The 71,911-nt window shown below is 35.9% G+C and overlaps 7 protein-coding genes across 7 annotated transcripts; 1 reads left to right on the forward strand and 6 right to left on the reverse strand.

Moving 5' to 3' along the window:
• Positions 1-18,197: 18,197 nt before the first annotated feature.
• Positions 18,198-18,587, reverse strand: LOC113752490. Its single transcript, XM_027296602.1, has one exon. The coding sequence runs from the start codon at positions 18,585-18,587 to the stop codon at positions 18,198-18,200; it is 390 nt and encodes a 129-aa protein (XP_027152403.1).
• Positions 18,588-28,718: 10,131 nt separating this feature from the next.
• On the reverse strand, positions 28,719-30,157 carry LOC113752491 (probable LRR receptor-like serine/threonine-protein kinase At3g47570). The gene is made up of 2 exons (XM_027296603.1): positions 28,858-30,157; positions 28,719-28,756 (listed from the first exon to the last, which is right to left on the reverse strand). The coding sequence occupies exons 1-2, from the start codon at positions 30,155-30,157 to the stop codon at positions 28,719-28,721; spliced, it is 1,338 nt and encodes a 445-aa protein (XP_027152404.1).
• A 2,206-nt stretch (positions 30,158-32,363) lies between these two features.
• Positions 32,364-33,815, forward strand: LOC113752492. The gene has a single exon (XM_027296604.1). The coding sequence runs from the start codon at positions 32,364-32,366 to the stop codon at positions 33,813-33,815; it is 1,452 nt and encodes a 483-aa protein (XP_027152405.1).
• A 12,454-nt stretch (positions 33,816-46,269) lies between these two features.
• On the reverse strand, positions 46,270-46,950 carry LOC113752493 (LRR receptor-like serine/threonine-protein kinase GSO2). Its single transcript, XM_027296606.1, has one exon. The coding sequence runs from the start codon at positions 46,948-46,950 to the stop codon at positions 46,270-46,272; it is 681 nt and encodes a 226-aa protein (XP_027152407.1).
• A 16,815-nt stretch (positions 46,951-63,765) lies between these two features.
• On the reverse strand, positions 63,766-65,021 carry LOC113754330 (receptor kinase-like protein Xa21). The gene is made up of 2 exons (XM_027298713.1): positions 64,573-65,021; positions 63,766-64,408 (listed from the first exon to the last, which is right to left on the reverse strand). The coding sequence occupies exons 1-2, from the start codon at positions 65,009-65,011 to the stop codon at positions 64,056-64,058; spliced, it is 792 nt and encodes a 263-aa protein (XP_027154514.1). The 5' UTR covers positions 65,012-65,021; the 3' UTR covers positions 63,766-64,055.
• Positions 65,022-65,120: 99 nt separating this feature from the next.
• On the reverse strand, positions 65,121-66,652 carry LOC113752494 (probable leucine-rich repeat receptor-like protein kinase At1g35710). The gene is made up of 2 exons (XM_027296607.1): positions 65,490-66,652; positions 65,121-65,226 (listed from the first exon to the last, which is right to left on the reverse strand). The coding sequence occupies exons 1-2, from the start codon at positions 66,650-66,652 to the stop codon at positions 65,121-65,123; spliced, it is 1,269 nt and encodes a 422-aa protein (XP_027152408.1).
• A 219-nt stretch (positions 66,653-66,871) lies between these two features.
• Positions 66,872-69,818, reverse strand: LOC113752495 (MDIS1-interacting receptor like kinase 1-like). The gene is made up of 3 exons (XM_027296608.1): positions 68,900-69,818; positions 67,541-67,615; positions 66,872-66,900 (listed from the first exon to the last, which is right to left on the reverse strand). The coding sequence occupies exons 1-3, from the start codon at positions 69,816-69,818 to the stop codon at positions 66,872-66,874; spliced, it is 1,023 nt and encodes a 340-aa protein (XP_027152409.1).
• Between the last annotated feature and the right edge of the window lie 2,093 nt (positions 69,819-71,911).

Consider the following 71,911-nt stretch of genomic DNA (forward strand, 5'->3'; position numbering starts at 1 on the left):
CTGACTTTGGCGTATACTTCCTAGTCTATTGGTGATAATCACGTAACATTACAATCACTACCCTTACCAAGACCTATTCAACCTTGAGGATGCTACCTAGACAAAGAACCATGGGGTCCCAGTCTCAAATCTACTAGGTGTGCGTATTAGAAAATATACGTGCTTATGGTTTATAAATGATCCACCTTGATGGGTTTAATACAATCTCGTTGGTAGGTTCTAAGTCACTAATAACAATGAACTAGCAAAATAGAGGGATAAAAAGTTGTGTAGTGTTGGCTAAATTCACAATTACCAAACTACACAAGTATTTCAGATGGTTTACTTCTATACTCTCAAATTAAATTAATTATTGTATTTATAGTATAAGATCTTGTTAGATTTTACCATTTGATTGTAGATTATTACAGTCTCCTTCTCCCAAGTATTAAAAACACACCTAATTACTTCCCAAAAATTACAGATCCTCATTTATCATCCTGTCCTATTTTTAGTTACATTCTCAAATTTAGCCTTCTCGGTCCCTGATTGGCCGTCGAGATTTCCTCAGACTAGCTTTTTATGTATTTGCTTCAACTTTAGCTGTTGAGTGTTTTGTAGAGTAATTGACGTAACAAGCAATGTCAAGGTCATAGTTATAAAACATGGCCCGATCCAGCAGTCGAATCAGTCAATCAGGTGAGCCCGTCGTGGGATCGGATTGGATCACTAATTAGATTGTTCTAACAAAAAATACATTGACTAATTAATGACCCGGCAATTTAACAGGTGAATTGGAAAAAAATCACTGGTTGAACCGTCAGTTGAGCCACTAATTTAAATTTTTATTATTTTTATAATTTAAGATATATTATTATATTATATAATATAATTAATATGTAACTCGCAGTTAACCATCAATCCGGTGGCTCGGTCATTTCTCTGGGTCGAGTTTTGGGTTGGATTTATTAACTACGATTCAAATTTCCTTAGACTAGCTTTTTATGTATTTGGTTCAAATTTCGCTGTTGAGTGTTTTGTAGAGTAATTGATGTTGCAAGCAATTCCGCTGCTTTAGCATTCTATGTGGCAAAATTGAATTTTGAGTATAACAATGTTCCAAGAATGATGAAAAGGATACTACTCCAAGCCAAGCTAAAATTATTAAGTGTCTGAAAATTTGAAGGATAAAAGAAGAGAAGATGTAGAGAAGTGTCCGGACCACGGGAGCGGTTTTGTAATTTTGCACACCGCGTAACTTTGTTTGCACACGGCGTAATTTTGTTTGCACAACGTGTAACTTTAGAACAAGTTTTTGTGGGCTCCATACGCGTTATTAAAAACGAGGTACAAGAATAATCTAAATCGTACAATTTTTTTGGACCAAATCTTAGCCATAAATAGCTCAGGAGCAGTCCATCTGATGACCGCTCCTGCCCCTCATCCAGAAGTGTCCTAATCCTCTATGGGCCTGCACGAGTCTAAGGCATTCATTGTCTCGCTAAGACGCACCACAATTTTGTCCGACCTTTAAGGCATTCAGTGTGTCGAAATACAAGTTTCGGTCAAGAACTACTCCGGTCTAAGTCCTTGGGCTCCAGAGTCAAGAATTGGATCTATTCACTCATTTCCGTGTGTTTGCTTCCAACCAAGATGGATGCCAGCCCAACGAAAGAAGATATTAGTGCAGTCTTTCTATATGAAAGGAAGGCAGTTGACTGGAAATTCTTGTGTGAATCTAGTCTGTGGTATAAATGGGTTAATTATGTTTATCTTCTGGTTAAATAACAAAAAATGAACCTGTCGGTTGACCAACCTGCATTTACCCCTCTAAGTACTGATGGTGTTCAAACCAAACTCATGAAATGAAATAAACGAAAGAATACAGTGTTAATCCTCAATATTTGGCTAGTGTGCCAAACTGTCCCTAATGTTTCAATTAAAACAAATTTGGCCCCCAAATATGTCATTAACAAACTTTTCTCAGTTTTAAAATTTTCCTTATACCCTGACTGCTAAGGTGAAGTGTCCTCGATATATTTTTTTGGGGGGGGGGGGGGGGGGGGGGGGAGGGGGGAGGTAGGGGAACCAAGCTCAATTAGGTGTGGCTAATTATGCTACAATTGGAAGTAAACATATATATCTCCAACATTTATATCTCCATGTTTAATAACTTTATCCGAAACATTCAACAACTTACCATCCTCATCTAAAACATTTAAAAATAAATAAATATATAAGGAAGAGCCGATGCTATGAGATTATCAGGATGGAAAGTTTTAATGATTATGTTCTTAAATATTGAATTACTGGCATTACTCGAGTAAATTTTACTTTATCAAGAGAAAGATCCTGATAGTGAGACAATTATGCATTTTATTTGATGGTAATTGCTCCTAATTTTGGCCACTTATTATGCAAAGTAATGGATTTATACTCATAATTGGTATTTGTGTCATTTGCAGGCAATTGGTGTCAAAAGTGGCAAAAAGGAGCAAATTTCCAAAAGATTATTCATTCCAAAACATGCCCACGCCAGAGACCGCAGAGTGAAGTCCGAAAAGACGGATCGCAATACGTATCCCTGGAAGCTTGCCACTATTTTTGGGGAGATGTGTTTGACGTTGTGTGGGATTAGGAGACATTTTCTAAGAATATTTTGGCAACAAATCAAGGAGAAAAATAAGGAAAGATATTCCATATAAATACAAACACGTATTTGGCTAAAGGGGGCGGCGGGGGAGAAACTTTAAAAGGAGAGCAACAAATTAGTAGTTTTTGATCTTTTATCTTTTTTCTCTTCTTCTTAACGTGAGTTAGAGATTAGCGGCTGTACTTTTTCATCAACTAAATTACATTGAAGCCTTGGATTGCATCATCATCACGAGGCAATGCTAGATTCCTTTATCTAGTTAAGAGATAATCATGGCCCGGTTGCACGAACAATTGTGAGATCTTTTCAATCTTTCTGCGCTATTTTAAATTCTGTGTTCGTGGGTATTTAATTATTCCTTACTTTAATAGGTTATTATTGTTTGGATCTATTGGATTAATGTGGCCAATTATTCAATTGTCTGAATAGTACACTGCCAATTAAGATGGTGGTGCGTATCATTTGATCGTCTTAAAATTAGTGGCAAACGGCACAATTTCATTGCCTCGCATGTAGTTTAATCTATGTTGTAGGAATAGTTAATCTAGTTCAAATAAACCCACATGTGTTTTGTTAACTTGAATTGGGTCTCTCTAATTCTTAATGTTGAGAATAGATTAAACCCTACAAGCGTCTCTAGGGTTATCTATTTTACAAGGGAGTAGTTTAAGAGCGTTTCTGGACTACCATATAATTAAGGAGAGATTGGTAGTTTGGCGGTTATTGAATTGCTTGAACAAATTTACTTACGAACATGTGAATCAATTCAGGTATCTATGATCAATTACGTGAGCCGGTGCTGACATTATTTCCTTAACTAGGTTGTGTCAATTAATTGTTAATTATATTCTTTAGCTACTGCACTTCTTGCGATTGAAAATTCAGTAACCTTACATCTTTAATTTGTCCTTGTATCTCACTTCCTAAACCCCCTAAATTATCTGTGTGTAATAAATCTGTCAATTCTCTGAGGAGACGACCCTACTCACCACTATACTCATTTAGTTTAGAGAGTAGGCATTGATATTAATTTTATTGTTGGTAGTTTGACAGCCACCAAATTATGGCGCCGTTGTCGAGGACCTGGTTTTTGAAGTGATTTATTGTACAGGCTTTGTTTAGCCAATGTTTTATGCATTGATCTTCCCCTACAAGAAGACTCGAATTTGACCCAGAAATCGAGAAAACAGCAAGGAGGTTGACGAAGGAGACTAAGTTGCAAAAGCAACAAGCTTCAACAACACTACCCTCCGAATTTGAACAAAATTTTGACTTTAGTGATTCATCAGTTGAAGTGGAAACAGATTTGACTGGATCTAACGAAACAATGGCAGCTCAAAGGATTTTAAGGGAACTTGCAACCCCGAATGTTAACCAACAGCCTTTGTGTATTACGTATCTTGACATTGAGGAGGCTTTTGAATTAAAATCTGAGTTGATTCATTTATTGCCTACTTTTTGTGATGTTGCAGGCGAGGACCCGCACAAGCATTTGAAGGAATTTCATGTAGTATGTTCAACCATGAAACCTCAGGATGTTACAGAAGAACGAATCAAGCTGCATGCGTTTCCTTTTTCCTTAGCAAACAAGGCTAAGGACTGGTTGTTCTATTGCCATCGAACTCCATAATTACTTAGGAAGGACTGAAACAGCAGTTCCTTAAGAAGTTCTTCCTAGCCTCTAGGGCCGCCAACATCAGAAAATAAATATGTGGAGTTAGGCAGGCCAATGGAGAAATTCTCTACGAATATTGGGAACGATTCAAACAACTGTGTGCTAGCTGCCCGCACCATCAGATCCCTGACCAATTGTTGATCCAATATTTTTATTAGGGACTGCTACCCATGAATAGAAGCATGGTCGATGCAGCTAGTGGCGGTGCGTTGGTAAATAAAACAACAGATGAAACCAAACGATTGATCTCGAACATGGCAGAGAACTCTCAACAGTTTGAAGTCAGATCTAAGGAAGTGACTAGAAGGGTCAATGAGGTAAATCATTTTGACCTTGCAAATAGATTAACAGAGCTTACTATCTTGGTTCGTCAAATGGCTATAGGGCAAGTACAGGCAGCTAAAGCATGTGGGATACATGCTGCTCCTGAACACATGACCGATATGTGTCCAACTCTTTAAGAAGACCCCCACGAGCAAGTCAGCGCCATGGGAGGTCTGCCTAGACCACCCCAAAGGAGAAATGACCCGTATGCATCCACATACAATCTAGGGTGGCAGAACCACCCTAACTTTAGCTATGCTCCAAAACTCTCGGGTTTTCAATAACCATTCCAGCAGAGACCTCCAGTATAGCCACCATCCACGTCTAATTCAGGTATGCCCCTTGAACATATGGTTAAATCACTAGCTAATAACACTTGTCAAATGCAGCAGGATTCGCAGAGATTCCAACAAGAGACTCGCGCCAGCATTCCTAATTTGGAAGCGCAAGTGTCACAGCTAGCGTCTTCAGTGAGCAACCTTGAGAATAGTAATAAAGGAAGCTACCAGCTCAAGTGATTCTCAATCCCAAGCAAAATATGAGTGCAATTACTTTGAGAAGTGGCAAAGAATTGCAAGAGTATTAAAAAGCAGTATCTAAGCATGATCTTGAAAAGCAAGTTGAGGAAGAAACAATGAAATCTCTAACTCAATCCCTTCCAAGGAAAGAGCCCAGAGATGAACCCCCAATAGTAGTAACACCTCCTCCATTTTTCAGTCAATATGCAAAATCCAGGAAAGAGGAGCAAGAGCAAGAAGTTTTGACATTTTTCGCAAAGTTGAGGTAAATATTCTCCTTGTTGATGCCATTAAACAAATTCCTTGATATGCAAAATTTCTTAAAGAATTGTGCACCACTAAGAAAAAGTTGAAGGGTTTTGAAAAGATTTATATGGAAGAAAATGTTTCAATGGTCCTACAACAGAAATTGCCTCCTAAACATAAGGATCCAGGTACGTTTACTATTCCTTGCAAAATAAGGAATGTTAAGGTCGAAAAAGCATTGATAGATTTAGGAGCTGCAATAAATATTATTCCTCGTTCCATTTATAATTCTCTGAATCTTGGACCATTAAAAGAAACGAGTATCATTATACAACTTGTTGATATGTCTAATGCATATCCTGATGGGATATTGGAGGATATTCCAGTTCAACTTGATAAATTGGTTTTTCCTGCAGATTTCTATGTGTTAGATATAGATGATGATTTTTTTGTTTCACCCCCAATTTTGTTAGGCAGGCCATTTTTAATGACATCTAAAATAAAAATTGATGTTTATTCAGGAACCTTGATAATGGAATTTGATGGTGAAATAATAAAATTCAATATTTGTGATGCCATTAAATGTTTTAGTGAGGCACATTCTGTTTTTGTTATAGATATAATTGACCATTTCATGCAGCAAAAGTTTGAATTAAATGATAGAAATGCGTTGAAGGTTGTAATCAATTGGAATTTTGATTCGCACAAGATGTCAAAAGTTATAAAGAAATTCGAGTTACATCCAGATTGAGCGCGTAGTATTGTCTAGCCAAAAACTTTAAAGAAAGGTGCTACTTGGGAGGCAACCCAAGAATTTTAATTTTTAGATATTTTGTGTTTTTATTTCATATTTTTGTGTTCAAGATCAGATTGTTTTGGATTCCTATTGACAGAAAATCTTTATTGTAGGTATTTGGTGTGTTCTGTGACATTTTACTGGGATTAGATGTCAAAATTTTTAGGCAGAAGACTTTCTGTTATAAAACGTGCCCATGCCTTATGATTAAATGCAATTGGTGCTTTTAAAATTTGATGAACAAAATACTATAGGTTCCAAGGGGTGCCCACGCCTCACAGAAAATCTCATAGGTACCGTTACAAAGAACGTGCAGACGACTTACGCTTCTTAAGCGTGCCCACGCCTTCCAACCATTACGAGAAAGAAAAAAAGAGAGGGAGAAAAAAATAAATAAGAATAAATAATGAATAGAAAAATTCACTCCAAAACCCTACTTTTCTCTTCTTTTCTTTTTCTTTTCTTTTCATTTTCTCCTTCTTTCTTCCCCGATCATCCTCCTCCCACTGCCGCCGCTGCTCGCTTCCTCCTCGCGCACATCGATTGCCGCGGCTGCCGCCTCAACCCCGAATTCCTCCCATTGCTCCCACTACAGTGGCTGGTCAGGCAGGTCCGTCCTCCTCCAATGCTCCATTCTCTTGGGACGTCCAATTTCATGCCCTGCAGGACTCTATTCATGAGTTGGGCAACCGGGTTGAGCGTCTGGATGACCGTATCACAGTCTTGCAAGTCCATTCTTCCATTCTGACATAAAATCTGGCAGACTTCTTGGCCCATGTTGACTTTCAGCCGCCTTATCCTCCTCCCCCATAGTGTTTTCGTTGCATTCTTTCGACGTTCAAGGAAGTTCTAGCTCCTTTTTATTTGATTTCTATTTTTTTTCTTTGCTACATTGAGAACAATGTAGGTTTCTGGTATGGAGGAGTAGTTCTAGCTCTTTACATTGAAAAAAATAAATAAATATATATATGATGAATTCGTTTGGTTACAGTTGAAAATTGATAAAACTTCATGCTATGATAATGCGTTCAATTACTCTACAAGCATGAGTAGTGATATTATGTGGGTTAAATATCTTGTCTTCTTAATAATGGAATTGAATAATAAATTTTGCAAGACTTGACAATTAGTAACCATTTTGTGAGCTATCGAGCTAATGAGCATTGCATTAATAACTGCTATATTTTCTTTCATTGAGTGATACCACACATAATTTGATTGTTCTAGAACTTGTTTTGTTCTGCATATCAAGATCACATTCTTGAATTTGATGCATTAGAATGATAAGGGCACTTAGGTTAATCATTTTTGTGCTTTTCTAAAAACCGACCCTAATCAGATCTCCCCTAATTGACCATGGTTGAATTTAGACCTTTTCTTTGTTTAATAGTTCATTTTGTTACCCCTAAATTCATTGTGTTCAAACCTTCTTTGTTTTTATCCCGTGTCAAATGAATGTCTTGATTCTAGTGCGTGATGATTTCGAATTGTAATAAAAGGGGGTGATTGAAGCTTAGCAAGTGTGTCTATATTTTCATGTAGTTGTGCGTATTTGAAAAATAAAACAAAGGAAAGAAGAAGGAGAAAGAAAAGAAAAGAAGCACACCCAGAATGGAAAAAAAAAGTGAAGAGAAAAAAAAAAATAAAAGAGAGAAAACAAAGAAAAAAGGAAAAAAAAAAAGAGTTACGAAGTGCTATTGTCAATATGTGTCATGTTGAGACAGTTGGATGAAACCCTTGGTTGTGCTTGCACTTGCTAATTTTTGGAAAAATTTATAGGTATGCTTTGGAAAGATTGTTGGAATGAAGAAGGAAATTCAAAGTCATGCAACGGGTCAATGGTATTTCCTTTGACATAACGAGCTTAAATTACTTATTTGATCCAACCCATGCTTGAGCCCCGTTACAACCTGCATCAAGACCCTTTGATTTTTGCATTAAATTTGGTTTTAGTGGTGGCGATGTGATATATTAACAAGCATATGGTAACGTCATTTTATCGTGTGGTAAGAGTGATCCTTTGTGTCTCATGTCGGAGTGATGAGTAGTCATATACCATTCTATAAGAGAGCATTAAATCTTGAAATGAATTTGATGACATTGTTAGAAGGATGGGACACTTGTGCTCGCATGTTGGACTGTCACGTGTGTGTAGCTGTAATTGTATAGTTGAGTTTTGAGATGCTTGAGGACAAGCATTGTCTTGGTGTAGGGGGATTTGATAGTGAAACAATTGTGCATTTTATTTGATGATATTTGCTCTTAATTTTGGCCACTTATTATGCAAAGTAATGGGTTTCTACTCATTATTGATATTTGTGTCATTTGCAGGCAATTGGTGTCAAAAGTGACAAAAAGGAGCAAATTTTCAGAAGATTATTCATTCCAAAACGTACCCACGCCAGAGATCGTAGAGTGAAGTCCGAAAAGACGGACAGCGGTACTTACACTTGGAAGCTTGCCACTATTTTTGGGGAGATGTGTTTGACGTTGCGTGGGATTAAGAGACATCTTCAGAGAATATTTTGACAACAAATCAAGGAGAAAAATAAGGGAAGATATCTCATATAAATACAAACACGTATTTGGTTAAAAGGGGCAGCGGCGGAGAAACTTTAAAAATGAGAGCAACAGACTAGTAGGTTTTGATCTTTTTTCTTTTTTCTCTTCTTCTTAACATGAGTTAGAGATTAGCGGCTGTACTTTTTTATCAACTAAATTACAATGAAGCCTCGGATTGCATTATCGTCATGAGACAAGGCTAGAATCCTTTGTCTAGCTAAGGGATAATCAAGGCCCGGTTGCACGGACAATTGTGAGATCTTTTCAATCTTTCTGCGCTATTTTAAATTCTGCGTTCGTGGGTATTTGATTATTCCTTGTTTTAATAGGTTATTATTATTTGGATCTATTGAATTAATGTGGCCAGTTATTCAATTGTCTGAATAGTACACTGCCAATTAAGACGGTGGTGCGTATCACTTGATCGTCTTAACATTAGTGGCAAACGGCACAATTTCATTGTCTCACAAGTAGTTTAATCTGTGTCGTAGGAATAATCAATCTAGTTTAAATGAACCCATATATGTATTTGTTAACTAGAATTGGGTCTCTCTAATTTCTAAAGTTTATAATAGATTAAACCCTACGAACGTCTCTGGATTTATCTATTTTACAAGGGAGTAGTTTAAGAGCGTCTCTAGAATACCATATAATTAAGGAGAGATTGGTAGTTTAACGGTTGTTGAATTACTTGAACCAATTTACTTACGAATGTGTGAATCAATTCAGGTATTTATGATCAATTGCGTGAGCCGGTGATGACATTATTTCTTTAACTAGGCTGTATCAATTAATTGTTAATTATATTCTTTAGTTACTGCACTTCTTGTGATTGAAAATTCAGTAACCTTACAACTTTAATTTGTCCTTGTATCTCACTTCCTAAAACCTCAAATTATCTGTGTGTAATAAATCTGTCAGTTTCCTGAGAAGACGACCCTGCTCACTACTATACTCATTTAGTTTAGAGAGTATGCATTGATATTAATTTTATTTTTGATAGTTTGATAGTCACCAAATTCTTATATTCTTTTGACTTGTAGTACCTTGATTAGATAGGAGAGAGCTCCACTTAAAGCCAAATATGCACCTAGTGCTAAACCTAGATGGCTACTATTGTCTAGTTTGTACGTTACCCGAGTAAGCATCCTCTACGCAAAATAGGAGAGAATTATTGACTTCGAAGTCTGAAGCGTTATTCCTACGGCGGTGCCCCATGGCCGTATCTTTTTCCCCATGGTCTGGAGCCCAAATTGGACAGCACCTTCTCCTCAGTTAGTCTTAAAAGGAAGGGTAAATTACATTTTACCCCCCTGTGGTTTACCCTTTTTTTACATAACCCCCTATGGTTTCAAAAGCTAAACATAACCCCCCCATGGTTTGGATTAAGTGTCAAAGTAACGGAAATAGTCACTCGTAATGGAATTTCTAAAAATGTCAAAATTACCCTTATAAATGCATGACACATTAACCCCGTATGATTTTTATATTTTACCATATAACCCCCTTATGGTTTATTATTTTACCATATAACCCCCTTATGATTTTCAAAATATACACATAACCCACCTTGGTTAATACATAAATTTCAACTTTACATAAGGGTAATTTTGACATTTTAGGTGACGCCGTTATGAATGATCATTCCCATCACTTTGACACTTTAATCCAAGCCATAAGGGGGTTATGTATAGCTTTTGAAATTATAGGGGGGTTATGTAAAAAAATACTAAACCACAGGGGGTAAAGTGAAATTTGCCCTAAAAGGAATTCAACCTATGCAACCAACTTGGTTTAATTCGTACAGGGTATTCATCAGCTTAGATCACAATTAATTGATATGCAATAATCCTTGGATTAAATAATTAATCATAGGCGATTCAAGATATTTCGCTATGATGGTGCCAAAGTCTTTTATTTTCGACAAAAGACTTCAACAGTAATCCTAAGGACTTAAAAACGCGGAACATGTAGGCCATAACAGGACCTGAGCTAAGTTTATGATAAATGCATTCAGGTTAATTAGACTACACCAGAGCCATTTTCATTATGTTTATTTCTATTTTAGATTTAGAAGATGAGTGAAGGATGAAGCAATGAAATGAAGGTGGATAAAGAGAATCAAATTCTACCTAAGACTGGAATGTACTGTCAAAGAATTAATAAGTGGATAATGAACCAATTGTTAAATTCAAAGCTAGGGATTGACATTATTAGAATAATTGTTATGACACCTTTTATAATTTGATGTATGTGAAATAAAATGGTGGTTAGAATGATAGAAAGATAATTAAAAAATGTATTTGTGATCCACATAAAATTTTTTTTCCAAATAATAAAGCAACCGCCATATTAATTTGCGCAAATACGATCTAACATGCATGATAGTAATATGTAGGGCTTGTTTGGCAAATGAGTTTTTGGCTAAATTTGTCTCTTATCAGTTTTTTAACAACTTTAACTAGAATAACCTAAAAAAAGTTCTCAAAATTTTTAAGCTATACACTTTATAATACCAAAACACACCAAAAAATTTTCCTTTCTCCTTTTTTCTTCTTCCTCCCCCACCTCAACCCACACCACCTTCGCCGCCGGCCTGCAACTTTTCCGGTGTCGACGGAAATTTTTTTTCCTTTCTCTTCTCTCTGTCCCTTTCCCTCTCCTCCTCCCCTTACCACTCCCCTCCCCCACCTTCCCTTCTCCCTCCTCCTCCCCTTTCCCGGTCGCGCGACCAGATGCTATGCCTATACGTAGTCCACTTATCTTTTGCATTGATGGATTGGGGCATAACCAATTTAGTTGCAGCAAAGTGGCCTAAAATTGTAGTAATGTGATTAATATTATAAAAGAATTTGTTATATAATTTTTTTATTAGATACTCAATCAACACTCATTAATATGTCTAAATTCTTTAATAGGTTAGAGAGACTGCTAAAAAAGAAAAAAATTCAGTAAATTCTTCAAAATGCAAAACAGGTGATCATGGTTTGCGTTTAGAGAGAATTGTAATTTTAGTCCCCAATCTATAGTACGTGCATATAATCAGTCCCCAATCTATTTTGTAGATCAATTTTGGTCTCCAATCTATTCAATTTTGCGTGAAAGTGGATAATTGATGGAATTTCTTCAATTTCAGCCGGAACCAAGTCACGTGAGGACTCTTAAAACCCCTTTTTTCAATTTTTTTAATCTTTGAAATGCGGTTTTTAATATTTTCAGCTTTATCTTGCCTTTTGTTTTTATTAAACAAAGACATAAAAGGTTAAAGTTCAAATAAGAGGACATCCTTAAGATTCCCAAGTTACAGGTTCACCTAGCACAGTAACTGGTGCATGTACAAAATGGCTCTCTACTTTATAATAGTCCTCTTTAGCAGCTGAAAGATAAGACCTGACACGCAATCACTTTTAGGAAGTTTTTGTACATTGATGCATTATCAAAAGTTCGTAATTTTAACTGTAAAGCAATTAATCCGTGTAATTATCCAGGAATTGTATGTCAAATGTTCATGCCAAGTTTAATTTGGTTCACTTTTTGGTGATGGATCACATTCGCTTCTATATTCTGCTTCAGCTAAAGAGGCATCTTCTGCTTCACCACATTGCTTAGTGGCTCATGGCCTATGGTTATGCTTTTCTTTTTCGTTTCTTTTTCTAATATTAGTTAAAAATAATGAATTAATTATTCTAAGTAGTATTTTTGTTGTTGCCTCTTTGGGGGATTGGTAGCTTGGCAAATAAGTAAATGCAATCTTGTAGTATTTACAAGCTGATCTGATTGAATCGACGAAGCAATCTACTTAAAGATTAAGTCGAAAAAAATGAAAGGTTGATTGAGAATATTTATCCGTTTGACAATTTAGAAACCGCGCATATTAATATACAGTCACATAAAAGTGTGGGTTGAGCTTAACACATTCGTCACTAATGGCCACATAAATATAAAGAAGGCACTAACTTGAGCTAACTCTTTCTTTGGGAATTAAACCATCTAATACCTCTTAGCATGAGTGACATTCGGTTCTATATTCTGCTTCAGCTAAAGAGGCATCAACTTATAGCTAGTTTTCTGGCAATCCAATAAATTTACTCTTTATTTCAGCTAAAGAGGCATCAACAAAATGGCTCTCTACTTTATAATAGCTCTCTTTATCAGCTGAAAGATAAGACCTGACATGCAGCCACTTTTAGGGAGTTTTTGTACATTGATGCATTATCAAAAGTTCATAATTTTAACTGTAAAGCAATTAATCCGTGTAATTATCCAAGAATTGTATGTCAAATGTTCATGCCAGGTTTAATTTGGTTCACTTTTTGGTGCTGGATCACATTCGGTTCTATATTCTGCTTCAGCTAAAGAAGCATCAACTTATAGCTAGTTTTCTGGGAATCCAAATTCATTAACCTTGGTGAATAACTGGTTGTTGCCTTCTACTCTTCATTTTTTGTTAGAGATTTCTTGTAAGTTAGAAGCATTGGATGCATTATTAGAAGTTTAGCCAATTTGTAGTCATGGCCTTCCCCTTGGGATTGCCCCAACTTAGTACCTTAAGGTTCATATTTGGCACATGTTTGACAGGGCGTCAAACCTGTGCAATAATAATAATAATATAGAACCTAGCTACCACTAAAAGCAGTCAATAATTAATCCTAGGTACTGGAGCAGGGCCTCTAGGTGTGCAATGGGTTACTTGATTCACCCTGTTCCCGAAGAGTTTGCTTAACCCGATATACCAGAATTAATTAGTTGACAAAAATTACTAAATAGTAGACAGTGGCAAGTAGGGTCGTCTCCTCAGGGACTGGAGATATCTGTCTCTTTTAAAGTCCAATTGATAAGGGGGGATTTCACCGGAATGAAACTAAAAACAATTAAACAATTTAACTAAAAATGAATGAATAACTAGCACAAATATAGCAGGAATTTAATCAGGAATAAATAAATTCTAGCCAAGGATGCAACTACTCAGGCACAGTCCATTTATCCGATCATTGATGCAGGAGAGGTTCACTTAATTTATTAATAGGCTAGTTATAGCCATCGATGAACTCTAATGACCAATTTTTCCTTAATTTATAGATGACCAAGGTACGACCATTAATCACCCTAACCAGAAAAGTACTCCTAGGTACGACCGTTGGAATTAATTTTCCAATTGCATTAATAACCAGAAAAACCTAGCCCTAATCAATAAAACGCTACGAGGGTTATTTAAATTAGATTGCACGTTCCCCTAATGTGTAAACACACCAGTTGCCACTAATATTAATCAATCAAACAATTACGGATTTAATTGACTAAATTGGCACGAGATTAATAAATCACATTGACCATCGGGCCCTTGACATCCAATTAATAAAATAATCCCATGAAAATTCAAGCAGACAACGTGTAAATATTAATAAATAACGGAACACGTGAAAACTAATTAGATCTCACAGATTTTCGGGACTGCGCCGTCGAGTTGACCCTTGACTAGATGGAAGACTTAGCCACGCCGCATAATTAAATCACCACACGAATTAATAAGTTGCAAAGGCATTGCGTTTTCTATTAGGAAGTAAGGAATAAAAGGTGTTTTTCCCGTTGGGGAATATTATCGAACACCTGGCGTGTGTCAGAGGCCAGTCAGGAGAAAGAAAGAAAAACTAAAGACTAGGCTAAAAACTAAACTAAAAGGTGGTCTACGAGCTCCTGTACGTCTCTTTTCTTTTTAAAGCCAAAAGAAAGATGCCTAGTCTTCTCTCCAGTGGTCCCCACCCAATTGGTAGTCAAAGCTACCCAAAAGAAAGCCTGCCGATTTTACTTCCATGTTTTTCATCTCTGTACGTTCCTTTCTCCTTAAGAGCCAAATGACCAATGATATTCCGTGGGCCTCCACCGAATTGAGAAGATGAATTACCAAAGATAGGCTCTGCGGAATTGACTCTTGTCTCCTATTGCTAGTAGGACCATTTGGTAATTTTCTGCTTCACTCCTGAAATTGATTCCAAATACCAAATATAAGTAAATATCTGCAATTAACACAATATTTGTCAGGGATAAAAGGGGAAATAAATAATAAAATTACTAACAAATTATACTCTATCAATTCCCCCCACACCTGAATCATGCTTGCCCTCAAGCATAATTATCCCAGAAGTACAATCAAGATACGAAGTAATTTACAGCAGTTCATACCAGAAACGGCACTCCAAATTCCCCAATAACTTCATCGAAATCAAAATATACCAAATCAACAATGCTCACAGTTCAAAGTGCACTCATTCACTCCGAAGTGTATAGGATATATATATATATAAGATGGCTCTCAAATCAACACAATAGAATGACACTACCATAAGCTTGCTCATATATCATATCTCCACCACTTACTTATGAATTTAAATGCAGCAATCAAGGGACTTTGCAAGGTTGTAATGGGGATAGGGTGAGAAGGTAGGATAAAAAGGAATCAAAAGGGTGTAAAGGTATAAAGAAAGTGCTCAGAAACTCACTACTCAGATTCTTGCACATTGGGAACTTCAAGGCAGCTCAACCATCACACGAGTAGAGTAAATTGGCACTTGCCACGACCTTCGACTTTTCCTTTCTCCTCTTTTTTTCTATATTTTTTTTTCTTTTCTTTTTTTTTTTCTTTTTTTTTTCAACAACTCCCAACCAGCACCATAAGAATCAACTTTACTCGTTGCTTTCTTGCATTTTGCCTTCTTTCCACCTCTTTTTTTTTCTTTCTCTTTTGTGGTTTTTTTTTTTTTAGATTGCAATGCCTCTCCGATACTATTCCACAATTCTGTATAATGAAATCAAAGCACTTCTTCACACGAGGTTCAGAAAGAAAGTCTAAAAAGAGGTTTCACGGCTAAAAGCTGGGGTCTCAAGCAAAGAATAGGGGTTAAGGCTCAACTTGGCTCCCTAATGGTAGTAAACAATCCAAGGGTCGGTTTTAAGAAAGTCCAAAAATGGCTCATTCCTAGGTGCCCTATCATTTCAACGCATTAAACTCATATAAATGCAGCCTTGACATGCATAACCGAGCAAGTTCTAGAATGACAAACCATATGCAATAACCACTCAAACAAACAAAAAATTAGGCCCAAAAATCGCACAAGTGATCAAATTTATGTCAAGTTCAACATATTAATCAATCAATTCAGTATCAAGGAAAGTAGAACACCCCATGGCATGAACTTACTATGTACGCTCATATCTCAATTTGCATTCATCATCGTTTAAAGAAAGGAACTACTAAGGCAAGGAAAAACTTAATCAGACAACTAAAAACACAACCAAAGCATAGTCAACCCTCCCCCACACCTAAACCTTACATTGCCCTCAATGTAAGCAAAGGAAGATCACAACAGAGGTACTGGGGCAACGACACTTCCCTTAAACGGAGGAGGGCAGAAATGAATCACGGTTGTGGAGGGAAAGGCGGGCGGAAGCCCACGTGATGGAGATACCGCGCTAAATTGTGGGCCATCCCGCCCATTTGACGCTCCATCCGATCCATACGAGTGTCCATGTGCTACATCTGGAACCGAAGAGCTGCAAGCTGGCTATCGACGGAGGAAAATGGTGGAGGTGCCGAAGAGGATGGTCCGGGGGCATCCGTAGAAGGACCACCAGCCTCCGGGTCAGTGGTTTTGGAAGCTCTGTGCTTTGGAGGAACGGAGATTGGCCCCGGGGGAGCAAACTGAAAAACGCCGGCCACCTGTCTCACAAGACCCATTTTTTCCAAACAAACCAAATCGAGGGGTTCCATAGTACAAGCACGATGCAAGTTATGATTATTTAAGTCCAAAACTCCAAGATTTACAGCCAACTGAGTGATAAATGAGCCTAAGATTAATGGCTTATTTTTCTTACTTAGCACAGTTCGGAGGTGCAGGGCAAACCAGCTACCCAAATTGAGGGGGCAATCGAGGGGGCAGGTCCCCCTAAGGGAACCGTAGGCTGAGGGGTGGAGGTGGATGGCTTGTTCTTGCCTTTAGTTTTTGGTTTGGTCATTTGGTCTAATGGATAGGACAGAGGCAAGGCAAATGTGCACAAAAGAGGTCAACAGGCAGCTGATTCAGTAAAGGGTCCCAATCACAGCTTCCAATCACAGACAAGTGCACACCAAACAATAAAATTACCCCAAAAGCTAATTAGCACTGTGAGCAGCAAAATTTTCCCAGAATACTACCAAATTGACCCAAAAAGTAATTAATCAAATAAACAGAGCAAAACCCCCCCCCCCAAAAACTAAATAAACAGGCAACTAGAGCAAAATTTTTCTCCCAATATCACTGGTTGAGCACAAAATTTACCAAACAATTAACAATCCACCACAGATATATCACAGCACCCAAACAAGCACAAAATATCTGTCCTCAGCTAGCAAATCAAAAATCTGGCCTCAGCTACGAAACATCAACTAATAAAGAAGTAATAATCTGGCCTCAGCTAATTAGTGACATAAAAATAAAGAAAGAAATCACCGGAGTGTTTGACTGGCCGTGGGTGAAATGGAGAGCAGGGTAGGACCTAGTACGCGCGTGTGTCGCACGCACTCTGGCAAGCACGCGGAGGCTGAGTTGCTGCTCTGCCAGTCTTGTTGCGCGAGGAGGCTCGGCTGAGGCTGGGCGCGGCAGGCGCAGCAGGTCGTGGCTGCGGATCGTGCGGCGCGCGGCATGCTGTGCGCCTGGCTGCTGGGCGCGCAGGAGGCGAGCTGCTGGCGCGGGGATTGCGAGCTGCGCTCGCGCGAGGCTGGGCGCTGGGGTGTAGGCTCACGGCAGCCTGCGGATGGCTGTTGCGGCTGGTGCGAGTGCTGCCTGCGAGGGGGGTCGCGCGAGGAGGGGCGCGCGGATGGTGGAGATCGAGCAGCGGGCGGCGATCAGCGAGGAATGGCGGCGTGCGGCGCGGTGTGGAACAGCGGCGGACCAAGCAAAAGAAGGGAAAGAAGAAAAGGAAGAAAATAAGGAAGAAGAAAGAAGAAAGAAAGAAAAAGAAAAGAAAGAAGAAGAAGAAAAGAGTAGGGTTCCGTGTCTTTTTTTTCATTTTTTTTTATACATTTTTGTATATATATATATATATTTTCTTTTTCTTTTTTTTTAATACAAAGAAACCCAGTCTTAGGCGCGGGCATGCCTAACCGCTCCCTCATCTTTTGACCATCCGGCGCAAATTCTCGATTCGTTAGCGTGACCACCTAGCGTGGGCACGTCTAACTGATATGGAGTCCGCAGATCCTGAACGAAAATTTCTTTCCCTCAGGCGTGACCACCTGGCGTGGGCACGTCTAACTACTAATTTCCTGCCACCAAACATCAAACTATTAATTGACACTAACACTTAACTAAAACTTAAAAAATGCATGAAAACTGAAACAAATAGTCTTGGGTTGCCTCCCAAAAGCGCCTTTCTTTAACGTCTTTGGCTAGACGTTGTCCAAAACTTTGCTTAAACTAAGCTAATCGAGTCCTCCAAGTGCATCATCTCCACCCGTTCAGTTAGAACCCCTTCATAATACGGCTTGAGACGATGACCATTCACTACAAATTTCTTCTCAGTCTTCAAACTTCGGATCTCTACTGCACCATAATGAAAGACATTAGTCACCACAAAAGGACCAATCCAACGAGAACGTAATTTATCTGGAAATAACTTCAATTTCGAGTGGTACAGTAGAACTTTTTGCCCACACTCGAATGTCTTCCTTGAGATCTGTTGGTCATGAAAAATCTTATTCCTCTCCTTATAAATTTCCGCATTCTCATAGGTTTCATTGCGAATCTCCTCCAACTCCTGTAACTGTAACTTCCTTTGAATTCCGCTCTCCTCAATATTCATATTGCATTGTTTTACCGCTCAAAATGCTCTATGCTCGAACTCCACTGGAAGATGGCAAGGCTTACCAAATACCAACCTATAGGGAGACATCCCTATAGGCGTCTTGTAAGCGGTCCTGTATGCCCACAAAGCATCTTCCACCCACAAAGCATCTTCCAACCTTGAACTCCAGTCCTTCCTATCAGGGCGGACCATTTTTTCCAAAATAGACTTTATTTCCCTATTCGAGACTTCAGCCTGGCCATTGGTCTGTGGATGGTAGGAAGTGGAAACCTTATGAAGTACACCATATCTCCTGAACAAAGCAGCAATTGTCTTGTTGCAAAAATGCGTCCCTCTATCACTCACAACTGCCCGTGGCATTCCAAATCACACAAAAATGTTAGACTTTATGAAATCTGCAACCACCTTAGAATCATTAGTGCGGGTGGCTTTTGCTTCCATCCACTTCGAGACATAATCCACTGCTAGTAAAATGTATAAAAATTCACAAGAATTTGGAAAGGGACCCATGAAATCTATACCCCAAGTATCAAAAATTTCAATGAAAAGCATTGGCACCTGTGGCAGTTGATCCCTTCGGGATAAATTGCCTAGCCTCTGACATTTATCACATGCCTTACAAAACAAGTAAGCATCCTTAAATAAGGTAGGCCAATAAAATCCACTTTCCAACGCTTTTCTAGCAGTCCGTTTAGGTCCAAAATGACCCCCACATGCAAAAGAGTGACAGAAAGTCAATATAGATTGGAATTCACCTTCACTTACACATCGCCTCATTATTTGGTCAGCACCTTGTTTCCACAGATTGGGATCATCCCAGACATAGTACTTTGCATCGCTTTTTAGTTTGTCCCTTTTTGCCTTGGGCCAACCTGCGGGCAATTTGTCAGTAACCAAATAATTCACAATATCTGCAAACCAAGGAGGGGATGAATTAATAGAAAGTAAATGCTCTTCAGGAAAAGACTCCCTTAATGGTAATTCTTCCTCCGTTACCAGTATTCGACTTAGGTGGTCAGCTACTAGATTCTCCGCTCCTTTTTTGTCTCTGATTTCCAAGTCAAATTCCTGCAGGAGCAATATCCATCTTATCAAGCGGGGTTTAGCGTCCTTCTTGGTCAGTAGGTACCTCAAAGCTGCATGGTCAGAATACACAATTACTTTAACACCTAACAAATAAGGTCTAAACTTTTCTAAAGCAAAAATAACAGCTAAGAGTTCTTTCTCCGTAGTAGAGTAATTGAGTTGGGCGCCATTTAAAGCTCTAGAGGCATAATATATTGCGTGCGCCGCTTTCTCCACCCTTTGTCCCAAAACTGCTCCCACGGAGTAGTCGCTGGCATCACACATAATTTCGAATGGGCGATTCCAATCAGGAGGTTGGATGATAGGTGGAAAAGTGAGTAATTTCTTCAACTTCTCGAACGCTTCTTTGCACTCCTCGTTGAATTCAAAACTGACATCCTTTTGCAAAAGCCTAAAAAGTGGTGCCCCGACCTTTGAGAAATCCTTGATAAATCTGCGATAGAAACCTGCATGTCCTAGAAAAGAACGAACTTCCCGTACAGTTACGGGGTAAGGTAAAGCAGATATCACATCTATTTTAGCTTTATCAACTTCAATTCCTCTAGATGACACTACATGTCCTAGAACTATCCCGTGCTCAACCATGAAGTGATATTTTTCCCAATTGAGCACTAGGTTAGTCTCGATGCATCTCTTTAAAATTAATGTCAGGTTATCTAAGCAATCATCAAAACTATCACCATAGACACTGAAGTCATCCATGAATACCTCAATTATTCTCTCTACATACTCAGAAAAAATGCTAATCATGCACCTCTGGAATGTTGCAGGGGCATTGCACAATCCAAAGGGCATCCTTCGATAGGCAAAAGTGCCAAAGGGGCAAGTGAAAGTTGTTTTCTCTTGATCCTCTGGCGCAATTGCTATCTGAAAATAACCAGAGAAACCATCTAAAAAATAATAATATGCACGACAAGCTAACCTTTCAACCATTTGATCGATGAATGGAAGGGGAAAATGATCCTTCTTGGTCACTGCGTTCAATTTACGGTAATCGATGCACTGGCGCCAACCCGTAGGCTTTCGAATTGGAACAAGGTCCCCTTCATGATTTTCTTCCGCAGTTACCCCTGCTTTCTTTGGCACCACTTGGACCGAACTCACCCATGGACTATCTGAGATAGAGAAAATAATTCCTACGTCCAGAAGCTTGATTACCTCTTTCTTGACCACTTCCATCATGATGGGGTTCAATCTCCTTTGTGGTTGTCTTATCCGCCTAGCATCCTCTTCCAGGCGAATTCGATGCATGCACACGGACGGGCTTATACCCTTGATGTCCGCAATTGTCCAATCTATAGCTTCCTTATGCTCCCTTAAAACCCGTAGCAGCTTATCCTCCTCCGTGGGTGATAATTTGGATGAGATTATCACTGGTAACGTCTCTTTTTCACCTAGAAAGGCATACTTTAAATGCTCGGGCAGGGGTTTCAACTCCACTTCAGGTGCCTGCACGATAGAAGGTAATAGCTTTAGGTGTGGTTCAGGCACAAATATAGGAGCAACATCATACTTTAGAGGACTTTGGCCTAGTGAACGCAAGGCTCCAACCATTCTTTGCAAACTGATGCCTAACTCCATTTCACAGGTTGCTTCCAGATCCAAATGTTTGGTGATTGCTACCTCCAATTCATCCCTGCCATTAATCTCAAATACTTCTTGCACCAAAGGGTCAATTATACTCACAGCAAAAACAGCATTAGAATGACACGGATATTTCATGGCCTCAAATATACTGAAATGAACTATTTCTCCATCAAATTCCATCGTTAGGGTGCCCTCACTAACATCAATTTTTGTACGAGCCGTGCTCAAGAAGGGTCTCCCCAACAAAATTGGTGATAGATTTGGAGAACGTTCATCACCCATATCAAGAATATAAAAATCAGCAGGGAACACTAAGTTGTTCACTTGTACTAACACATCTTTTATCACCCCATCAGGATAAGTATTAGTCCTATCAGCCAATTGAATTATAATGCCAGTTTCCTTTAAGGGACCCAAATTTAGAGAAGCATAAATAGCCTTGGGCATCACATTTATAGAGGCTCCTAAATCTAACATGGCATTCCTAATGCTAGTGTTCCCTATCTTACAAGGAATAGTGAAAATACCTGGGTCTCCGCACTTGGGTGGAAGTTTTCTTTGAAACACTGCGGATACGTTCTCTCCCACAATTATCCTTTCATCTCCCCACAATTTCTTCCTATTGATGCATAGGTCCTTCAAAAATTTGGCATACCGGGGTACTTGCTTAATTGCGTCAAGTAAGGGGATATTTATCTCCACCTTTCTAAACATCTCCAGAATTTCCTTTTCCTTGTCTTGCTTTTTAGGTCTTTCCAACCTGCTAGGAAAAGGTGGTGGGTTGGGCTTAACTGGAACCACTGGGTTACGTATTACCTCTTTATTTGTGCCGGGAGTTCCTTCTTCCTCAAGCTCCTTCTCAATGCGGTCCTCATTCTTGTCCTTCGGAGCCACTGGTGCTGGTCCTTCAACCTCTTTCCCACTTCTGAGGGTCATTGCACTTACATTCTTGGGATTCACCTCAGGTTGGGATGAAAGTTTTCCCTTCCCCTGGGAGTCTAGTCGGTTGACAATTGAGGCTAATTGACTCATCTGATTTTCCAAGTTTTGCATACGTGCTTTCATCTCTTGATTGCTGGCCTCAGTGTCCTGTTGAAATTTCATAGTATTAGAGGCTATGGTTTTAACCATGTCTTCTAGGGACATACCTGAGGCGGAGGAGGGTTAATTCCTTGTTTGATATTGTTGCTGGAAGCCCTGCTGTCTATTGGGGATGAAATTTTGTTGCTTATTTCCCCCATAGCTCAGATTTGGATGATCCCTCCAACCCGGATTGTATGAGTTGGAATAGGGGTCATACTGTCTACGTGGCATGGGCATGTTACCAGCCATGTGTGCTTGTTCAGTTCCCTCCTCTTGCAACTGTGGGCATGAGTCAGCGGTATGACCAATATTCGTATAAATCCCACACACTTTGGCCTGCTGTGCATTTCCTACAGCTATCTGTCGAACAAATGAGGTTAATTCAGATAACTGCTGTTGAATGGAAGATGAACTTACCTCGTTGACCTTTCTCGTAGGAACATCTGCTCTCGTACCAAACTGCTGGCAATTCTCTGCCATTCGCTCGATTAAGTCTCATGCCTCCTGGGTAGTCTTATTCACCAGTGCACCACCACTTACTGCATCAATGATATTTCTATCGTTCATCAGTAGTCCCTCGTAGAAATACTGAATGAGCAGTTGATCACTTATTTGGTGATGTGGGCATCGGGTACGCAGCCTGGTGAACCTCTCCCAATATTCATACAAGGATTCCCCGTGAAATTGCTTGATGCCACATATTTCCTTTCGCAAACTAGCAGCTCTGAATGCAGGGAAATATTTTTCAAAAAATTTTTTCTGCATCTCTGGCCACGTGGTGATAATGACTGCAGGTAGACAGTATAACCAGTCCTTTGCCGAATCCTTTAGAGAGAAAGGGAAGGCCCTTAATTTAATTTGTTCATCAGTTACTCCCGAAGGCTTCATACTCGAACACACCACATCAAATTCCTGCATGTGTTTGTGGGGTTCCTCTCCTAGCAGACCATGAAAACAGGCAACAAATGTATTAAACCAGGTTTTAATTCAAAAGCTGCATTCTCACTAAAGCGAGGAAAAGTTATGCAAAGAGGTTGTTGGGTCAAGTTTGGAGCAGCGAACTCCCTTAATGTTTGTGTGTTTGCCATGGCGACGTTGTCTTGGTACGAATCACTTGAAGTGTCACCAAACGAATCTGATGGTTCAACTTCGGGCTCAGATCTCTGAGATGCAGCACTGGAGTGCTCCTCTCTGAGCTGTCTGGTTTCCTTTCTCGTTCTACGCGCGATCTTCTCTACTTCATGGTCAAAAATCAATTCACCTGTACGAGAAGACCTAGGCAAACACTAGAAAAATACCAGAAAATTAGAGCAAAAATGAACTTAATAAAGAAACAAATAATAACGCCAGTCCCCGGCAACGGCGCCAAAAATTGACAGGGCGTCAAACCTGTGCAGTAATAATAATAATATAGAACCTAGCTACCACTAAAAGCAGTCAATAATTAATCCTAGGTACTGAAGCAGGGACTCTAGGTGTGCAATGGGTTACTTGATTCACCCTGTTCCCGAAGAGTTTGCTTAACCCGATATACCAGAATTAATTAGTTGACAAAAATTACTAAATAGTAGACAGTGGCAAGTAGGTTCGTCTCCTCAGGGACTGGAGATATCTGTCTCTTTTAAAGTCCAATTGATAAGGGGGGATTTCACCGGAATGAAACTAAAAACAATTAAACAATTTAACTAAAAATGAATGAATAACTAGCACAAATATAGCAGGAATTTAATCAGGAATAAATAAATTCTAGCCAAGGATGCAACTACTCAGGCACAGTCCATTTATCCGATCATTGATGCAGGAGAGGTTCACTTAATTTATTAATAGGCTAGTTATAGCCATCGATGAACTCTAATGACCAATTTTTCCGTAATTTATAGATGACCAAGGTACGACCATTAATCACCCCTAACCAGAAAAGTACTCCTAGGTACGACCGTAGGAATTAATTTTCCAATTGCATTAATAACCAGAAAAATCTAGCCCTAATCAATAACACGCTACGAGGGTTATTTAAATTAGATTGCACGTTCCCCTAATGTGTAAACACACCAGTTGCCACTAATATTAATCAATCAAACAATTACGGATTTAATTGACTAAATTGGCACGAGATTAATAAATCACATTGAACATCGGGCCCTTGACATCCAATTAATAAAATAATCCCATGAAAATTCAAGCAGACAACGTGCAAATATTAATAAATAACGGAACACGTGAAAACTAATTAGATCTCACAGATTTTCGGGACTGCGCCGTCGAGTTGACCCTTGACTAGATGGAAGACTTAGCCACGTCGCATAATTAAATCACCACACGAATTAATAAGTTGCAAAGGCATTGCGTTTTCTATTAGGAAGTAAGGAATAAAAGGTGTTTTTCCCGTTGGGGAATATTATCGAACATCTGGCGTGTGTCAGAGGCCAGTCAGGAGAAAGAAAGAAAAACTAAAGACTAAGCTAAAAACTAAACTAAAAGGTGGTCTACGAGCTCCTGTACGTCTCTTTTCTTTTTAAAGCCAAAAGAAAGATGCCTAGTCTTCTCTCCAGTGGTCCCCACCCAATTGGTAGTCAAAGCTACCCAAAAGAAAGCCTGCCGATTTTACTTCCATGTTTTTCATCTCTATACGTTCCTTTCTCCTTAAGAGCCAAATGACCAATGCTATTCCGTGGGCCTCCACCGAATTGAGAAGATGAATTACCAAAGATAGGCTCTGCGGAATTGACTCTTGTCTCCTATTGCTAGTAGGACCATTTGGTAATTTTCTGCTTCACTCCTGAAATTGATTCCAAATACCAAATATAAGTAAATATCTGCAATTAACACAATATTTGTCAGGGATAAAAGGGGAAATAAATAATAAAATTACTAACAAATTATACTCTATCAATGTTGCCTCTCAAGGTTATTTTTATGAGTATAGAACCACATTGACGAGTTTTAACTGATACTTGTGGTTGGAATTTGGAATCAAATATGTCCTCAGTTGTTAAAATCCATATTTTCTCTACTATATTATTTGTATTTCAATGTGCAAGTTATCTATCAGATGTGCGCCTGTCAAGAATAAATTAATTGATTCTCAGTTTACAGTTCAAAAAGTTGAGTGGACTAGAACAATTTAGGCAAGGCCCAATTATTGGGGCAAGAACACAACTAATTTCTTGAATATGTGAAGTCAAAAAAAAAAAGTGGGTATTCAAGTCATCAAATCCTGAACAGATTTGAGGTTGAATTTCTTGTTTATTAATTTTTGTGTTGCCGAATCAATACTCTTGTCCTTAACCAACTCAAAAGTTTGACCCAATTAAGAAATCAGGCAATATTCCCACATTCCCTCTACTTTTAGCTACAATTGGTTACAATAATCAGAAAAAAAAAAGACAATCTCAAAATGGATGCAGCGGGTATGAAAATGAAGTGTGCTGAATGTTCTCTTTTCTCACATATCCACTATACTTTCTTTATGTGGATTATTCTTCCAGCGTTCATACAAATCTAGGACAAATCATATTAAGGTTAAAAGCATGTATATTCCTTAACAAATCTAAGTAGTAAGTATCATGTGTATTATGATCTCCAAAGTGGGGGACATGGATCAATCAGTTTAAAATGGTGATCCAAACATGACAATTGACAAATTAGGCTCAAAAAAGGAAATAAAATAAAATAAAAGAGATTTTTTTTTTCATTTGCAGGGTACATTTGGTTCCAAGTGGAGCTTAAACTTGGTACCTCATTGTCTAGGAGACGACTTCACCCTATTGAGCTAAAGCTAAGTGAAAACTCATATATCACTTTTGATGTTATTAGTGGTCATTTTTACCTAAAGGTGACGAGTTCAATCAACTTCTTCCTTTACATGAAGGGAAAACTAATACTTGATTCTCTAAATAATAAGGTTAGGGTGGAGAGACTTCAAGAATTAAATTTAGGATGCATTTGATAAAATTAAAATCTAAAATCTAAAATCTGAAACATGAATAAGTTAAGTGACTGAATTGTTAATTATTTAAATCTTAACATTTGAGCATATTCCGCATCAAATGATAATTGAACAGTCTATTACTTATTTTTTGGAGTAAGTTTTGCTTAAACAATTAAGAGCCACTTAATTAATTAGAACGTTCTGTTTTTTTTTATCAAGCACTTTTGAACATTCTAAGGTCTTGATCCATTAAATTTAAGTGTTAAATTGGATTATCAAATAAGAACTTAATTTGACATGCGATTTTATTCAACTTAAAACGAATTCACATTCATTTAGCAAAAACGAAGTCAAGATTGCTCCAAAATCCTGACTTAATTGTGCGAAGGAAAGTCACCATCTTTGCCCATCATCGAGTTCGTAAGACAAGGACAAATCTAAATTGTAATCTAAATTGGATCTTAAGTTTAGCCCAGCAATTGGCAGTGGAATTGTGCAAGGTTAGGTCAAGCCTTTACGAATGCAAGAAATGAACCGTCTTCACAGATGCGAGAAATGGATCGTTAATGGAGATAGAGAGGGATGATCTCAATTTCCAGAATTTCAGAAAAGGACACAATCAAACCAATTTGACACCAGAAACACAAATAGGGACAAAATACTCTTCCATCTTTTCTTTTGTGGTGAGGGAGGAGAGGTTTGGGATGAGGGTTTAAACGGGTCAAATTGAACTTGATTAGGGCAGAATAATAAAAAACAAACCATGAAAAACACCCAAACACATCCAATGATTCCGTTTCCAAAATCAAGAAGGTGGAGCATGCTGATTTTATTTTATTTTTTTTATCTCCAATGTTAAAGGAACGTATGGAATGAGTTTTTCCCCAAATCACCAACAATCCAGTGCAGAGCTCCATTGGAGTAGTTTCTCAAAATTGAGCTATTTAACAAATGTTCACACCATTTTCTAGCTTGAAGAAATGGTGCATCATTAATTTTAACAGTCTCCAACTATCCTCAACAATAATTACAAATATAAGCTCCAATTTTACCCTGAAAAAGTGCTACTAATTTCTATTAAGTAGTAATTGTTGCATATAAAACTACTTTACCATCTCTATTTTTTGCACCTTTAAAATGTGTAATTTGTAATAAAATAAAAGCATAAATCTACATGCCAAATGCAAGTTCTATATGTACAAATACATATGCTTATGTCTACCTCTACATTGTGATATATACTGATGATCAATTTGTTTCTCATTTATTTACAAAAATTGAAAAGAGAAAAGATGTATCAATAATTACGTGTAAATTACCAACTTAATTGCCATATATATATATGTCAAACATAAACACCAAGTAAAATGCTTGGCGTTTCATAACATATAAACTGGGATCATGAACTTGAGGTTATTATATCTGTAAACCATTTATTGGTAATACATTAACATATCTCATTCGTGCCTTGAACTTTAAGCATTTTGGTGGTGGACCAAGTCAGGACAAAGAATTCCCCAAATACATTTGCACCTCAGGGCTCTGCCATGTATTGAGTGGAAAAACATAAGTACTACTTGAATGAATAATAATCCTTGGAATAAGCTTTTGATATACCATATGATTGAAGAAAAAAATTGCTATTGGATTATTGGTTTTATACCTGCTTCAAGGTGTGATGTCTTTGATAAACTGGAGTTTGATCTTCTGTAGCGCTCTTAGAACTTCTTTCACGTTTATTCTCTCCTCAGGGGTATCTGTTGTACAACTTAAACCAAGTTGCAAGACAGATGATATGCAGTTAATCTTCTTTTGTACCAGTTCATTTTCAGGACGAAGTAAGTCTCTGTCTATAACTTGAATCATAGAATCTGGTAAGCAATCTTGTACCCAACGCTTGAGGCTTAACTCTTCTGTGAACATCTCATCCTTAGGCTTTCTTTTTGTAAATGTCTCCATCAATGTAATTCCAAAGCTGTAGACATCACAACTTGTTGAAACCAATCCTTCCAGTCCATACTCTAGCATCAAAATTTGAAACTCATTGTTAAAGTCAAGCATTGTTATCGGTTCAACAAATTTATGTTTTTTCTTAAAGGTTTTATATTTGACATACTGTACTAGTTGTTGAAAGTTGAAACACTAATTTGAATGATATAAAAATTTCAAAATTTGAGTCACCTGGGGCAATATATCCAAATGTAGCAAGAGTCTTTGTTTGTACCACAGATTCTCCATCTTCTAACAACTTTGCAATTCCAAAATCGCAAACATGCCCAACCATGTCTTGATCTGGGAGAATATTGCTAGGTTTCAAATCACAATGAACTATAGGAGTTGAATAACCATAATGGAGATATTCCAAACCACAAGCCACATCTATCATAACATCCAATCGTTGCTTGATGTTTAAGAAATGAGGGTTTGAATGAAGCCATTTCTCAAGGCTTCCATTGGGCATGTAATCGAGCACCAAAGCCTTAAAGTCAAGGCTAGAGCAAGCAGTAATTACTCTAGTTAAATTTCGATGATGAAGGCAGCTTAAGACTTCACATTCTCGATCAAAGCTTTTAAATGCACCTTCTAGCTGCAAATCGAATACCTTGATGGCCCAAACCATCCCATTTTCGCGATTTCCCTTGTAAACTGAACCAAAGCTCCCCGAGCCAAGTAAGTTACTCTCGCTGAATCCATTTGTTATTTGTCTAAGTTCATAGAAGGATGCCCTTTCAAATGTCGCCATGGGAAGCAAGTTCTGAGTCGGAGCTAGAGTTTTCTTTCTCAACTTTAACCGCACCAAAAAAATTGAAATCACCAAGGCTAATATGACTGAACCTGATGCCAACAGAACAATCATGACTATCCTTTTTGTCTTTGATTCATGCTCAAATGTACTTGTGCAAGGTTGGAGCCAAGGAGCGCCGCACAATGCTTCATTTGAGAGAAAAGATAGGTTCGTGAAATTTGCGAATGGTCCTCCATGAGGAATCGGTCCTTTCAATCTGTTGTAAGACACATTAAAGTATCGGAGATTTGATAGTACTTGTAATGAGTTGGGAATTTCACCTTCCAGATTGTTAAAAGATAGATCCAAATGCCGTAACTGCAACATATTCTTCATGGAATCTGGTATCAATCCTTGTAGTTTGTTATGTTCCAAGCAGAGTTCTTGCAAATCCTGTAGTGCTCCAATAGTGCTGGGTATCCCACCCAAGTATTGATTATTTGAAAGGTTCAAATAGACTAATACCTTGAAGTTTTCAATTTCAGCAGGCAAAGAACCTGTCAAATAATTTCCTGACATGTCCAGCGCCAAAATATCTCTAAGGCTCCAAAAGCTTGTTGGCATGATAGATCTTAAATTGTTGGAATTGAGATAAACATATCTGAGTGTTGTAACGTTTCCTAAACAAGAAGGCACCATACCAGAGAGCATATTTTGTCCAAGTCTTAATCCTCCTAAGTTCAACAAATAACAAAGCTCACTTGGAATAGTACCTTGTATCTGATTGTCGCTTAGATCTATCATCTGAAGCTTTAACAACCATTTGATCGTAGTCGGAATTACTCCCGTCAAACTATTGGTTGCAAAGCTCAGCCGTACCCAGTTGCTCAAATTACCAATCGAACTTGGAATTTCACTTATGATTCCACAATTTCTGGCAGAAATGGATTCGAGTGAGCTAGAAAGATTTCCAATAGACTTTGGGAGGAAGCCATTCAGAGGATTCTCATCTATCCACAACCTTGTTAAATGTTTGCAGTTTGACAGGGATATGATGAAGCTCAACTCTTTGGATAGCGAGTCCTCAGAAAAATCATTTTTCCATATAGCACTACAACAGAATTGGCCATTTGCGGCACTTTCAATGCGGCACATAGCTAATTTGCTGCAATAAAGTGGTATTATTTTGATTATGCTGAAATATTGACCCCGTATTTGGCTTTTCGTGGCAAATTAACGGCACAATTAAATTCCACCACTAGCGCAACTAAACGATGTCGTTGTTGTGAGCTGTCCAAGCATTAAACGAATAATTGCTGAATCATATTCATGGTAAGTAATCTTTCCATTTTCTCAGTCCTCCCACTTCTTCTCCCCTCTCAATTTTTCTAAATTTCTTCTATAGTCCGAGAACCCTATGCCTCAAATTTCTCTTCCAAAACTTTCGATTTTGCCTCTGCTCATCCCTAATTTCTCATTCTATCTCTCTATTTTTCATGAAACAGGTAATTACTTAATCCTTTAGCAGATTGACACAGGATGCTTTTACAATTAATAGCGATGACGAGAAGTAGCAATAGCACCTGAAGTATTGTTTTATCAAAGACGATGCCGTGTTCTATTAAAATCGGTGCACTTTTTTCTCTTCTTCTGTTCTTATCCAAGTCTCCATTGATGAAACCAATCTAATTTGAGCGAAACTTTTGAAGCTGTACTAGCGAGGTAATTAAGCTCAATTTCTTTGTGATATTTTCACTTTACTCATTTCAACTTGTGGTATTTGCTACCAAATTGCTGATTAATTGCTCTTTGACATTCCTTTGTTTGTCTCCTCCTAAATTTCTGGGGCTATCTGGTCTCATACTTAATTTGCTTGCTTTTTTTATCCTCTTCTCTTACCTGAGTTGGATATGCCACATCGTATGCATATGCCGTTTCGTTTCAGTGACTACTTTTTGCTTTTTGTTACAAGCTAAGATGTTGTTCTCATAATATCACATCTTCATTGTCCTTCGTTATGCGTCATTCTGGTTATGATTTGATCTTTAGTGGCTGTTTGACCAATATGTTGCTTGTGAATTATAGTACTGCACATGCTAGTGCTTGATTATCGTTTGGAAACTTTGAAAGCTTTCTTATCTTGATTCTATGTGGAGTGTTCCTAATATTAAATAAGAACTATCAGTTCTCCCAAAAAATGAAGAGGAATTTAGTGATTAGTAATGGTCAACTTGAGTTATTTATGCTTTTTTTTTGGGTTAAGATGGAGAACGACTATATGATTTTTGAATGTGGATTTTAATGGTTTTTTTCAATTATTTGAGACTTAATGTGATTTAAGGTGGAATTCTAGAGTTTCAGTTTGAAAATTTGGACTTCTGTGTAGATTGTTATGTTGTTATGCATTTGTTACTTCTCCTTTTTTTTGCCACTTTTATCCGGATTATGTCTTTTTCAATACAGTATACAAGTTCTTGTACATAGTTGAACAACAATCTAACTATCTGAATTGCCCATAACCATCATATTTATCTGCCTAGCAATTGTAGCTTGCTAGCAATTAAATGTTCTACCAAGTTGCAATTAGGAATTTGTAAGACAATCTAGCTCCCCTGATTTATCTATGTTTCTTTTTCTTGCAAACAGAACACTGGTTTGCATATTGACATAAATTCACCACATTCTTTTGGCATTGAGAAGTTGGGTTAACTGTTAACATCGCATTCCACTATGAGCATAGCAAACTGGGATGCACATGCTGCACTTTATTTTTTATTTTTTTGCATGTTAATAAATTTGCTATTTTTCAATTCTGTTTATAAGGTCTCTTTTCTTGCCTTCTCAATCTTGTTTCTTGTAGAATGGATGATAGGTCTTGGATCTTTATTGAAGACCGAGTCAGTAATCCATACTTTGAAAAGTGTCTGAGTGACTTCCTTAAATTTGCCTACAAAAAGAAGGAGGTTGGGAGTAGAATATATTGCCCATGTAGGCGATGTAAAAACTCAGAACGAAGAAAGGAAGAAACTATGCGTGCACATGTAACAATAAAAGGGTTTTTGACCACTTATACAAATTAGATTTATCATGGTGAAGATCCATGGGACTTCAATCAAGAAAATATGAACAATGGAGTGTTTAGGCACACTGAAAATGATGACATGAATGAACACTTGAAGAGAATTCTAACATAAATTTAGAAGAACTTAGAGGAGCCTGTGATGAAGAGACTAATAAGTTTTTTAAGTTGCTGAAGCATGCCGAAACAGAGTTATACCCTGGATGTAAAAATTTTACTCTTCTATCATTTGTCATCAAGTTGTTGCATGTCAAGTCTCTTTGTCGATGGAGCAACAACTCAATGACAATATTACTGGAGCTTCTCAAGGAAGTTTTTCCTGAGAATGAATTATTTCCAAGCTCTTATCATGATGCTTGGAAGATTGTTAAACACTTGGGTCTTAGCTACCATAAAATTCATGCATGCCCCAACGATTGGTTGATTAATTGGAAGGAGACAGAACATGAAACCTTTTACAGAAAGTGTGGAACTCCTAGGTATAAGCAAATTATAAAACAATCTGATGATTCAAGTGAACAAGTTAACAAAGTTCCAGCAAAGCTTGTTCGCTATTTTCCTTTGAAACCACGTCTCCAAAGGCTGTTCATGTCCTCAAAGACTGCTTCATTAATGAGATGGCATGAAGAGGAGCGCATCAAGGATGGAAAATTGAGGCATCCGGCAGACTCTTTAGCTTGGAAGCATTTTAATGACCGGCACCCAAGCTTTGCTAGTGATCCTCACAATGTTCGTGTTGGACTTGCAGCAGATGGATTTAACCCATTCAAAGCGATGAACAATAAATACAACACCTGGCTAGTGATTTTAGTGCCATATAATTTACCCTCATGGATGTGCATGAAGCAAACATCATTTATGTTGTGTTTGCTAATTGATGGGCCTAAAGCTCCAGGTAATGATATTCACATATATCTTCAATCAGTAATTGATGAATTGAATGAGTTTTGGGATCCAGGGGTGCTTACTTATGATGCAGCTAGTAAGCAAATGTTTTACTTACGTACTGCACTACTTTGGACTATCAATGATTTTTCAGCTTATGGAAATCTATCTGGTTGGAGTACCAAAGGGAAGTATGCATGCCCTTGTTGTAATAAAGATGTTCGAAGTCAATGGTTGATGCATAGCAAAAAACATTGCTATTTGGGTCATCATCGATTTCTAGCTATTGATCATCCTTATCGTTTAAATCGAGCACAGTTTGATGGGACAATTGAGAAACATTCTAGACCTGTTCGATTATATGGGTTTGAGATTTTAGAACAACTAAGAGATTTTAGAAATGAATTTGGAAAGGATCAACCAGTTTTCTCAGCTAAGAAAAGAAAAAGGAGGAATAAAGATAATAATGACTCTAAAGAAAGTCCCATATGTAGGTATAATTGGAAAAGATTGAATATATTCTTTCGTTTATCGTATTGGGTGGATAATTTGCTTTCACATAATCTGGATATAATGCATATTGAGAAGAATTTCTTGGAGAATCTCTTGTGGATATTGTTGGGGATGGGCAAGACAAATGATGACATTAATGCTCGATATGATCAAAAAGAAATAGGGATAAGAAAGGCACTTCACCCACAATCTAAGTGTGACAAAGTGTTTCTTCCACCTGCATGCTTCACAATGAGCAAAGATGAAAAAGAAATTTTTTGTAATGTACTAAAAACTGTCAAGGTCCCTAATGGTTATGCATCAAACATTTCGAGGTGTGTGAATATTAAAGAATGACAAATCTCTGGGTTAAAGAGTCATGATTGTCACATATTAATGCAATAATTGTTGTCCATTGCTGTGAGAAGAATATTGCCTAAACATGTTTGCAGAATTATCATTGAGTTATGAGATATCTTTAGGCAATTATACTCAAAAGTGCTTACTGTAGTAGATTGTGAAACTTTGGAGGACCGTACTCCACTGGCCCTTTGTGAACTTGAGAAGGTGTTTCCACCTCCATTTTTCAATATCATAGAGCATTTGCTTGTTCACTTGCCTGAAGAGGCGAAACTTGGTGGACCATTTCAATTTCGGTCTATGTATCCTATTGAGAGGTAAAAGATTATCAACTTAATCTATGTACATTGAAAAATCACCACCGATATTAATATAAATTCTATGCATAGGTATCTGTGTACTTTGAAAAATTATGTACGGAGTCGAAGTTACCCTGAAGGTTCAATAGCAGAAGGCTACTTGGCGGAAGAATGTATGACATTCTGTTCCATGTACTTGGACAATATTGAATCAAAGTTGAATCGCCCACCTAGGAACTATGAAGGTGAATATTTAAATAGACAGATTGGCTGTCCCTTAGGAAGAGAAGAGGTTGTCTATTTAGATGATGTCTCTTGGGTTCAAGCTCATCGTTATGTTCTTGGAAATCTTGAAACTGTTGATCCTTTTCGCAGGTAAGTTCATAGTTTATCAAACTTAATCAAAAACTCATGAATTATTGCTTTCATTAAAGTATTTAATGACTAATGTAGGGAGCATAAGCATTTGCTAAAATTGGAAAAACCACGCATGTCAAACTATGAAAGGGAGAAAATTCATAGTGAACCATTTTACAAGTACATGTAAGTTTTAAATTCAGTAATGAATTTAATTGAGCTTCATTTTCATATATTTAATATTCTCTAGAGTTAACATACAATAACAATTTTTGTTCAAAACTTGTAGGTTGAAGATTTGGAAAAATCTAATAGTTGCCATGATTATTATAAAGAAATTGCTTATTTAGCTGCTGGTCCTAATAAATGGGCAAAAAGCTATTCTGGTTACATTGTTAATGGTTTTCGTTTCCATACTAAGAAGCGTGAGATGAGAAGGCAAACTCAAAATAGTGGTATATTTGTGAATGCTAGTGCCAATAGTTTCGCTAGTACAAAGGACAAGAACCCTATATCTAGAATTTTAGAATATTATGGGGTCTTAGTGGATATTGTTGAGTTGAGATACTCAAATGACATTAAATTTGTGATGTTCAAGTGCGATTGAGTTGATAATGTCACTGGAATGAAACAAGATGAACACAACTTCACACTTGTTAACTTTGATCATATATTGTACAAGCAAAACACGAAGAATGATAAGCCTTTCATCCTTGCCTCTCAAGCACAGCAAGCTTGGTATGTTCGGGATGCATTGGAACCTTAATGGAATATAGTTGTCAAGATGACCCCTCGAGATCTTTTCATTATTGATCCAGAAATTAACATATGTGAAGCTATCCAGGATGAGCATTCTGCTTGGCAACACGTTAATAACAATAATTCTGAGGATAGTAAGGTTTCATGGGTTAGGGAGGTGTTGATGGAGTTATACTTGATGCACAAACTACAAAATCCAAGGCACACGTTGCTGAAGTTGATGATGGATTCTTTTCTGATAAGGATAATCTTGGGATTGGCAATACGATTGATGATACAAGTGATGATGATGATTTTTTTGATAAAGCCCAACAAGGAGACAAGGCTGATGATTGACTCTAATTTTGGAATATAATGCTAACATTTTGTTATATGAAGTTTAGAATGCCAATATTAGATGAAGTTACTGATTAGTATGAAAAATATTAATTGTGGGATCATTTTCACTGCCTTGGATGTCAATTTATAATTCCTTATGTTCATATTAGTCTACTTGATAACCTGCATTCTACTTCTTGTTTTAGCAGGTTGGTAATGCTGGATTTACCTTATGTTCAATTTATGATTCCTTATGTTCATATTAGCAAGTTGGTAATGCTGGTTTCATTGGGTTATAGTTCCTTAATATGTATATATTCTTTGTGTTTGCAGATTTTTAGAAATTTAAACTTCAAAAGTAAGATGATACAACACTCTCTTGCTGAATTATGTGATTAGTTTCTAAAAAAAGCCAGTAAAATTAATCATCTTACTTAACTTTGCCTTAAAAAATCAGAAGCTGCTTTTATAGGTTTTCCATGGCACCAAGTATGAAGGGGCCCCGCAAAGTTGTTGGGCCAATGTTCGGAGCGCATATTGAGTCCACCAATAGTTTGAACCCTGTTTTACGGTCAAGCTCTCAATCTTATTAGACTCACCCCAATCATTATTCAAAGCCTCTAGCACATAAATTCATTGGGGCAATGCCTGGAATACGCATAGACCCTACATCTAGCTCAAACTCTGTTTCTTGACCTAATTGTCAAGCGAAATCACATGACTCCAATTCAAATTCAAACTCAGATTCTAGCTTAATTTCTACTTCTCAGTTCAACTCTAAAGTCAATTCAGATCAGTTGAACTCCAAGGCTGATTCTCAACTAAATTCCCATCCTAATTCACATATCGATCAAGGCTTTCATTCTCAACCACTAGTAGACCATCGTGGGCAACCAGATTCCTTTGATAACAATGATTCTGAAGCTGGATCAGGTTCTTCATATGATTCAGAAGACATAGAGGATGTCTTTGATGGTACTTTTGATGATGATGATTCTAGTGAAGAAGGTCGGTTGGAAAAGAAAAGATTATCACAAACAGTTTTGAGTCTAGCATTCCTTATTATAAGTTTTGTATAATATTCATAAAAAAAAATTATATGAATCACAATTTCTTCTTTTGTATGTGTGTGTATTTTTTGTACACAGGAGACAATAGTGGTAGAGGACTAGCCAGACGAAGTGCTGGTTGGAGTGGTAGAAAGAAATTGGAGTTAGTTTGGAATGCACGAGGCCAAGTAATTGGTCCTAATGCTACACAGTATATAAGTCAAGTAGGAATCTTAGTAAAGGATGGTAATAAATTACCACTCACGTACACAGATTGGAGGGCCATGCCTGAAGGATCTAAGGAGAGATTTTGGGAAGATATTAAGGTATTTTGATTCACTATCAAAGTTAGCAACATTTTTTTCTTTTTATTTCATACAATCTTGTGGCTTGTGAATGTTTAAACTTTTGTTTTGTAATTTTTTATAGAGAAATACAAATATTGATAATACATGCAAGAAAGTACAAATGATGAGGGTCAGCAAATTGTGGAGAAATTGGAAATCAAAAGTCAAGAGCATGTATTTCACTCCTTATAGGAGGCACAGGTCATGGCTATTAGCACACTGTCCTGCAAGAGTTGAGGAGGATCAATGGCCTATTTTGGTTGATTATTGGAGCTCAGAAGATGTCAAGACATGTATTTATTGTCACATCTCTTTTGCTTTTGAATTAAATTCTAGTGCTATTATGATTTTGATGTGTTGTTAACTACCTTTTTTGGTTTTGTACATAATTAAAAGCAAAGCAAGATTAATAGCAAGAATCGAAAAAAACAAAAGATGCCACATCGAACAGGGCGAAAAGATCATGTGAACCTCAAGGAAGAGGTATATTAAATTCTAGTGCTTATGTTTCTAGCAATTTTTTCTGGAAAATAGTCTTATTTAGAAATATTAACACTTCAGTTTGTACATTGAATATGTGGCAGCTTCGGATTAAAATAGGAAAAGAGCCTTCGAAACTAGACGTTTTTATTCATTCAAGACAGGGAAAACAAATGAATGAGTTGACTTCACAAACAATTGTAAGAATAGCTTTTAGTCACTTTTTATTGGTTTTACTTCATAAATAATTCTTTCTTCTGTCTGTTTTTCAATTTAGGCAACTATGAATGAGGAAATACAAAAACTGCCAGAGACATCCAAGGATGATAATTTTGTGAAAGATATACTCTATGAAAATATTCTTCGACCTAAAAAACCAGGTCGTCTTCGAACTTATGGGGTAGTTGCGAATCCAAAAGACGTGTATAGGATATCGGATAACATGAATGCTGGACAAAAGAAAGTATTTGAGGATGCAGTGAATGAGAAAGTGGAAATCATATGTGGTGAACTACGAGAAGAAATGAATTCGAAATTGGCAGATTTTAAGAAGGAGTTGATTGCTCAATTTGAAGCAAGAATGGTTTGGGATAACTATTTGGTTAAATATTATAGTTTTTCTAATTTTTTTATTGCTTTAGTTACTGTTTATCTTTGTTCTTCCAGGGGGCATCAACATGTGACTTGGCATCACTCCAAAGAAGAGAAATGAATGCAGCAAAGCAATCTCAAATTTCGGACTCATTAGAGGTTGTATATTAATTCATACAATTCGATTTTGTGTTCAAACTCTCTGAAATATCAGCAGCTATGGCCTGATTTTCTTCTTCACACTTTGTTGATAACGTAACAGATTGGTGATAGAATGAACAGGGAAGTTGGAACAAATGATGCTGAAATGTACAAGGAAGTTGGAACAAATGATGTTGAAATAAACAAGTGTGAAATGAATAAAAAAGTTTCTTCAATTGCTGATATTCTTGAGGTATAATATGCGTACTTTGAGTTGGTCCTTCTATAGAAGACCAATTTTGCTGAGTTCCTTGTTGATATTGAATTGTGCATGAGTTCCTTGTTGATGACTATTTGTGCATGAGCTCCTTGTTGATATTTAATTGACTAGTGTTTTGTTATACCAGAACCACCATACAAAGAAGAAAAGGAGCAGGACTACTTGCAAACGGCTTGCTTGAGGTACTGGAAATAACTCTATTCTGTCAAGCTATTTATGGGACATAATGTAGTAGAAGTGGTCTTAATTTTCAATGTCTGTGAAAAGGTTGAAATAGGGTTTTTTCCCCTTTTTTCCTTTTTTTTTGTGGTTTTCTTAATGTTAGAATTGAATTACAAATTCCGTTTCAGTATCTATTGTTATATTAACGTTTTCTTCATGCTTAATGGGCTGGGGTTATATGAGCAGGGGACTAATAGAATACACTTTGTAGCCTTGGACTTGATGTTAAATGTGGAGTTGGTTTCATGGTTTGGTTCAAATGGGGATGGATGGTACGTTGGAAGCACGCGGATTGGGAGATATGAAGATGATTTTGAGAGATGTATGATGAAGTGTTGTACTTTTGAAGACAAGCACATTTTGGAATATATGAAACATCTTGTAATTGGAGCGAATAATATTAAATGATAAAGTTTGTAGAATTTGACTAAAACAATGTATGATACTTTATTCTAGTGTATTATGGAACTATATTTTGTAATAATATTCGATTTTAGGATATTTGAGCATGATAACTATTGTACCATGAAAAAATTGATTTCTAGCCTTTATATTGGTGACTTTTTTGCGACACAAGTTTTTGTCGCATGACATTGTGGACATTTTGTAGCGCATTTTTTGTGCCACAAGTAGAGTGGTGACACTCAAATTGGCGTCGCAAAGAGCAATGCAAATGCATGCGACATATTGAAAAATTGTGTCGTTTTCTTTTGTAACGCCTACTTTTGTGGCACAATTGAATTCCGTCGCATTTGTGCCGCAAAAAGGTTTTCGCAGTAGTTTTTTGACTTTTTGCAGCACAATTTTGGCATCGCGAAAAGTAAGTTTTCTTGTAGTGTAGAAAACTGTTCCAGTAATCCGTGTTTCCAAGAGAATGAGGAATTGCACCCGTAAAATGGTTCACACCAAGACCTAGCATTCTGAGGCTAGAGGCATTTGAGATAGATGTTAGTATAGTTCCACTGAATTCATTTCCCCCAAGGTAGAGTTCCTCAAGATTGGGTAAGAAAGCACCTATAGTTGATGGAAGCTCGCCTGATAAATCATTCTGCGCGAGAGAAATAAGTCGTACATTTGAACTATTGAAAAGCTTCAGCGGGATAGGACCTCTCAACCTATTCGACTCCAACATAAGTACTTCCAACTTGCTAAGATTACCAACCTCTTGAGGTATTATGCCTGACAAATCAAATTGGTAAGAAAGTCAAATGAGTCATTTGACTTGAAACAATTTGGTGAGAGAGGGAAGTAATGAGAAGATAGACACATAGTGGATGCAAGTATTGAGCATTATGATTTACAAGCCAGCAAGTTTTTGATACATAATGATAAAGACGAGCTCAAGTAAATCCATGTTTTTTTTTTTTGGTAAAGTAAATTCATGTTACTAGTATTGATGAACTTAGCATAAAGCCATAAAATAGAGTAGCTAAAAGCATCTGTTCTCTTTTCATTTGAGTGCATGGATCACTGGTCATGTGAAAACCGACTGAATGTATCTAGCTATAGTAAGATTTGACAGTGATCATGCAATTGATGTTACGTTGGGTCTTGTAAATGGAAGTTTATCATACTAGGTGAGTAGTAACCAATGCATGACAACTTGGCAAAACTTTTGTATCTCACATATCTAAAGTCAAGTAACTAAATTTAACGAAAAAGGAAGCATCTCAACCAATTCAGGAGTAAAGATACGAAAGGAAGTGGTATAATTCATTGACAATTTTGGAAATGACAAAACATTTTCAGACAATGTTTGAAACAAAATAACATGACATTGTCAAAAGGGGCATAGAATTGTACACTTTCCTCTCTTCAAGCATTCACTCTTTTTTATCTCTTTGTACCCTCTCTCTAAGTGCTTCCTTATCTTCCTATTTCCCATTGTATCATCTGTTAACCCCTTATCAGTATCTCTATTTTTGAAGTGATCAATTGGAATTTGAAGTTGAGTTAGAGATGTAGGCTGTAGCATATTGAGATCAAGCTGATCGAAATCCTTTTAGTTTATGCAGTGCACTAGTATGACTGACCAATTGACGTATGAGAAAGAGCCATATTTGATTTGTATTTGAAGTCGCTCGACTTAAAGCTCAAATTCAAGTTTGAGAAAAGTATTCTAATGATGGAATAATGAAATGGGTTAAAAGCAAAAAAGCCTCATGTAGTATACCTAATATACAGAAAAGCTTCGCGTGGTTTCAAAACATACAAAACGACACCTCATATTTTGAACTAAATTGTAAACTAACAAAATTTGTTAAACTTAATGAAAAATTTAACGGAATCCGGTAAACTTAATGGAATCCGGTAAGTTTAACAGCCGAGACCATTATTTTCATTAAGTTTAACGAATTCTGTTAGTTTACAATTTAGTTCAAAAGACAAATTCCACTTTACCCCCCTGTGGTTTAACCTTTTTTTATATAACCCTCATATGGTTTCAAAAGTTATACATAACCCTTTTATGGTTTGGATTAAAGTGTCAAAGTGACGGGGATGACCATTCGTAACGGAGTCACCTAAAATCTCAAAAATACCCTTATGTAAAATTGAAAATTATTTATTAACCAAGGGGGATTATGTGTATATTTTGAAAATCATAAGGGGGTTATATGGTATAGTATTAAATCATAAGGGGGTTATATAGTAAAATATAAAAATCATACGGGGTTAATGTGTCATGTATTTATAAGGGTAATTTCGACATTTTTAGAAGTTCCGTTACGAGTGACTATTTCCGTCACTTTGACACTTTAATCCAAACAATGAGAGGTTTATGTATAGCTTTTGAAACCATATGGAGGTTATGTAAAAAAACGTTAAACCACAGGGGGGTAAAATGTAATTTGCCCTAGTTCAAAACATGAGATGTCGTTTTGTATGTTTTGAAACTATAGGGGACTTTTCTGTATATTAGGTATATCACAGAGGATTTTTTTTGTTTTTAACCCTAATGAAATAGATCTCATGCCAAAATGTATCAAGATTTTTACCTGTCACATTAGCATTCTCCATGCCTAATATCTCCAAATTATAGAGATTGTCAATGGCTTTTGGAATTTCACCTGCCTAGAAATCACGGCATGATGATAAATATAATTAACGGCATGGCATAATTATATGTATATAATATATATGCATTTAGGAATTCTAAGGATCTTTAGTTAAGTTTCAAACAGTATCATGTAAATCTCTCATAAATATTGGCAAAATGACGATTACATACACTCCTAAAAATTGGAGGTTATTTTGGTGGCAATCTCTATGCGTATATCAATGGATTTTTAAATGTATGCACAAATTAGAAATAAAATTGATATAAAATCTAAATATGCATATCGAAATTAATGTTTTTTACATTTTCTTTCATAGAAGGTAAAGCCATGAAGTTTCAAATGTCCAAAAATTCTAAGGGGAAATTACTCAAAGGCAAGAGAAATTTTAACGTGGCTTGAAAATATACTTTTAGCATCCTTATGCTTCGGATTCAAAGGCAAGAGAGATGTAATCCATCAAAACCAATGGTTTTGTACAAAAAGACCACTCTACCCCATTAGTATACATATTGTTAATTCATCCTTCTTTCACAATTTTATTTCTTACATCAAACAAAATTGTGTGTTTGGCATAGTCATCAATCCCGACCTAGACATCAACCTGGCAAAGCCATTGGTGTAACAAGTTAGCGGCTTAACCATAGATTTACTGATCCAAGATCACTCTGTGTTCGCCATGCTTTGAGTTTTTTATTTCCTAACTTTTATCTTTATTTTGTTGAAAACAAAAACTTCTTTATTCACACAATGTTTGCACCAATACTTAAGCAGTTAGCAATCATCAGAAATAGTGTATGTGATATAAATTTTTCATGCAATTATGATTCTAGTCTCAAAATCCTTTAAACCCAATGAAAATTTCTCAATGGGTTAAAAAGGATTTTGAACAATTTTCATTGGGTAATGATGGATTTTCAGTCTTAATTTGTACTCTACACAATAAACTTACATAAATTAGTCTTGGATGACAATTGCCGGCTATAACTAATAATTACTTTATAATGTTGTTGCAAATTTTGATTGATTAAGGAAGAATATTTTAAAATTTTTTTGACAAAATAAAGATGAAAAAATTGGCAAATAAAAACACCAAAACATTGCAAACTAACAATTCAGTTTGAAATAAATAAAGATAAGGGCAAATTACATTTTACCCCCTGTGATTTAGCATTTTTTTACATAACCTCCCTATGGTTTCAAAAGTTATACATAACCCCCTCATGGTTTGGATTAAAGTGTCAAAGCGACGGAAATAGTCATTTATAACGGAATTTTTAAAAATATCGAAATTACCCTTATAAATACATAACACACTAATCTCGTATGATTTTTATATTTTACCATATATATAATTCCCTTATGGTTTAATACTTTATCATATAACCCCCTTATAGTTTTTAAAATATACACATTACCCCCTTGGTTAATAAAAAATTTTCAACTTTATATAAGGGTGTTTTTGATATTTTAGGTGACTCTGTTACGAATGATCATTCCTGTCACTTTGACACTTTAATCCAAACCATGAGGGGGTTATATATAGCTTTTGAAATCATGGAGAAATTATGTAAAAAAATGCTAAACCACAGGGGGGTAAAGTGAAATTTGCCCTAAAGATAACGTACAGAATGGGGCCGAAAAGAAGGAATCATTGTTTATAGGGTGATAGGGTGCATTTTAGTGGGGTATTTTGGGCATTATTGCACAATTATTTGACTAAATATTTTCGTTAATTGGGTGGATTCTACTGATATTTTGTTTTGGTGCTAACTGCAGGAATTAGTACTAAAAAGTGCTTGAAATCGAAATTTAGAAGATTCGTCGCACAGGAGCCACTTTAAGTACTGGGGTCCGCTCGAGAAGCTGAAGAAACTTAATTGTAATAGATATTATTTTATTCTATTTTGAGGGAGTCTGGTTTTAATTTTGGAAAAATAACAATTTTCCAGAGGGAAAAATCCCTTCCTGGAGCTTCGGTCGACAACAGAGGCAAGAGTTAGTTTTCTCGCCTGGCTTAGGTTTTCTCCGGAGCTATGCTTTTTAGGAGGAGGCCGCAACTTTAAAAAGAGAACAATCAGAGAAGAAAAGGCAATCGTTGTTGACTTTGTGATTCTTGTGAGCTTTTCATTAGCCTTGACCGAATTGAGGAATGAAAAAATTGAGAAATCTTTTCTCTCATATGTCTTTTACTTAGCAATCAGAGGAGACAAGAGCCTCCATTATTGACTGTATATTGTTCTTCCATTTTTGGTTGACTTCGGCAATTCCAATTCTAAGTTTGGTTGACCGCAATTGATAGAACAAAAGAAGCAAAAGCTGTTCTCGTATCATTGTGGGCAATTAGGAGGCAGCTACCATTGTGGACTTTGTGGATTTGTTTCTTTACTCAATTTTGACCGGAATTGGAAGGCAACATCAGACCATCGTATCTGTACGCTTTGGAGGAAAATTGGAAGCAATAAAGCTTCCTTGCGCTTTCTCCTGGTGTTGACCGAAGCAAAGAAAAATTGATCTGCAAACCTTCCCAAACTCCACATGCGCAGCTCGTCCTCCATTAATGGAGAGCTAAATCCCCAAATCTAGTCAAGGGGACAATCCACGATTTGGTTCGGCAATTGCTGTGAGATCGAATTTATTTTAACTATTTCCTCCATTTATTAATATTTATATGTTTCCCGTTTTTAATTGTTATAGCTCTTGTGGATGATTGATTAGTGCGCAATAATTAATTGTTCATATAGGGATAATTGAATCCGTAATTGTTCGTTATCTCTATCTCAGTAGCAACTGGCGTAATTGGATTTGTGTCAGGGGAACATACAATCTAACTTAAACAAACCCTCGTAGCGTGTTTGTTAGTTAGGATTGGCCCTTTCTAATTATTAATGCAATTTAGAAATTGAATCCTACGGTCGTACCTAGGGTTGTTTTTGGGTTAGAGAAATAGCTAACGGTCGTACCTTAACTATCGATAAATTAAGGAAAGATTGGTTGTTTATCGCGTGCTTAACAACTATAACCAATCTATTAATAAATGTTGGAATTACCTTTGAATCAATGATCAGTTGCATGAACCATCTCTGAAATATACCCTTGACTAGAGTTTCTCTTAGTTATTTCTTCTAATTAATTATTTTCTGCATTTAATTTGTTTAGTTGGCATTTAATCCCAAAACCCCCCATTAATCTTGATTTGAAAAGAAACAAAATATGTTGCTAATCCCTGAGGAGACGACCCTGCTTGCCACTGTCTACTAGTTAATGAATTCAGTTAAATAATTAATTTAGATATATCGGATTAAGCAAACTCTTCGGGAACAGGGTGAATCAAGTAACCCATTACATACCTAGAGTCCCTGCTCCAGTACTCGAATTGATTATTGACTGCTTTAAGTGATAGTTAGGTTTTATTTATTATTATTGCACAGGTTCGGCACCTGTCATAGGGTTAATCACATTTTATCTCCTTAAAAAATATCCCATTTCTCAGTTTACCCTCTAACCTTTAATTTTCCTCACTTAACCCCCTTTAGGACAAAATTGTTCTTGCATTATTTTGATTTTTTATTTACCTTGTCTTCCTTTCTTTTATTTCTTTTCCTCTTTCTTCTTTATTTAATTTTTTCTCTTTCCCACAAAAATCTTTACCTTAATGATTGAAATTTAAAAAAAGGAATTGCAGAGATCTATTTTCTCCTTAAATGATTAAAAAAAATATTACCACTTTTCTAAAATACAATTTTTGTAGCCTTTCAATTCTTTTAATTTTAGGTTTTCCTCTTTCCTTTCTAGTTTCTCATTTTATTCCCAAGAAAATATCTTAAAATGAAATTGTGACCTGATTAATAGTCATCAATTGAAATTTGTGACACGTGGCATCATACAAAAAATCAACATTAGTTTTTGATGCCTTTTAAACCTTTACCCAGAAATATACAATTACAAACTCAAAACAAAAATTTTAGTTGAAATGAAATTTCTATTGAGAATAATGAAAGAGAGAAGAAAGAGAAAAAAAATAAAAGAAAGGAAAATAATTTCATCTTATAATATTTTCTTGAGAATAAAATGAGAAACTAGAAAAGAAAGAGGAAAACCCAAAATTGAAAGAATTGAAAGGCTAAAAAAATTGTATTTTAGGAAAGTGATTTGAATATTTTTTTTAATCATTTAAGGAAAAGATAGATCTCTGCAATTCATCTTTTTTAATTTCAATCATTAAGGTAAAGATTTTTGTGAGAAAGAGGAAGAATTAAATAAAAAAGAAAAAGAAAAATAAATAAAAGAAAGGAAAACAAGGTGACTGAAAAGTCAAAATAATTCAAGGGCAATTTTGTCCTAAAGAGGGTTAAGTGAGCAAAATTAAAGGTTATGGGGTAAATTGAGAAATGCGGTATCCTTTAAGGGGATAAAATGTGATTAACCCTTGCTTATATCCAGTCTACATAAACATTAAGTTTAAGTGTTTCTCCACAAATAAGCATCTAAACTCAACCCTACAAGCATATAAATCTGTGATCTATTGGTGCTCGAATTTTTCAAAACAAAGTCAAGTTGGCAGCTTACCTGTCAGGTCGTTGCCTCCCAAATATAAACCTATAAGCGTGGTTAGATTCCAAATTTCTCTTGGTATATATCCTCCAAATTTGTTGTAAGACAAGGATAAAACTTGGAGTCTTGAGCATTCTCCGATGCCTGATGGAATTTCACCCTCAATGTTATTAAGTGATAAGTAAAGCCCTTGAAGTTGTGGGAGATAATCGCAAATACGTGCTGGAAGGTAACCCGATAAGCTATTATTCGTAAAAGCAATTCTTTGCAATGAAGAGAGGTTAAACAGAGCTTGTGGCAGAGGGCCTACAAGTTGGTTATGTTGAATATCCAAAACTCTCAATTTTGGTAGAGCTCTAAATTCTTCTGAAAGGCTTCCCGTAAAGAAGTTACCATCCAACCCAATGACCTCTAGCTTTGTCAAATTAGAGAGCCTGCCTGACAATGAACCCGAAAATCTGTTGTATTCGAAGTTGATGTACCAGAGTGCACTCAAACATCCCAACCATGATGGAAATTTCCCTTCAAAGTCATTGCTTGCAAGGTTGATGTACTTCAATCGATGGAGACGAGATAGCTCGGTTGGAAGATGTCCATGGAAGCTGTTATTTCTAACATTTAGCCAGACTAGGAAAGAAAGATTTCCCAGTTCTGGAGGTATAGTTCCTGCAATTCCCATGTAAGAAAGGTTGATGGCTGCGACTCTTTGATGGCGAGTGTTACAAGTGATTCCAATCCAGTTGCAAAAAGAGGTAGAATTGGACCAGTTGGTTGGGATGATCCTTTGAGGGTCGAAAATGGTGGTTTTGAGGGCTAGAAGTGCATTCAGATCAACAGTGTTTTTATGGTTGCCGGTAGCAATTATGCTAGCTGATAGGTTGCAATTTTATCATTTATTTTATTATTAATTTCCCCTATTACCTGACTTGATGTGGATTAATTGTTGGATTCTAGTCATTTTTCGTAATTTGCATTTATTTCAGGGAGTAAAAAAAAAATACCACAATCAACGCCACTTTAACAATCATCGGGAAAGACATTGAATAGAAGGCTTGAAAGGGCATTTTTGGAAAAAAGGGACACAAGCCCTTTCCGGTCATTTTGGGCCGAAATGTTATTTCCCCTGGAGGCCGCTGCACAGGAAGGAATTAGAGTAGGTTTTTAGATAGGAAATAAAGTAGAAAACGGAGAGAACTACTTAGCTTAGTTTTCTTTGACTTTTTCTTTTTCGTCATCTAATGGGGACTTGTCCCTTTTTAGCTTTGAGTAGTAGTTTTCTTTTCGGCCGTACGTAGGAGAAGCAAACAAACAATAAAGTACCTCCTGTAGCTTATTTTCTCTATTAAAGATAACGAAGTGAATTCGCTCATTTGGGAACTGATGGCCGCAACTCTTGCTTTCATTTCTCGTGGGTTTTGTTCATCAATTATGAACTAAATTTCCTCACTCTAGTCAAGAGACAACGGATGCTTTGGGTCATCTAAAATTGTGAGATCGATTTAATTTTATCTTTTTCTTTTATTTATTGGTATTCGCATATTCTTGATTTCAGTACTTATGGTTATTTAATTAATTGATTGTCTTGAATCCAAATAATTAGTTAATTTAGTAATCTATTGTCAATTAGGGCATTAAATCCGTAATTGTTTAATTGTCTTGATATAGTGACAACTGGCATGATTGGATTTGTGCCAGAAAAATACGCGGGCTAATTTGAAATAACCCTGGTAGTGCGTTATTTGGTTAGAATAGGGCTCCTCTAATACGTAAGGCAATTGGGGAATTAATCTTATGAACGTACCTAGGATTATTTCTCAATTAGAACAGTGATTAACGGGTGTACCTTAATCACCGACACAGTAAGGAGGGTTGACTGTCATCGCTTGTTTGGTAGTTATAACCTATTTATTTATAAATAATTAGAATTGCCTTTGTTTCGATGATCAATTAGGTGCACCATTACTGAAGTTATTTCTTGGCTAGATCCTTAATTATCACCATTTGATTTTAGTAAATTGTTATTTAATTTCTAGTTAGCTATTTTATTTTTATTATTTTACTTTTAGTTGAATTGCTTAAATTGTCACCTCTGATATAAAAACACCCCTCCTTGTCACTGTGAATTTGAAAAGAAACAATTACTCCCAATCCCTGTGGATTTGACCCTGTTCACCGCTATCTACAGAAATTATTTTTAGTTTGAGCAGGTTTTTATTATTGCACAAGCTGACAACCTGTCAATTTTTGGCGCCGTTGCCATTGACAACCTGTCAACCAGTCCCTGCCAATTGTTTCTGCTAGTCGCTGTAATTGTTAGAGCTTCTTTCTCTAGTTACTTGAGTTGACAGTTTGAGGCCATGGTTAGATCGAAATCGTCTTCAAGGTCCAGAACCTCTCGCTCTCAGCCTCCACCTCAACCCTCCGTTTCGGTCAATATCCCCATCAACCAACCTATCGCCGTTGGTTTCCGAACCCGGTTAGGCAGGGGTAGGGGTGCCCATGTGGCCTCCGCCACTCATCTTGGAGCGCATTTGGAGTTCACTAGGCCCGCCGATCAGCGGCGCTATGTTCAAGCCTGTGAGCGGCGTATCATTCGTCCAAGTGCGCGGACAACAGGACTATGGCTTTTATGGGCATCCAAGAGGAGGTCGAGCGCATGTACACCACCATTGGATGGCGCTCCTATCTCGCTATCTTCCAGCCCGCCTTTGTCGAGTTGACTAGGGAGTTTTACTCCACTTTTGAGTTCGATTTACCTGCTAGGTATACGGTTGAGACTCCCAACGTCATCCATTTCCGTCTCATGGGTCAAGAATTCGATATTTCTATTACCCAGTTTAATCTGGCTTTTGGTTTCATCACTCGGGAGTACTCTGAAACTAGGGAATACGCCGAGAGTGCCTGCGATTATGTGGAGCCTTTTCTTTCCGCCTACCGTGAGGTGTGGGAGGACATGTCTGTCGACAGACAGCGTTATGACCCCTCTCAGTCGCGGAGCTCCTTTCTTGAGGATCCGAGCGCTCGATATATTCAGCGGCTCTTAGCATACAGCTACTCAGGCAGAAAAGACAGCTCCGGTATTGTCTCTCGGCCGGAGCTCTTCTTCCTTTGGTGCATGAAGAATGATTACAAGGTCAATTTGGAGTGTTGGTTGGCGGCACAGTTCAAGTCCGTTATGGCAAAGAAGAACAAACCCTTGATCCTTGGGTCGTATATCACGCACTTGGCGGTCCAGCTAGGCGTTCTGAATCTACAGGATCATAACCTCCACTTGACCTGCGACATGGAATCTCTAAACGCCGAACGCTTGGAGAGGATGGGAATTCTGGAGCTCGTCGATGGCCGCTACCGTTTGGTTCCCCCGGGACCACCCCGCACCCCACCTCGCCCCTCTTCTGCCCAGTCAGCCCCAGTTGGTAGCGATCCCGGCCCATCGACATCCGCTCACCCCCTTCCGCCGCCAGAGGCTGAGGACTGGCGCCAGCTACGGACGCAGGTTGCGAACTTGGAGGCCTGGATGATTAACATCGACAACAATGTGGCTGCTTTGGCACAGAATTTGACAGCATTCATGCAGCACTCGGATTTTCCACCCACAGCACTACCTCACCCTCCACTTTGACCCGATTCCAGGGGAGTGTCGTTGCCCTCTCTTCTACTTTTTGATGTTACCTTGCTACATTGAGGGCAATGTATCGTTTAGGTGTGGGGGGGATTGGATATTGTGATTCTCATTTTTAGTAATTTTTAGTTTTTAGGAGTTTCCTTTATTTTTAGTTTGTTTTTTGTTTATTTACATTCAGTCATTTTCTTGCTTTCTAGTGATGAGCTGTCATGTGAATGCCAAATTTGCTGATTATTGCCTCTAATGCTACTTTTGCCAAGTTTTTTTTAAAATAGAAGTGTATCGAGTTAATGTGGTTGAGTCTAAGGCATCTCCTTGGTGAATATCGGACTGCTTGACTTTTTTTTATTTCTTTGTTAACTTTTCTAGGCATAGGGAATCACTGTTGGCGTTTTAATGTGAATTGGTCCAATATTGACTCTAACTCTCCATGTTTGGCAATAATGAGGCGAGCTGCTCCTATTGTTGGTTTTTAGTATTGTTTTGCGTTTTTGCATTGTTTGGCTGTGAATAAGCTTGACTGTACACCACTATTAGTTACTACTGAGTAACCGGGCTCCTTCATTTAAAAATGTTGGAGTTCGCGTCAAAAGGCTCTAATGGCTAGAGACTAAGTCTTTTTGTGTTATTAAAAAAAGGGGAGGGTAATGAAAAAACGGAAAAAGGAAAACAAAAAAAGTGCTGGTTGTGTTAGTATGTTAGAGGTCAGCTTGCCGATTTATGGACCGAATATGGAGATTTTGGTTAGTATTTGGATTGTTTGTTGATAAATGTTATGCGCCATTCCTTTTTCTTAGATTAGCTAATTTGGAAATTGGAGGAGTTTGTAATTTAGAGGCTAACTGGGGGGATACTTCTCGGATTTTAATCACTAGTGCTCGATATATGTTTTTTTTCTTGATATCTTGGCAATTCGGTAGATAGGGCAATGACCATTGTCAAATTTTGGTGTTTGTGTAATTTTCTTATGCTTAAGGGCAAGCATGGTTTAGGTGTGGGGGGAATTGATAGGTTGCAATTTTATCATTTATTTTATTATTAATTTCCCCTATTACCTGACTTGATGTGGATTAATTGCTGGATTCTACTCATTTTTCGTAATTTACATTTATTTCAGGGAGTAGATAAAAAATACCACAATCAACGCCACTTTGACCGTCATCGGGAAAGAAATTGAATAGAAGGCTTGAAAGGGCATTTTTGAAAAAAAGGGACACAAGCCCTTTCCGGTCATTTTGGGCCGAAATGTTATTTTCCCTGGAGGCCGCCGCACAGAAAGGAATTAGAGTAGGTTTTTAGATAGGAAATAAAGTAGAAAACGGGGAGAACTACTTAGCTTAGTTTTCTTTGACTTTTTCTTTTTCGTCATCTAGTGGGGACTTGTCCCTTTTTAGCTTTGAGTAGTAGTTTTCTTTTCGGCCGTACGTAGGAGAAGCAAACAAACAATAAAGTACCTCCTGTAGCTTACTTTCTCTATTAAAGATAACGAAGTGAATTCGTTCATTTGGGAACTGATGGCCGCAACTCTTGCTTTCATTTCTCGTGGGTTTTGTTCATCAATTATGAACTAAATTTCCTCACTCTAGTCAAGAGACAACGGATGCTTTGGGTCACCTAAAATTGTGAGATCGATTTAATTTTATCTTTTTCTTTTATTTATTGGTATTCGCATATTCTTGATTTCAGTACTTATGGTTATTTAATTAATTGATTGTCTTGGATCCGGATAATTAGTTAATTTGGTAATCTATTGTCAATTAGGGCATTAAATCCGTAATTGTTTAATTGCCTTGATATAGTGACAACTGGCATGATTGGATTTGTGTCAGGAGAATATGCGGGCTAATCTGAAATAACCCTGGTAGTGCGTTATTTGATTAGAATAGGGCTCCTCTAATACGTAAGGCAATTGGGGAATTAAATCTTATGGGCGTACCTAAGATTATTTCTCAATTAGAGCAGTGATTAACGGGCGTATCTTAATCACCGACACAGTAAGGAGGGTTGACTGACATCGCTTGTTTGGTAATTATAACCTATTTATTGATAAATAATTGGATTGCCTTTGTTTCGATGATCAATTAGGTGCACCATTGCTGAAGTTATTTCTTGGCTAGATCCTTAATTATCACCATTTGATTTTAGTAAATTGTTATTTAATTACTAATTGGCTATTTTATTTTTATTATTTTACTTTTAGTTGAATTGCTTAAATTGTCACCCCTGATATAAAAACACCCCTCCTTGTCACTGTGAATTTGAAAAGAAACAATTACTCCCAACCCCTGTGGATTCGATCCTGTTCACCGCTATCTACAGAAATTATTTTAGTTTAAGCAAGTTTTATTATTGCACAGGCTGACAACCTGTCACTAGCTGAGCTAGTTGTGACAAAATGCAACACGACCAAGGCTCCAGCGAAAAGAAAATAAGTTCTCTGCATTGCTTATAGAGGTAAATAAAAGTTGAGGAATGGCAAACAAATATAGAACATAGGCGTACGTAGTGACTTTGGGCAGGACCTATATAGACATATGCTTGGGGTTGATTTAATATAAGACTGACTCTATCTTTGAGACATAGGTTTTTAAATTGTCACAATTTGAAACTAAGCAAAAATATCAGCTATTAACTCATAAGTCTGGAAGTGTCATTTGTACCCTGCGGCCGACAAGTGTCATAAAAGCTTTTCCTGAGTCAATAGTTTCCCTTAAACAACAGTTTTTTTTTTTGTTCGTTTTCTTTAATTTCATTTTATAAAAGGTGTCCTATAAATGCTAACAATTAGTTTCCTTATAAAAGTATACCATTAATATATAATTTAGTATACAATCTATATTACTTTTAGATAACAATTAAGGAAACATTGCTTTTTCTTCTTAAGTATCCTATAACAAACTAATACTTAGTTTCCTAGATTACTATATTACTGCAACTTCCAAGTAGCAACTAAGGTAATACCAATGTTTTAAAAACCGGACCGTTAATTGAACCGGTGAAGTGAAAGGGTCGAGGTTCAACCGGTCGGACCGGTTCAACCCCGGTTCAATGAATTTTTTAAAAAATAATTTATATAAATATATATATGCACAAAATAAGACATGTAATGGATAATTTAATACTTTATATGATGAAAAGTTTACTATTTTTGAATAACCTGGATTTTTAAAAATAAATTTTTTAAATTATAAGTTAAAACAAATAAATTTCATCTCAATTTCAATTATATCTATCAAAAAAATCTTAAATCCAATCCAAAAATATCACAATATTTGAAATTATACAAAATTCACGTCTATAAGAATTTAGACAATGTGAACTTAAATTTTAATTTACATTTTGGAATTTAAATTTACAATTTAAAAAAGGAAGTTTGGAGTTCGAAGAAAATCAAGAGAATTGAAAATAGAAATGCAAATTTGATAAGAAACAAAAAATGAGATAAAAGTGAGTGGTTGTGGTATTAAATAAATTGGGTTAAAGAAAAATAATTCTTTTTTAACTTTTTTAAATTTAATGGACAAAAACAAAATTAAAATATGGAAGAAAACATCAATAAATTAAAAATAAAGAGGTTTGATTAAAAAATGAGTGGCAAAAGAAAAGATGATAGAGAGAGAGAGAGAAAGAGTTGAAGATTAAAAAGAAAGAGCCATGAAAGGATGATATTTTGTAAGAAAAATGGAACAAAAGAAATATGAGTATTTGTTTTATATAAATAAGTTATCAAAAAAAACTAATAAGATGTGATGGTGCAATGGTTACTACATTGGTCTTCTATTACAAAGGTCTTGAGTTCGAATCTTAATAACTACATTTTGCAAAACAAAAAAAAAAAAGTGGAAAACTCAAAAACCGGAAATAACCGGTTCAAATCCGGTTCGGCGGTTTTCGCGGTCCGACCGGTTTTTGACCGGTTTCTTGACAAAGTCAAACCTAGCATTGAACCGGACCGGAGCCATGGCCGGTTCGCGGTTCAACCGGTCGAACCGGCCGGTCCGCGGTTCAACCGGTCGAACCGGCCGGTCCGGTCCGGTTTTCAAAACACTGGGTAATACTATACTAAATGCATAGGAAATCAAAGACAAACGAAAGATAATTCAACTATCAAACAATTTGAAAAAGTTTCGAACACAGTTTTGAATGCCTCGGATTGTTAGTAAATACAGTGGCATAGAATATAATTTTCATATTTTATTTTATACTTTGTCTTTATTATTAAAAACATCTTATTTCTAGTGATCGTCGGTTGTAATGTCATTTTACATTTTTATTCAATATAATATTTTTTTGCTATTATACCTTCAAGGGTTTGCCTTCCAAATTAAAAACCTAGGTCCATCACTGGTAATAATTATGAAGAATACTAAATCTTTTGTCTTGTCATTTTAGTGTATTTTCTCCTAGTCTATTGGTGGTAATCCTCATTTATCATCCGATCCTAATTTTAGTAACATTCTCAGTTTTAACCTTACTTTCTTTAAAAAAAAAAATTGATTCTAGGGGTCCTCGACTAGCTTTTTTTTTTTTTTATGTATTCTTCAACTTTTGAGCAATTGATATGACAAGCAATTCCGGTGCTTTAGCATTCTATGTGGCAAAATTGAATTTTGAGTATAACAATTTTCCAGGAATGATGAAAGGGATACTGCTCCAAGTCAAGCTAAAATTAGTGTGTTTGGATTGAGATGATTTAAGATAAAATAATTTGCTTCACAAATTCCAATTACCTTTTTATCTTCTCAATTACCTTTTTATTTCATATACATCACATCACAAAAAGTGCTACAGTAATTATCTCAAATAAATCATCCAAATAAACTCCTATCCAAACAAATCATTTAATATTGAAAATCTCTATACAAAAATATATTGAAGGATAAAAAAAGATAAGATGCAGAAAAGTGTTCTAGTCCTCCATGGGCCTGCACCAGTCTAAGGCATCCATTCTCACACAAAGACACACCACTATTTTGTCTGAGGCATTCATTGTGTCGAAATACAAGCCATAGTCAAGAATTGGAGCTATTCACTCATTTGTGCTTGTTTCCGCCGAAGAGGGATGGCAACCTAACAAGAGAAGCTATTAATGCAGTCTTTTTACACGAAAGGAAGGCAGTTGACTGGAAACTCTTGTATGAATCTAGTCTACGGTATAAGTGGGTTAATCACGTTTGTACACGGATATATCAAATTCCCTCTATTAAAAAATCCTTTAAAGAAACCATCATTTTCACTTAATATATGAGGAAATTCTTTAAACAAATTCTGCTGGAATTGTTTTATATCTTTTGTAGTCAATGTGAGACAGAGTATCTTTTTTTTTTTCCACAAATATGATAGGCTTTTGAAAAAAAAAAATTTTTGCTGGCTATCAATCGGTAACTTATCTCTAATATAAGGGTAGCTAGCAAAGTTTTTTTTTTAACTAACCAATAATTTAGGTTAAAAAATTATAGTCCAGATACTAAAATGGAATAAAAATATGTGCGAGCCTATGCAACAAAAAAAAAAGAAAAATCAAGAGTATTATTGTTATTTGACTAAAAAATACTTCACTTCATTAGGGACGATTAGCATTCATTGTAGGTTTCGAAAGTGGCGCCAAAATAAATTAGGATCTATACCACAATACACACTGAACTTCAAAAGGACATACGGCATTTAACCTTAAGAATTTACTGGACAAGAACAGAAATTTTCCAAAAAAAAACTTTTGCATTGCTCCTAGAGGGTTGAATTTGGAATGAAAACTTAAATTCAAAGAGTGTCAAGACCGTCGTCTACATGAGGTGCAAAAAGTTGAAACAAAATCAAAGTTTTTTATACAGCAATCAACATTTAAAATTTATTTAGATGATCTTTCCTAGATTATGTAAAGTTTTATATTTTTTTCCATTGAAAATTATATTATTTGATTAGTTTACACTTAAGAAAAAATGATGCTCTGAAAAATTTATGATTGCATTTCAAGGCTTAAATGGAGAATAAGAGTAGATATTGGAGATAAGGTCCAATTCATATGACATCAAATTGACGATTTTGTAATGAGTCTTCACTTCAGAGCTCAAAATGAATAACTAGATAAATAGATAGACTGTCTATAATAATACTTGATTAAGATAAGATCGTTAATCAAATAATTGCAGCATCTCTGGTAATTCACTCACCATTGGAAGTTATGAAGTCTCTTTTAAACTGGAGAAAGAATGATTAAATAAATCCAATAAGCAGATAGGACGTCTAGCAGCTTAACATCTTCTCTTTTACTTTTCTTCCATTGTTTGGAAGGGAAACAAAGAAAGAGAAATGGATTTAACGCTTGAACCCTAAAGAATGGTGTATACCCATTCACTGTTCAAAGAATTTACAATTGGTCTTCTTCACGATATCATCCTTCAGTGCAGAACCAGTAGTCTTGCTTAAGACTCAAGATGGTTATTGTAATGTCAAATGACTTTCACTCAAATGGCTTGGGACAAATTGCTGTTTAGAATACTGCATAACTTTATTGTTACTTGGAAAAAGACCCCGTTGGTGACCAAGTCCAAATGCAAGGCATAAATTTTCCCCTGCAAGTAGGAAAGGACCGAAATACAAGTAATTCAAGACCAGCTATTAATTATCATATACGAAGACTCTTTTCTAATTTACTTTTTTTTGTGTTAAATTAACTCTTCTATACCTTTTTTTTAATCTTTTGCAGCTGATTGTTTTGTAAGGTAATCGGTATCACAAGCAAACCTATATTTGGCCATAATCGATGTTTGAACATCTGAATCTTCCACCAATGATAGAATGGAATATGGACGTTACTCCATGCGAAGATAAATATCTTTATAATTTGGGCAACTTCCATATGAAAATAAAGCAGGTGTTTGGTAAATGGGTATGAGAGTGTGTATGAGGCTATACATATATATATATATATTGTTTGGTAGACCACTATGGAAATGAAAGTGTTAGATTTTCTTCTTCATCATTTCTTACTTGTAGCTTGAATTTCAAATAAATTAGCTCTTAAATATAATGAATTTCATTCCACTCCTTAACAAGACGAGTAAGGGAAAATAGCCAAGATGTATATTCATAATGAGCTCTGCAATTCCAATCTCAATTTTGATTCCAGAATTTGAATCAAACACTTCCTAAATGGTAAAAGAAGAGAAGACTAAGGACTTGTTCAAGTGTTTTAATTATCCTCTTAACTGTCTCACCTCGTGAGGGGCCTTTATTCGTGTAAGCGTCTATTATGTGGAAAGAAAAAAGTTGCACAAAAAAACTTCTCACCCGGTCCCAAGTCAAGAATTGACGCGTTATTCATTTATTTCTGCTATTTCCTTTCAACAAAGACCACAAACTGAGAAGGGAAGCTATTAAAGTTTGCGTTTTCCAATTGACTAAAAGGCATTGGACCATAACACTCTTGAATGAATCCAGTCCGTGCTTAACCTATTAATGTGGTGGAGCATAGAATGATAGAAGATGATAGATTCGTCGTGGATGGCCTGCTTCCGTTCATTGGTTAATGGTCGGAATCGTAAATGGCTCCACGTTACTAGAATTTCCCCAACTGGACTTTAATTATCTTCTACCCCACAAATGCATGGAAAATCTAACATTCACTTTTGTGGATTCATCTAAAACAAAATTTGTGAGAACGTCTTCTTAGAAGTGAGTAGTCCTACAGCATTGGTGTAACGGTAGATTCAAGACTTCAAATTGTACCCAATTAAGTATTGTACGTAAACATGTTTAAACAAAAATCCAGGGATCGTTTGCAATTTATACTGTTACGTGTAATGTCTCCAAAAACTTTAAGAACTCATAAATTTTGCTTTTTTCACTATGTATAATTTTACGTCAATATTGAATTTTGTTTTTGTTAAAAACTAACCTGAAGTTTTGGATTTTATTTTGCGGGGTGAACCACTTAGGGAGCTGCTAAACTATTCCAATGACCAACTATTGGTCCTTTATCTATTTCAAATATTAAATTAGCTCTCAACAATAAAAAGTGTCAAATTGATCTCTTTTAATTCATTTCTACCGTTATATCCATCGTATTTCCATCAGGATGATGCCAAAGTCTTTATTTGCGACAAAAAAGACTTCAACAATAATGCCAAGGACTTAAATACGGGGAATTTAAAGTCTGTAACATGGCCTGAGTCAAGTGTATGATAAATGCGTTTATGTTGATTAGACGGGATAATTTCAAAAACCTGCCCTAAGATTTCTAATAATTTCACTTGGCTACTTTAAGGTTTCAAAAATTATATCTACCTCTCTTGTCCATTTAAAATGACAACACTATCCTTAATATTTTTAATAAGACTCTTTTGTTGTCATGTTTATGCAAAGGATGGATTTTATTTTATTTTTTACCTTTTTCCTTCCTATTCATTTCTCTTATATTTCATTCGAAGTATAGAAGAACTATCAATGTTGTCCTTAATATCTATCCAAATTAAACTTTAAACTAGTTATATTTTTTGATAATTTTTAATATCCTCTAATTTTTTTTTGTAGCTCTTTTCTTTGGTATCAAAATCAAGGATAAGTCAACAATGATTAAAACAAAATGTTCCAAAATCACTACCAAATTATGATAGTTCCACCACTAAACTAGTCCATAAATTTTTATTAAAAAAATAGTCCATAAACTTTAAAAGAAACAAAATAGCACTTTCTTCTCTATCATAACAAGAATTTATATTCCTAGTAAAGCATTATGAAAGATACCATACTACCACAAAAGATTTATTGTTATAATTAATTATCAAATAACAAATATTGGCATGAAAAACTTGACACTCTTTTTGTTTAGAAGAACAAATTGAATTTTGTAAAATAAGGGTATTTTAAGGTATTCATTAAATTTTTTACTCTATTCTTTACTCAGAGTCTACATGCATTTCAATTCACTTGCAAGATATTTCCTGCCTACCAAGGAAGATTTATTCCTCATGTTGGACTTCGTGGTAAGCGGATTCTTCTTTCCAGATAGTGATACATAGTTATGGAGACTTTTAAACACCTTTTCTTGTTATTTGAGTCTATTTTTCCCTTAATCCGGGGTTGATACTAAAGTCACCTGATATTGCCATCTTGACGAAGACCACAAGGGTCGAAATCCATGTCTCTTCTTTCCATCCGACTTTTCTAAAGTGTCGACGGTGGAGAAAGATAAGTAATCTACATGTCTCTTCTTTCCATCCACCAGTCTGTAGGAGATAAAAACCTTACACTACCATCACCATCTTGACTTAGGCCTGCAGCAATTATTTTCTTTTTTCTTATATCCTTCCTGTTAATTGGATAAAAAGGAGCAAGAAATAGATTCGAGATTTTGACCCAAGACCTAGACCTGCTAAACGTCTTCACCTTCCCCACTCCCCAAAAAAAAAAAAAAAAACTTCCCGCTGTAGTTATTATCCTTTTTCTTACATGCCTCTACAATCTCAAGTTCGAATTGCACCATGAACTCTATCATCACTTGTGCTTGTGTGCGTGTGTTTTTTCCCTTTCCAATTGCACCATGCAGCACCCTTATTTCTTTCTCTTTGTAACCATAGTGGATATGTGGATGAAAAGCATACTTGGTTTTGATACATGTCGAATTGATACATTTTCATCGCACACCTTAATTGTGTTATTTCAGATAATTTGCAGCCTAAAATTTTTTCACATGTTTCAGTTTTGGCCAATAAGTTTACACAGTTGACAAGAATTTATTGTAAAACCATCAATACCTTTGCCAAAATTAGCAAAATAGAAGAATTACTAAAAATAATCCATTGAGAGAATGCTTTTGGGCTCACTTGAATTCTATAGCCCAAACATTTCTAAGCAACAAACAGGAAAACGGAAAAAAAAAAAAAAGGGATAACTGCAGAAACCTCCCTTGAGGTTTTTGATATTTGCACTGAAATCCCCTGTGGTTTGAAAATTACACTAACCTCCCCTGAGATTACTAATCGTTTGCAAATTCAGTCCAAATGATTAAAATATTATTTTAGAGAGTGAAATTAGAATTTTGTACCAAAATTGCCCTTTGTGCTACATGCTCAATGAATGACAAAATACTATAAATCAATTAACAATTAATAAACTTTAAGGAGTGTAGTTTATAGGCAAATACGCATTATCTATTTAAAGTACCGGCTCTTTACGGGTAGTTTACTTTCAAATATTTAGTTTATGATAAATATATCAATGTTTGTAAGTAAAATTTAAAAAGTGTTACAGTAATATTCTTGCAAAAAGAAAATCGGTAAGTTATCTATTTAAAATAAATTAAATATTAAAAAAAAAAGAAATGACCCATAAAGTATTAATTCTTTCTCGAATATGTGAAGCCAAAAAAAAAATGGGGCACTCAAGTCATCAAATCCTGAACAGATTTGAGGTTGAATTTTCTTGTTATTAATTCTTGCGTTGCTGAATCAATACTCTTATCCTTAACCAACTCAAAAGTTTGACCCAATTAAGAAATCAGGCGTGCATATAATATTCCCACATTCCCTCTACTTTGAGCTGCAATTGGTTACAATAATCAGAAAAAATGGCAGTCTCAAAATGGTTGCTTGAAGTGTGCAAAATGGATTATTCTTCCAGTTCTCAAGTCTGAGGATTAGGTGAGCTCATACAAATCTATCTTTTTACGTGCCATCTTACCATTTGCTTTAAATTTATCCTAATCATGCTAGGACAAATCATATTAAGGCTAAAAGCATTTATATCCCTTAACAAATCTATGTAGTAAGTATCATGTATATTATGATCTTTAAAGAGGAGGACATGACATGAATCAATCAGTTCAAAAAAAGGTCATCCAAGCATGACAATTAACAAGTTAGGCCCAATCAAGAAAAATAAAATAAAGGTGAAAACTTTTTTTGGGTACATTTTGGTTCGAAGTGGATTTTTTTTTTTTTTTTTTGAAAAACCAAGTGGAGCTTTAAACAAAGTCAAGATTGAGCGAAGGAAAAGTCACCATCTTTGCCCATCATCAAGTTGATAAGACAAGGATAAAAAATCACTGGATTAAATTTAGGGATAATTGCAAAAACCTCCCCTGAGATTTCTGACATTTGCACTGACCTCCCCTCTAGATTTAGAAATTGCATTCACCTCCCCTGAACAGTAACAATTCGTTGCAGAAACCTCCCTGACAGCTTGATGTCCCATTAAAAAATTATTTGTAGAAGTGAGATAAAACATTTCTTCCAATTTTGCCCTCATCTTGCTTGACAATTATTATTTGCTTGACAATTGCTTAACTAATTATCTAATTAGTTAATAGTTAAGCTAATTAACTATTAACTAATTATCTAATTAACTATTAACTAATTATCTAATTAATTAATTAACTAATTAACTAATTTCTATTTATCTAATTTACTAATTAACTAATTATCTAATTAACTAAAGCTGTTGTCTGTCTGAAACTAACAAACTATTTGCATGTTAAACTAATTAACTGCTTAACTAATTAACTAATTAACTAACTAACTGATTAACAGACTATTTGCATGTTAAACTATATGCAGTACGCATAACCTATTTAAAGTATCTGCTCTTTATGGGTATTTTACTTTCAAATATTTAATTTATGATAAAAACATCAATGTTTGTAAGTAAAATTCAAAAAGTGTTACAGTAATATTCTTACAAAAAGAGAGGGGCATAGGGCCATAAATTAAATATTTGAAAGTAAGAATATTGATATTTTTTGTAACACTTTTTGAATTTTACTTACAAATATTGATATTTTTATCATAAATTAAATGTTTGAAAGTAAAATACCCATAAAGAGCCGATACTTTAAATAGGTAATGCGTACTGCATATAGTTTAACATACAAATAGTCTGTTAATCAGTTAGTTAGTTAATTAGTTAAGCAGTTAATTAGTTAATTAGTTTAACATGCAAATAGTTTGTTAGTTTCAGACAAACAACAGTTTTAGTTAATTAGTTAATTAGATAAATAGAAATTAGTTAATTAGTTAATTAATTAATTAGATAATTAGTTAGTTAATTAGTTAAGCAGTTAATTAGTTTAACATGCAAATAGTTTATTAGTTTCGGATAGACAACAACTTTAGTTAATTAGATAATTAGACAATTAGTTAATTAGATAAAAAAATTAGTTAATTAATTAATTAGATAATTAGTTAGTTAATTAGTTAAGCAGTTAATTAGTTAATTAATTTAATATGCAAATAGTTTGTTAGTTTCGGACAGACAATAGCTTTAGTTAATTAGATAATTATTTAATTAGTTAATTAAATAAATAGAAATTAGTTAATTAGATAAATAGAAATTAGTTAATTAGTTAATTAGATAATTAGTTAATAGTTAATTAGTTTAACCATGCAGAAATAGTTTGATTAGTTAATAACTATTAACAATTAGATAATTAGTTATTAGTTTAACTATGAAGAAATAGTTTGATTAGTTAATTAGTTAATTAATTAATTAGATAATTAGTTAATTAGATAAAATAAAATTAGTTAATTAGATAATTAGTTAATTAGTTAATTAATTTAACTATGCTGAAATAGTTTGATTAGTTTAATTTGTTTAACAAATTAAACGTTGGTTTTGATGAAAGTACTCAAACCTTTCATCTGGTAAAGTCAAATCCAATAGGGGTACTCTAGTAATTTCACACACTTTTACCTTTTAAATTAGTTCCAACTTTTTTTAGGGGAGGTTAATGCAATTTTAAAATTGATAGGGGAGGTCAGTGCAAATGTCAGAAATCTCAGGGAAGGTTTCTGCAATTATCCCTTAAATTTAAATTGAGCTACATTGCGGCCCTTATTCGGCTATTCCATTGGGGATGGACTAAGCCCGGATAAACGGTTTTGTGATTTTCAATTTTAAGCCTATGTACATGAATTTGTTCAAATTGATTGTCCACACAATTTGAACCAAAAAGCCCATTTGTGCATCCCGCGAAGTTTGCAACTAAATGGGCTGCTTCGTTATGTATAAAATAAAAAAATAATAATAATAATTTTAGAGTTGTATTATTTGCCGTGTATTTTTTGTGCAAAAACTTGTGTAGGTTCGATTTACGGGTGGTCTCACTCGTAGATTGAGCAGTGAAGATTATGCCACATCATGAAAGCAAAATTAAATATTCAGACTCCTTTTTCTATCTTCCTAGTTTCCACTCCATCCTAAAAGTAGCGACAAAATACTAGTCTTCTATATTTTCTTTTTTGGTGGGGAAGGAGAGATTGGGTTGAGGGTCTAAACAGGTAGAATTGGACTTGGCTGGGGCAAAATAACAAAAAACAAACCATGAAAAAATACCTACACACGTCAAATGATTCTATTTTTCCAAACACCAAGGAGGTGGAACATGCTGAAATTTTTATAAAAAAATATATATATATATATATCTACTGTTAAGAGAAGGCATGAAACGAGTTGCTCCATTAAGCGCAGTTTCTCAAAATTGAGCTATTTAACAAATGTTCCCACCATTTTTTAGCTTGAGGCAATGGTACATTATTAATTTTAACATACTCCAACTATTGTCAACCACAATTACAAATATAACCTTCAATTTTGCCCTGAATAAGTGCTATTAATTTCTATAAATTAAGTAGCAATTGTAGCAGAGAAAACTACATTGCTATCTTTGTCCTTCGCACCTTTAAAAAATAATTTTGTAATTAACTAAATGCCACATTCATGTTCTGTACGTATAAACACATATGCCTATGTGTACCTCTATATGGTGATATATATTGATGATCAATTTATTTCTCATTTATATGCAAAAATTGAAAAGGACAAAGATGTATGAATAACTAAATATAAATTACCAGCTTAATTGCCATATATGTATGACAAGCATAAACACCAAGTCAACATATATATAAATTGGGATCATGAACTTAAGGTCTCCATATCCGTAAACAAATTTATTGGCAATACAAAATATCTCATTCCTTAGTTCAAGACAAAGAATTCCCCCATATAAATTTGCACTCCAGGGCTCTGCCATATACTCAGCAGAAAAACATGAGTACTACTTGAATGAATGGTAAGCCTTGGAATGAGATTTCGATATGCTATGCAATTGCAGAAAAAGTTGCTAATGGATTATCTCATATATAATGGTATTACTATCTACTTCAAGGCGTGATATCTTTGATAAACTGAAGTTTGATCTTCCGCAATGCTCCTAGAACTTCTTTCATGTTTATTCTCTCCTCAGGAGCATCTGTCGTGCAACTTAAACTACGTTGCAAGATAGACGATAAGCATTCAATCTTCCTTTGTACTGTTTTATCTTCAGGATGAAGCAAGTCTGCGTCTATAACCTGAATCACAGAATCTGGTGTGCATTCTTGTATCCAACGCCTGAGGTTTAATTCTTCTGTAAACATCTCATCCTTAGGCTTTCTTTTTGTAAATGTCTCCATCAATATAATCCCAAAGCTGTAAACATCACTACTTGTTGAAATCAATCCTTCCAGTCCATACTCTAGCATAAAAAAATTTGAAACTAGTTGTTAAAATCAAGTACCAGTTCTCCAATTTTACATTTTTTCAAATTTTTTATATTTCACATACTGTACTAGTTGCTAAAAGTTGAAACATTAATTTGAATGACATAAAAAATTTGAAATTGTAATCAAGAAAAGTCACCTGGGGCAATATATCCAAATGTACCAAGAGTTTTTGTTTGTACCACAGCTTCTCCATCTCCCAACAACTTTGCAATTCCAAAATCACAAACATGCCCAACCATGTCGTGATCCAGTAGAATATTGCTAGGCTTCAAATCACAGTGAACTATAGGAGTTGAATAACCATAATGGAGATATTCCAAACCACAAGCCACATCTATCATAACATCCAATCGTTGCTTGATGTTTAAGAAATGAGGATTTGAATGAAGCCATTTCTCAAGGCTTCCATTGGGCATGTATTCGAGCACCAAAGCCTTAAAGTCAAGGCTAGAGCAAGCAGTAATTACTCTAGTTAAATTTCGATGACGAAGGCAGCTTAAGACTTCACATTCTCGATCAAAGCTTTTAAATGCACCTTCTAGCTGCAAATCGAATACCTTTATGGCCCAAACCATCCCATTTTCGCGAATTCCCTTGTAAACTGAACAAAAGCTCCCCGAGCCAAGTAAGTTACTCTCGCTGAATCCATTTGTTATTTGTCTAAGTTCATGGAAGGATGCCCTTTCAAATGTTGCCATGGGAAGCAAGTTCTGAGTCGGAGCTAGGGTTTTCTTTCTCAACTTTAACCGCATCAAAAAAATTGAAATCACCAAGGCTAATATGACAGATCCTGATGTCAACAGAACAATCATGACTATCCTTTTTGTCTTTGATTCATGCTCAAATGTACTTGTACAAGGTTGGAGCCAAGGAGCGCCACACAATGCTTCATTTGAGAGAAAAGATAGGTTCGTGAAATTTGCGAACGGCCCTCCATGAGGAATTGGTCCTCTCAATCTGTTGTAAGACACATTAAAGTATTGGAGATCTGATAGTACCTGTAATGAGTTGGGAATTTCACCTTCCAGATGGTTAAAAGATAGATCCAAATACCGTAACTGCAACATATTCTTCATGAAATCTGGTATCAATCCTTGCAGCTTGTTATGTTCCAAGGAGAGTTCTTGCAAATCCTGTAGTGCTCCAATAGTGCTGGGTATCCCACCCAAGTATTGATTATTTGAAAGGTTCAAATAGACTAATGCCTTGAAGTTTCCAATTTCAGCATGCAAAGAACCTGTCAAATAATTTCCTGACATGTCTACCTCCAAAATATATCTGAGACTCCAAAAGCTTGTTGGTATCATAGAACTTAAATTGTTAGAATTGAGATAAACATATCTGAGTGTTGTAACGTTTCCTAAACAAGAAGGCACCATACCAGAGAGCATATTTTGTCCAAGTCTTAATTCTCCTAAGTTCAGCAAATTACAAAACTCACTTGGAATAGCACCTAGTATTTGATTGTCGCTTAGATCTATCCTCTGAAGCTTCAAGAACCATTTGATTGTAGTTGGAATTAACCCTGTCAAACTATTGTTTTCAAAGAACAGTTCTACTAAGTTGCTCAAATTACCAATCGAACTTGGAATTTCACTTATGATTCCACAATTTCTGGCAGAAATGGATTCGAGTGAGCTAGAAAGATTTCCAATAGACTTTGGGAGGAAGCCATTCAGAGGACTCTCATCTAACCACAACCTTCTTAAATGTTTGCAGTTTGATAGGGATATGATGAAGCTCAACTCTTTGGATAGCGAGTCCTCAGAAAAATCATTTTGCCATATAGCAAACTGTTCCAGTAATCTCAAGTTTCCAAGAGAATGAGGAATTGCACCAGTAAAATGGTTCTCACCAAGGTCTAGGATTCTGAGCCTAGAAGCATTTGAGATAGATGTTAGTATAGTTCCACTGAATTCATTTCCCCCAAGGTGGAGTTCCTCAAGATTGGGTAAGAAAGCACCTATAGTTGATGGAAGCTCGCCTGATAAATCATTCTTCGTGAGAGAAATAAATCGTACAGTTGAACTATTGAAAAGTTTCAGCGAAATGGGACCTCTCAACCTATTGGACTCCAAGTTTAGTAGTTCCAACTTGCTAAGATTACCAACCTCTTGAGGTATTATACCTGACAAATCAAATTGGTAAGAAAAAAATGAGTCATTTGACTTCAAACAATTTGTTGAGATAGGGAAGTAATGAGAAGATAGACACATAGTGGATGCAAGTATTGAGCATTATGATTTACAAGCCAGCAAGATTTTGATACATAATGATAAAGACGAGTTCAAGTAAATCCATGTTATATATATATATATATTTGGGTAAAGTAAATCCACGTTACTAGTATTAATTGATGAACTTAAGCATAAAGCCATAAAATAGTGTACCTCAATGCATCTTTTCTCTTTTCATTTGAGTGCATGGATCACTAGTCATGTGAAAACTGACCGAATGCATCTAGCTGTAGTAAGATTTGACAGTGGTCAGGCAATTGATGCTACGTTGGGTCTTGTAAATGGAAGTTTATCATACTAGGTGAGTGGTAACCAATGCATGAAAACATGGCAAAACTTTTGTATCTCACATATCTGAAGTCAAGTAACTAAATTTAACGACAGAGGAAGCATCTCAACCAATTCAGGGGTAAAGATAGGAAAGGAAGTGGTATAATTCATTGACAATTTTGGAAATGACAAAACATTTTCAGACAATGTTTCAAACGAAATAACATGACATTGTCAAAAGGGGCATAGAATTGTACACTTTCCCCTCTTCAAGCATTCACTCTTTTTATCTCTTTGTACCCTCTCTCTAAGTGCTTCCTCATCTTCCTATTTTTTATCTCTATTTTTGAAGTGATCAATTGGAATTTGAAGTTGAGTTAGAGATGTAGGCTGTAGCATAGTGAGATCAAGCTGATCGAAATCCTTTTAGCTTATGCAGTGCACTAGTATGACTGACCAATTGACTTATGAGAAAGAGCCATATTTGATTTGTATTTGAACTCGCTCGACTAAAAGCTCAAATTCAAGTTTGAGAAAAGTATTCTAATGATGGAATAATGAAATAGATCTCATGCCAAAATGTATCAAGATTTTTACCTGTCACATTAGCACTCTCCATGGCTAGTATCTCCAAATTATAGAGATTGTCAAAGGCTTTTTTTGGAATTTCACCTGCTCAGAAATCACGGCATGATAATAAATATAATTAATGGCATGGCATAATTATATGTATATAATATATATGCATTTCGGAATTCTAAAGATCTTCAGTCTAGTTTCAAATAGTATCATGTAAATCTCTCATTAATATTAGTAAAATGACGATTACATACACTTCCAAAAATTGGAGGTCATTTTGGTGGCAATCTCTATGCGTATGTCAATGGATTTTTAAATGCATGCATAAATTAGAAATAAAATTGATGTAAAATATAAATATGCATATCAAAATTAATACTTTTTACATTTTCTTTCATCGACGGTAAAGCCATGAAGTTTCAAATGTCCAAAACTTTTAAGGGGAAATTACTCAAAGGCAAGAGAAATTTTAACGTGGCTTGAAAATATACTTTTAGCATCCTTATGCTTTGGATTCAAAGGCAAGAGAGTTGTAATACATCAAAACCAATGGTTTTGTACAAAAAGACAACTCTGCCCCATTAATATACATAGTGTTAATTCATCCTTCTTTCACAATTTTATTTCTTACATCAAACAAAATTGTGTGTTTGGCATAGTCATTAATCCCGGCCTAGACATCAACCTGGCAAGGCCATTGGTGTAACAAGTTAGCGGCTTAACCATAGATTTACTGATCCAACTATTTCCTTCCTTCTAATCCAAGATCACTCTGCCCCTAACTTTTATCTTTATTTTGTTGAAAACAAAAACTTCTTTATTCACACGAAGTTTGCACCAATATTTAAGCAGTTAGCAATCATCGGATATAGTGTATGTGATGTAAATTTTTCATGCAATTATGATTCTAGTCTCAAAATCCTTTAAACCCAATGAAAATTTTGAACAATTTTCAATGGGCTATGATGGATTTTCAGTCTTAATTTGTACTCCACACAATAAACTTACATAAATTAGTCTTGGATGACAATTGCCGGCTATAACTAATAATTACTTTATAATGTTGTTGCAAATTTTGATTGATTAAGGAAGAATATTTTAAATTTTACTTTTTTGACAAAATAAAGATGAAAAAGTTGACAAATAAAAACATCAAAACATTGCAAACTAACAATTCAGTTTGAAATAAATAAAGATAACGTACAGAATGGGGCCGAAAAGAAGGAATCATTGCTTATATCCAGTCTACTTAAACATTAAGTGTTTCTCCACACATAAGCATCTAAACTCACAACCCTACAAGCATTTAAATCTGTGATCTATTGGTGCTCGAAATATACAAGAATTTTTCAAAACAAAGTGAAGTTGGCAGCTTACCTGTCAGGTCGTTATCACCCAAATATAAACCTGTAAGAGTGGTTAGATTCCAAATTTCTCTTGGTATATATCCTCGGAATATGTTGTAAGACAAGGATAAAACTTGGAGTCCTGAGCATTCTCCGATGCCTGATGGAATTTCACCTTCAAAGTAATTCCATGATAAGTAAAGCCCTTTAAGTTGTGGGAGATAATTGCAGATATGTGCTGGAAGGTAACCCGATAAGCTATTATTCGCAAAAGCAAAAATTTGCAATGAGGAGAGGTTAAACAACGCCCATGGCAGAGGGCCTGCAAGCTGATTAGATTGAATTTCCAATACTGTCAATTTTGGTAGAGCGCTGAATTCTTCTGAAAGATTACCAGTAAAAAAGTTGAAACCCAACCTGATGGTCTCTAACTTTGTGAAGTTAGAGAGCCTGCCTGATAATGAACCTGAAAACCCGTTATCTCGGAAGGATAAGTATCGGAGTGCAGTTAAAGCTCCCAACCATGACGGAAGTTCTCCCTCAAAGTTATTACCTTCCAAGTTGATGTACTTCAATCGGCGCAGACGAGATAGCTCGGCTGGAAGATGTCCATGAAAGCCGTTATTCATAACATTCAACCTGACGAGAAAAGAAAGATTTCCCAATTGTGGAGGTATAGTTCCCGCAATTCCCATGTAAGAAAGGTCAATGGCTGCGACTCTATGATGACGAGCATTACAAGTGATTCCAATCCAGTTGCAAACAGAGGTAGAAGTGGACCAGTTGGTTTGGATGGTCCTTTGGGGATCGAAAATGGCGGCTTTGAAGGCAAGAAGAGCATTCAGATCGACAGTGTTGTTTTGGTTGTTGGCTACAATTATGCTAACTGAGCTAGTTGCGATAAAGTGCAAGGCTAAGGCTCCAACGAAAAGAAAATAAGTTCTCTGCATTGCTTTTGCTTATAGAGGTAAATAAAACTTGAGGAATGCCAAACAAAAGGTAAACAAACACGAACATGCATTGTGACATTGGGCAGGACTTATATAGGCATATACTTGGGGTTGAGTGAAAATGTTTCCACGAGGAAGTGACAAGGTTTTGACAAATTGAAGATCCTCATTTGTTCAACTAGGCTCAATTTTGATATGTTTGCTAGTTTAAATTCTTTTCTTCTTTTAGATTTCTCTATATTACGCTGGCAAAACAGGAAGTAATTTATGGAAAATCTGTTTCTCAATTTTATGGCATAACTTTATTGTTACTTGGAAAAAGACGCCGTTGGTGACCAAGTCCAAATGCAAGGCATAAATTTTCCCCTGCAAGTAAAAGGAAAGGACCGAAATACAAGTAATTCAAGACCAGATATTAATTATCATATACGAAGACTCTTTCTAATTTACTTTTTTTTTGTGTTAAATTAACTCTTCTATGCCTTTTTTTTTTTTTTTAATCTTTTGCAGCTGATTGTTTGGTAAGGTAATCGGTATCACAAGCAAATCTATATTTGGCCATAATCGATGTTTGAACATCTGACTCTTCCACCAATGATAGAATGGAATACGGACATTACTCCATGCGAAGATAAATATCTTTATAATTTGAGCAACTTCCATATGAAATTAAAGCAGGTGTTTGGTAAATGGGTATGAGAGAGTGTGTGTGTCTATATATATATATATATATATATATATATATATATATATATATTGTTTGGTAGTCCACTATGGAAATGAAAGTGTTAGATTTTCTTCTTCATCATTTCTTACTTATAGCCTGAATTTCAAATAAATTAGCTCTTAAATAGAATGAATTTCATTCCACTCCTTAACCAGACAAGTAAGGGAAAATAACCAAGATGTATACTCATAATGAGCTTTGCAATTCCATTCTCAATTTTGATTCCAGAATTTGAATCAAACACGTCCTAAATGGTAAAAGAAGAGAAGACTGAAGACTTGTTCAAGTGTCTTAATCCTCAAACTATCTTGCCTCATGAGGGGCCCTAATTTGTCTAAGCGTCTATTACCTGGAAAGAAAAAAATCGCACCAAAAAACTTCTCACCCGGTCCCAAGTCAAGAATTGACGCGTTATTCATTTTATTTCTGCTATTTCCTTTCAAGAAATACCACAAACTGAGAAGGGAAGCTATTAAAGTTTGCATTTTCCAATTGACTAAAAGGCATTGGACCATAATACTCTCGTATGAATCCAGTCGATCCACGCTTAACCCAGCATAGAAGATGGCCTATATACTTCTGTTCATTGGTTAATGGTCAGAGTCGTAAGTGGCTCCATGTTACTAGAACTTCCCCAACTGGACTTTAATTATCTTCTACCCCACAAATGCATGGAAAATCTAACATTCACTTTTGTGGATTCATCTAAAACAAAATTTGTGAGAACGTCTTCCTGGTGTAACAGTAGATTCAAGACTTCAAATTGTACCCAACTAACTGCTGTACGTAAACATGTTCTTAAAAAAAAAAAATCATGGGATCGTTTGCAATTTATACTAAAATGTTACGTGTAATGTCTTCAAAAACTTTAAGAACTCGTAGATTTTTTTTCGCACTATGTATAATTGTACTTCAATATTGAATTTTGTTTTTGTTAAAAACTAACTTGAAGTTTTGGATTTTATTTTCTGGGGTGAACCACTTAGGGAGCCCCTTAACTATTCCAGTGATCAAATTATTGGTCCTTTATCTATTTCAAATATTGAATTGGTCCCTCAACAATAAAAAAGTGTCAAAATCTTATGATGCCATCATATTTATCTCTACCGTTATATCCATCATATTTCTACTTGGATGATGCCAAAATCTTTATTTTCGAAAAAAGACTTCAACAATAATGCCAAGGACTTAAATACGGGGAATTTAAAGTCTGTAACATGGCCTGAGTCAAGTGTGTGATAAACGCGTTTATGTTAATTAGACGAGATAATTTCAGAAACCTCCCCTGAAATTTCTAATAATTTCACTTGGCTTTCCTAAAGTTTCAAAAATTACACCTACCTCTCTTGTACATTTGAAATGACAA

The sequence above is a fragment of the Coffea eugenioides genome, chromosome 11, assembly GCF_003713205.1.
Source record: "Coffea eugenioides isolate CCC68of chromosome 11, Ceug_1.0, whole genome shotgun sequence".
Lineage (NCBI taxonomy): Eukaryota > Viridiplantae > Streptophyta > Magnoliopsida > Gentianales > Rubiaceae > Coffea > Coffea eugenioides.

Bases quoted from the DNA above. Each gene is read 5' to 3' on its own strand.
- LOC113752490 (XM_027296602.1), bottom strand. From the start codon at position 18,587: ATGAATATTGAGGAGAGCGGAATTCAAAGGAAGTTACAGTTACAGGAG.
- LOC113752494 (XM_027296607.1), bottom strand. From the start codon at position 66,652: ATGTGTCTATCTTCTCATTACTTCCCTATCTCAACAAATTGTTTGAAG. The intron at 65,227-65,489 runs GTATTTGGATCT...TGTTGACATCAG, and splicing joins AAGAATATGTTGCAGTTACG to GATCTGTCATATTAGCCTTG.
- LOC113752495 (XM_027296608.1), bottom strand. From the start codon at position 69,818: ATGCAGAGAACTTATTTTCTTTTCGTTGGAGCCTTAGCCTTGCACTTT. The intron at 67,616-68,899 runs GTAAGCTGCCAA...ATTTCTGAGCAG, and splicing joins GGGTGATAACGACCTGACAG to GTGAAATTCCAAAAAAAGCC. The intron at 66,901-67,540 runs GTAAAAATCTTG...ATCTTACTACAG, and splicing joins GGAGAGTGCTAATGTGACAG to CTAGATGCATTCGGTCAGTT.
- LOC113752492 (XM_027296604.1), top strand. From the start codon at position 32,364: ATGACAATATTACTGGAGCTTCTCAAGGAAGTTTTTCCTGAGAATGAA.
- LOC113752493 (XM_027296606.1), bottom strand. From the start codon at position 46,950: ATGGGAATTGCAGGAACTATACCTCCAGAACTGGGAAATCTTTCTTTC.
- LOC113754330 (XM_027298713.1), bottom strand. From the start codon at position 65,011: ATGGTTTGGGCCATAAAGGTATTCGATTTGCAGCTAGAAGGTGCATTT. The intron at 64,409-64,572 runs GTGACTTTTCTT...TTTTTATGCTAG, and splicing joins ATTTGGATATATTGCCCCAG to AGTATGGACTGGAAGGATTG.
- LOC113752491 (XM_027296603.1), bottom strand. From the start codon at position 30,157: ATGTGCCGCATTGAAAGTGCCGCAAATGGCCAATTCTGTTGTAGTGCT. The intron at 28,757-28,857 runs GTGCATTTAAAA...CTTGACTTTAAG, and splicing joins ATTCGATTTGCAGCTAGAAG to GCTTTGGTGCTCGATTACAT.